The sequence below is a fragment of the Gossypium raimondii genome, chromosome 7 (genome assembly GCF_025698545.1).
Source record: "Gossypium raimondii isolate GPD5lz chromosome 7, ASM2569854v1, whole genome shotgun sequence".
NCBI classification, from domain to species: domain Eukaryota; kingdom Viridiplantae; phylum Streptophyta; class Magnoliopsida; order Malvales; family Malvaceae; genus Gossypium; species Gossypium raimondii.
The window spans coordinates 19,897,755-19,969,843 of NC_068571.1; the positions used below are offsets into that span (position 1 = coordinate 19,897,755).

General features: G+C 33.8%; 3 protein-coding genes across 3 annotated transcripts; all 3 read left to right on the forward strand.

Moving 5' to 3' along the window:
• Positions 1-32,166: 32,166 nt before the first annotated feature.
• LOC105799624 (uncharacterized) lies at positions 32,167-35,053 on the forward strand. Its single transcript, XM_012630294.2, has 3 exons — positions 32,167-32,545; positions 34,017-34,209; positions 34,732-35,053. The coding sequence occupies exons 1-3, from the start codon at positions 32,492-32,494 to the stop codon at positions 34,860-34,862; spliced, it is 378 nt and encodes a 125-aa protein (XP_012485748.1). The 5' UTR covers positions 32,167-32,491; the 3' UTR covers positions 34,863-35,053.
• Positions 35,054-36,231: 1,178 nt separating this feature from the next.
• LOC105799633 (probable magnesium transporter NIPA3) lies at positions 36,232-39,433 on the forward strand (the record flags this gene model as incomplete). The annotated part of the gene is made up of 6 exons (XM_012630304.2): positions 36,232-36,536; positions 36,818-36,915; positions 37,001-37,128; positions 37,644-37,781; positions 38,280-38,372; positions 38,789-39,433. Coding segments are annotated over 6 exons (828 nt in total), but the record flags the coding sequence as incomplete, so codon positions are not given.
• A 29,725-nt stretch (positions 39,434-69,158) lies between these two features.
• Positions 69,159-70,660, forward strand: LOC105771260 (uncharacterized). The gene has a single exon (XM_012592680.2). It carries the CDS (start codon positions 69,616-69,618, stop codon positions 70,300-70,302), a length of 687 nt encoding a protein of 228 aa, XP_012448134.1. The 5' UTR covers positions 69,159-69,615; the 3' UTR covers positions 70,303-70,660.
• Positions 70,661-72,089: the final 1,429 nt, after the last annotated feature.

A 72,089-nucleotide genomic window follows, 5' to 3' on the forward strand; every position in this document is an offset into this window, starting at 1 on the left:
TGGAGTAAATTGTTTAAATACTTAAAAATTTAGGAAAATTTTGCAATTATTGAATAGTTGTGGGCTGCCCTAGCTTAGTATGAATTTTGGTTAACTCAGGGAAATGGTAAGGTTTTGTTAAATTGGAAAATTTTGAGTACAGGGACTAAATTATGATGAATGTAAAAGTTTAGGAAAATTGTGTAATTACTGAAAATATAAAATTCATATGCGTTACTTTGAATGCGAAATATATATAAAATTAATGGATTTCAATTATTTATTATATAGATCAAGAACTAGGCCGAAAGACTTAAATAGAGGAAAAGGAAAATTTAGAAATAGATCCGTATGTTTAAATCATAAGTGTTGTAGGTAAGTTTATAGTATTTCCATACGTAAATGAAATTTTCTTTTGTTTTATATTGTTGTTCTCTAGTTAATTCATTTATATATATATGGGAATTTACTTTGGTACTCCTATTTGTACTCTGGTACCCCTGTTTGTACTTTCGTACCCTATTTGTACTTCAGTACCACTGTTTGTACTTCAGTACCCCCGTTTATACTTTGGTACCCTACTTGTACTTCGGTACCCCTATTTGTACTTTTGTACCCCTGTTTGTACATTTGTGCCTCTGTAAGCACTACGTGCCCCTAAACATATACCTATGCTTTTGTTTCACTTTGGTGTCCCTATTTTTGTATCTAAGATGCTCTGAAATATGAAATAAGGTTTGAGTATGTGAACTGTGTATTGATGAACTTGATTAAAAGATACAAAGGATTACATGGAATTGATATATTCTAGTGATGATGAAATTCTTGAAACTTATAGACAATGCAATTGAGAAATTTAATTGTCATGTTATAATTCTTTAGTGATTAAGTTACTTAAAACAAGTCAAGTAAATTATACACTATAATCTTATAAAGCTATTAAGCTTATTGTTTTATCTCATGTTATTTTGTAGTTAACAATTGTGGACAGCTGGAAGGATCGACATAAAAGCTCATAGTATCCATCTACTTTTGGTACCATTTTCATCTCTTTTTGGGTTGTGGCATGTATATAGGTTTTGTTGTAAAAAAGTTAATACTAGAATTTTGTAAGATATGAAAAGTTATTTTTTTTTGTGATTATGATATGTGATGTTGAATGGTAAACTTTAATAGTATGTTAAAAGGTAATAGTGTGGTTGATTATGAAATTTGAATTGAGGTGTGTTCCTGGATAAAGTTTTGGTGTAATGTTTGGATATAATTGAGGTACCTATGAATGGTACATTGGTTAGAAGTTTAGGTTATTAATTTTTATATGTTTTAAATGTATGTTTGGATTGTTTTGTTCATGGGATGGTTTGTGTTTTAGGTGTACCTTATTGGGCAAGTTTTGGTTTGATTTTAGCTTGTTTAAGGAGTTAATTTGAAAGCACATGGCTTGGGACACAGGCTGTCACACGGCCGTGTGCCACACACGGTCATCTCACACAGCCGTGTGTGATCTGCTAATTTTGGTGTAGGTTTCACACGGTCTGAGACACTGGCTAAGACACGACCGTGTGTCTCAAGTCAGTAAGTTACACTGGCTAACACACGAACTGCGACACTGCTGTGTAAGCCAAGTCAGTGAATTACATGGTTTGAGACACGGGTTGGGACACGATCTTGTGTCCCTGCTTCGAATACCCACACAGTATGGGTTGTGTCACACGACCGTGTGACCCATGTTTCCAAATTTTCAAGTTTTTCCAAAAATTTATGTTTTGATTCATTTGGATCCCCGATTGCTTTCAAACTAATTTTAGGGCCCCATAAACCAGAATTAAGGCCTATGTGCATATTTATTCTATGAAACGATACATGTTTATAAATTAATTGAATACTTGTTTTGTATTAAGATAAATTATTTTATTTGGATTTGTAACACTTCGATTTTTAATCTGGTAATGCAAAACGGGATTTGGGTGCTACATTTAGTGGTATCAGAGCTACAATATAATCAATTCTAGGACTAACGCAGTGTGTATCGAGTCTCATATATACATGCCACATATACGTTGTGATAGTGTGAAGCTTTAGATCCGCTCTAGTATTTTATTTTCTTATAGATTCAAAATATCGGATGAGTCGAATTAGGCCGTAGTTCATGAAGCTAAAAGTAATGTCTAAGATTCGAATCCCGAAGCAAGTAATAGTGCATCGGTTCCACAATCCTGTGGTGATGATATGAGAAATGTGTTTTTTGGTAGATGAACCGGTGGTTCAATTAATTTAAGCAAACAAATCCTATAACTCTTCAGCCTCCACCCCCTACTGTGCCTCTTCTGACACCCCTGTGTCCTCAAAATTCTGTACCCGTGACAGTTACTTGACTGTCTGTGGAAAAAGTTTGTAAATGTGGAGCTAAAGAATTTAGAGGCAAAGTTGATGATGATCTTGCAAAAACTGAATACTGGTTACTGAATACAAAGAGAGTTTTTGCGGAATTGATGTGCACGCCTAAAAATTGTCTGAGATGTTTCATTGTTGAAAGATGAAGCATACTCGTGGTGGGACACTTTGAGCACAATTACATCCAGTGGTCGTATTAATTGGGATTTCTTTCAAATTGAATTCAAGAAAAATTACATTAGACAGTTGTTTCTTAACAAGAAAAAGAAAGAATTCTTTGAACTAAAACAAGGAAATCAATCAATAGCTGAGTATGAATGGGAGTTTGTGCAGTTAAGCAAGTATGCCAGTAATATAGTGTCAAATGAAGAAAAATGTGTATTAGATTCGAAGATGGGTTGAATGATGACATTTAGATGTCTATGGCAACGTTAAAGTTATTGGAATTTGTAGAACGTTCAGAATGAACTCAAAAAATTGAAAAAATCTGCAAGAGTAAACAACAATCAGATTTGAAAATTTGAGATTTTAACAAAAGAGGGACGTTTAAGTCCGCTCAAATGTTCCCATCGAAGAAGTTTAGAAACGAAGCAAGTCGATCGACTGCTCCTTCGGAGTTCACTGGCAGAGATAAATCGAAGTAAAGCAATTTTAAGTCTGTTAATTCTTCAGCGGCTAGTGTTGGAAGCATGAGGAATGTGGAGAGAACTGTCCCTATTTGTGATAATTGTGGCAAGAGGCATTTTGGTGAATGTCGATCAAAGTTTGGAGCTTGTTTCCATTTTAGATCTACAGATCATTTCCTTCGTGATTGTCAAAAATGACAAAATGATTTTAGCAATTAGACCAGCAAGCCTAAAGCAACCTCAGAGAGAGGTAGAAGACCTAGAAACGGTAAAAATACTATTTCTGGTTGACGAAAGATTGGTGATATGAACAAATGATCTGAAGCGAGAGCACCAACCAGAGCTTCTGCAATCAGAGCTCGTGAGGAAGCTACTGCCCCAGATGTTATATCTGATACTTTTTCTCTTTTTGATATTAATGTATATATATTGATTGATCTTGGATCAACTCACTCTTATATATGCACTACATTAGTAGACAAAAATCATTTGCCTCTTCTGTCCACTGATTACACTGTTAAGGTAACGAATCCACTAGGTTAATAAGTTTTAGTTAATCAGATTTATAAATTATGTCCACTAAAAGTCTGGGGTTACGATTTCCCTGCTAGTTTGATATTTTTATCTTTTGATGATTTTGATCTCATTTTGGCAATGGATTGGTTGTTTGAGCATGACGCAATAGTGAGTTGCCAAAGGAAACAAGTTAGTTTGAAGTGTCCAAATGGTAAATTTATTTGCGCTAGGCCAGATGGGATCGATTGTACTACAAATGTGATTTCAGAATTGTCAGGTCAAAAATTGATTAGAAAAGGATGTGAAGCTTATTTAGCTTACATTCTTAATTTGAAATTGGTAAAATAAAAAATTGATCAAGTACTGATAGTTAAAGAATATGCTGATGTTTTTCCTGAAGAATTATCTGAGTTGCCACCGACTCGGGAAGTTGAATTTGTGATCGAACTTGTGCCTGGAATAGCTCCAATTTTGATAGCACCATACAGAATGGCTCCTACTGAATTGAAAAACTTAAAAGTATAGTTGCAAGAGTTGTTAGATCATGGATTTATCCGATCGAGTGTGTCACCTTGGGGTGCTCTAGTTCTGTTTGTGAAGAAGAAATATGGGTCGATGAGACTGTGTATAGATTATCAATAGTTGAATCGAGTCACTATTAAGAATAAATACCTGTTACCTTGTATTGATGATTTGTTCTATCACTTAAAAGGAGCTACAGTGTTCTCAAAGATTGATTTGAGGTCCAGATATTACCAGTTGCGAGTTAAAGAGTCGAATGTATCCAAGACTGCATTCAGAATAAGATATGGTCATTTTAAATTTCTGGTAATGCCATTTGGATTAACTAATTCTCCCGCAGCATTTATGGACTTAATGAATCGAATCTTTTAACCATATTTAGATCAATTTGTTATGTATTCATTGACGATATCCTGATATACTCGTTGAATGAATTAGATTACGTGGAGCATTTAAGAATTGTATTGCAAACCTTACACGAAAAACAATTATATGCAAACTTCAGAAAATATGAATTTTGGTTAAGGGAAGTCGGTTTTCTGGGTCATGTTATTTCGGTTGATAGTATCCGTGTTGATGAGAATAAAATATCTGTAATTGTTGATTAGAAAGTTCCAAAGAATGTTTCTGAGTTTTGTAGCTTTTGGGTTTAGCATGATATTATCGAGGCTTTGTTAAAAATTTTCTATTATAGCCTTGTCGATGACAAAATTATTGCAAAAAGATGTTACTTTTGTCTGGACTGATAAATGTCAAAAAATTTTCGAGCAACTAAAGAGTGTGTTAACTGAAGCTCCAATTTCAACTCAACCTGAATCTGAGAAAGAATTTATAGTGTATAGTGATGCCTCTCTTTGTGATTTAGGCTGTGTTTTTATTCAAAGTGGCAAAGTAATTGCCTATGCCTCGAGACAGCTGAAGCTTCACAAGTGGAACTATCCGACGCACTAGTTTTTGTCCTGAAGATTTGGCGACACTATTTATATAGTGAAAAAGATCATATCTTTACTGATCATAAAAGTTTGAAATATTTAATGACTCAGAAGGAATTGAATTTTTGTCAAAAAAGGTGGCTTGAATTGTTAAAGGATTACGATTTGGTAATTGACTATCATCTAGTGAAAGATAATATTGTTGCCGATGCTTTGAGTCGGAAGTCATTATTTGCTTTGAGGGCTATGAATGTAAATTTAACATTAGAACATGATGGCTCTATTTTGGATGAGTTAATAGTGAAGCCGATATTCTTATTGAAGATTTGTGAATTACAGAAAATGGATCCAGAATTGTTGTCCGAGTTCAACCTAGTTAAAAGTGATCAGAAATCTAATTTTTGTATCGAGAATGATAATTGTTTTTATTTTTGAGATCGACTGTGTGTACCACATGATTTAAAGTTAAAATGGAACCTTTGGATGATGCTCACAATAGTATTTACTCAATTCACCCTGGGAGTACGAAAATGTATAATGATCTGAAACAACACTACTAGTGGCCTGGAATGAAACTTGATATAACAATGTTTGTGTTCAGATGTCCAGTTTGCCAACAGGCTGAACATCAAGTTCCATCGAGTTTGTTACAACCTGTGATGATTCCTGAATGGAAGTGGGAACGAGTTACTACGGATTTTGTTTCGATATTACCTTTGACTCCAAAAAGAAAAGATTCTATTTGGGTTATTGTTGATAGATTAACGAAATAAGATTATTTCTACCTATTCGAATTGACTATTCACTTGAGAAATTGGCAAAATTATATGTTTTAGAAATTGTGAGATTACATGGCATACCATTATCGATTATATCAGATCGTGATCCAAGGTTTACCTCTAGATTTTGGGGTAAGTTGCACGAAGTCTTAGGCTCTAGAGTGAATTTTAGTACAACATTTCATCCGTAAACTGAAGGGTAGTCTGAATGAATAATACAAATCTTAGAAGATATGTTATAGTGTTGTATTATTGAATTCGAAGGCAGCTGGGAAAAATATTTATCGTTAGCTGAGTTCATGTATAATAACAACTATCAATCAATAATAAAGATGGCTCCGTACGAGGCTTTATATAGAGGTAAATGTAGAATCTTATTCTATTGGTTTGAATTGAATGAGAAGAAGTTAATCGGGGTTGATTTAGTTCGAGAAACTGAAGAAAAAAGTTAGGATTATTCAAGATAACTTTAAAGCTGCATCTGATCATCAATAATTTTATGCTGATCTGAAAATGAAAAATATCGAGTTTTATTTGGGTGAAAAAGTATTTTTGAAAGTTTTTCCATGAGAAATTTTAGAAAGAATCAGACCTGTAGCGTATCGATTGGCATTATCTTCAAAACTTGATAGAATTCATAATGCTTTTCACATTTCAATGTTTCGAGGATATCGATTCGATCAGTCGCATATTTTATTTACAGAAGAAATTAAATTACAGCCTGATTTAACTTTTGATGAAGAACCTATAATGATCTTAGCTCAAGAAACAAAAGAGTTGAGAAATAAATCCGTACCTTTGGTTAAAGTGTTATGGCAGCGACATAGGATTGAAGAAGCGATATGGGAAATGGAAGAAAATATGAAATCTCAGTATCCGAACCTTTTCTCTGTAATATTTTTTAGAACGAAAATTTATTTATGGGGAGAGTTGTAATATCTCATTTTTCAACGGCAACGGAAACAGTGGTTTCGGGACCATATTTCCTATATGCGAAATCGTGGTTATTATTTAATTATTATCTATGGAGTTACATTAGAGTCGTATTAAATTTTGGTGAAGTAATTTTAAGGTTTATTCAGTTAATTGAATAAAAAGGATTAAATTATGAAATATGCAAACCTTAGTAATTAATCAGTTATATTGATTTGATAGTAAAATTAATGAAGTAGAGAGAACTTATGAAGTAAATATGCCATTATTATGTTGTATGGACGGTTTGGTATATTGTTATAGTTGAAATATATGTTTATTAAAAAGGGTAAAATGGTAAATAATAATTTAAAGTAAAATAATAAGAAGAACAACACGGTCATCTTCCACAATACATTTTGAACGGAAAATACCAAGGAAGAACACCATTTTTGGTGCTTGTGTTTCGGCCAAACATAATGTGCATGCACGGTATGAATTTTAAGCTTGTTTCTTGAAATTTTTATGTTTTTGATATCGTTGCAACTAGGTCCAGGTAACTGGTACCTTCATTTTTAAAGCTGTTAAAGAATTTAGATATTACCGCTGATGAATTCTTGTTAATTTGAATGTTAAATGATGGTATTGAAGTGTTAGATGTTGATTTTGACTAGTTTATTGATTGATTTTTTTATAGTTTTAGTAAATGGAGTACTTAAAATTTTAGGAAAATTTTACAATTAGTGAATAGTTGTGGACTGCCCTAGCTTAGTATGAATTTTGGTTAACTTGGGGAAATGGTATGGTTTTGTTCAATTGGAAAATTTTGAGTACATGGACTATATTATGATAAATGTAAAAGTTTAGGGAAAATATGTGATTAATGAAAAGCTAAAGGTCATATGCATTACTTTGAATGCGAAATATATATAAAAGTAATGGATCTAAATTCTTTATTATATAGATTAATAACTGGGCCAAAATGACTTAAACCGAGGAAAAAGGGAAAACTTCATAATAGATCCTTGTGTTTAAATCGGAAGTACTGTAGGTAAGTTTATAGTATTTCTATATGTAAATAAAATTTGCTTGTGTTTTATATTGTTGTTCTCTAGTTAATTCATTTATATATATAGGAATTTACTTCGGTACTCCTGTTTGTACTTCGGTACCCCTGTTTGGACTTCGGTACTGTAACACGCCTAACTCGTCTCCGTCGTCAAATTAGGGTTACGGAGCATTACTGTACAATCAAAAATATTAAAACATCATAATAGTCAATAACGTAAATAAATCATAACCATTCAATCACATACATTTTGTTCCTAAATCGAGCCTTCGAGGCCCTAGAAATAGCTTGGAAGTAATTTGGGACTAATTTGAAACAAAATGGAAAGTTTAGGAAAAAGTTGCAAAAATTGGAAATAGGGGTCACACAGCCGTGTACCTTTTGAACAAGGGATACACTACCATGTCCTAGCCAATATCCTTACCCGTGTAACTTACTGAGTAGGGTCACACGGCCATGTCACACGCCCGTGTGCTAGGCCGTGTAACTCACTGACTTGAACACTAAGAAACTCTCTGATGACACACAACCGTGTGACAGCCCGTGTCTCAGGTCGTGTGAACCCTAAAATTTGCCTAAAATCAAGCCAATTTGTAACACCCCAAACCTGGCCTAGACATTATGGCCGAATCTGGTGTGTCACATTGAAGTGTTGTTTGCAAATTTGTCTTGTTGGAAAAAAAGACGTTTCTAAGCTTAAAACCTCTTTAGTATTATTTAACAATCATCTAGTTAAAAGGTTTGTCTTATTATCTGCTACTGTTAAAATAGTTGTTTTTAACACGCGGAAGCATTTGAACACTCCAATCGTTTAAAGTTCGTGAATTTGAAAACAATTATTATTTTGAAAATTCATCTTCCTTAAACAAGCAATTTAAAGTAAATAAGCAAAAGCCCAATTAAATACTTAAATAAACTTAAAAGGCCCTTATTACATGAACAAACCCAACACAAACTTTAAATCTAAATAAAAACTAGTAACAAACAGTTGCAGTAGTGTGGCCACCTCCGAGTCCCTCACAGCACCAAATCGCCTAAGGCTGGGGATTACCTGTACAGTTAGACAGAAGGGTGAGTTTGCAAAAACTCAGTGTGTAATCCCTTATAACACAAATAGTCAAATATACGGTATGCAGCAACAGACTGGCGTGAGCCCAACACAGGCATAGTATCAGGTGAGCCTTATCCTATTAACAGAACTAGGTGGACCTAAGCCCATTACAGAATCAGTATCAGATGCAGATATGCAGACAGAAATCCAGCCCAATCCAACCAATACACCACCCGTACACACCCAGCCAACACACCAAGCTTAGCACCGGTTACGAAACTAAGTCAACAGAACGGCTCAGAACCGTAGACAGAATAGCTAAAAGCCATAAGCTGAAAGGCAGTAAGCCTTGAACAGAACGACTACAAGCGATACACTTCCTCCATCAATATTAGCCCAACCCCATGCAAAATGGCATGCCATAGTAATATACGTTAATGCAGGATGTCATGCTTAGAATCAGACATATCGTTCACAGTTAAGTCAATCAAACCATAGCACAAATCAGTCATTTACCCTCGAGGGGCAAAATAGTCATTTACCCTCCAAGGGCATTACGGTCATTTTACCTTACAGGGGTATTTCAGTCATTAAACAACCTTTCCAAAGTTCTACGGTCAGCTCGAGCGACACAGATAACCTAAATGGTCATAACAGTGTAAATGGGCTCAAGGCCTAAATTCGGCCCAAGTGGGCCCACACACTCGTGTGGCCCATTTAGCCCAAATTCAATCACGGTTATGAGAACTACATACCCCAATCCAGAATTTGCCACTTAACATGGATTTTATCCGTGTGAGGCCCACGAGCTTATTGGGCCCACACGACCTATTTCAGCCAAACAAGGCCCATAATAGCCAAAGAGCACGAGAACGCTCGTGGTGGCCTCTACAGTCTAACGCCCATATTCGTGGGCTCGACTCACCACACGGGCGTTCGCACGCCCATAGGGCCTCAATCGCGTATTTTCGGCTTTTCGGTCTTTCAGCTTTCGCCGATTCGCAGAAGAGACAGTGTGATTACACACCTTTCCTGCTCTTTGAAAGTAAAGGATTTTGGTGTACAGTTACGCACACTTTTTCTGAATAGCGCAGAAACCCCCGAATGTTAAACCCGAGCCTTGCTTGATCAGATGCCCCTAGCCTTCTTAGACTACTAACAGAATCGATCACCCGTTTAATCGTGTATCTGACTGTCCGCGGATTCTATTAAAAGATAGAAAACATCAAAAGATTTAGGAACCCAACACCAGAATAATCGGCTAACATATTAAAATATTAGCCCAAATGATTACCTTAGATTGCGAGATAAGAAAAGGATTGACTACCACTGTGATCCTTGACAAACCCCTTCATCGCTTGCAATGATCTAAAAACTCACCATCATCGGGGAAGAAAAAGGGATTCGACCATGCGTGAACAACCAAAGGAAACATTTATTAAAGAAAGAGAAAGCACTTATCATCCAACAACACAATAAAGAATAAGAGCTTACCGAAAGTCTAGGTGACCTCTAAACCGCGACCGACCATAGCGAAAGAAGAACGACATTGCTATCTAGTTCAAGGCTATGAGTCGAAGGGAAACACAAAGAGAAACAACAACATAAGAGTGGAGAGAGGTTGAATTGGGTCGATAGAAAATAGAAGCAGAGAGATGTTAAGTTCGACCAAAGAAAAATGAGAGAAAAAGACTTCAAAAAGAAATAATTAGAATTAGGCACTTGATGTCTAATGTTTCCGGCAGAGTGACCAAAAGCCAAACGAGAAATAATGCTGAAAGGAAAGAGGACCTGGATGGTCAAAAATGTGCCAATATAAGAAAACAAAACTCTAAAATACCAGAAGAAGTCGACACCTACTCACACTTTCATAGCCGAAATGCACCAAATAGGTTCCCCTAGCCGAATTTGCACAATTCGACTACAACACTCCTCTCCTCCAAATCCCTTGAAAATCTCCTCAAATCTCTCCCCTTATCCCTCCTTGATATCCTCCATAACAACCTCCAAGACCCATTCAAACTCTCACCCAATAGAGTTCGAACCCACCTCAAACTCCTGCCGCCTCATGCTAGCAAAATAAATATCCTTTTTGCTTGCAATGGGATTCAAACCCAAGCCCCTCTCAATAGCTCAACACGCCATTTGCCTCCTTGCCACAAGCTCTTTTGTGTCACATTTTATTTTCGAGTAATAACAAGGTCTAAAGGCCAAAGTCCAGGTTCCTTTAAAAGAAAAACCAAAATAAATTGCAAGAGCCAAGACTTGAACCCAGGCTCATTTATAACCTTAATGACGCCACAACCACTAGACCACAAGCTTCATTATGACATTTTTTTAACACAGTAATTTAAAAGGCCTACATCCAAGCATCCAGGGTTTTATCCACTTGAAACCAAAATTTTTGCTAAAGCCCAGGTTTGAACCTAGGACTTTTCCAACTCCTCTCAGGACCCTAACCATTAAAGCAGACATACTTTTGTGCACAGTTTCCTAACCGTTCCCTTGCTCAAGGCCCAATACTTCTAGGCCCAAATTTTGGGGCGTTACACAATTCATAACCTAATCATTCATAAATATTAAAAACCAATTGTGCACACTTTTAAGAGACTAAACATCATCCAAGCACACATAAAGTTGTCATTTCAAATACCTTAATTAAACTAACAAATATGTCACTCAAAGGCACCACAATTATATCAAAACAACAACTATCAAAACATGACAATGTTGCCTCACTTTAAGCATGATAACCTATTTCAACTAGCTACCAAACATACCTCATATAACCATTTTCATACCATTCAAAACATACCATAAAAAGCCTTATAAACATGTACAATAAGGTAACCAAAATGACATAATTTGAAAAGGCATCAAATGGTACCAAACCAATATAATTTTGATACAAAATTGTGTAGACCCATCTTTTTTCTTAACAAACAAAACAGGAGGACGCAAAGGAGAAAAATTGGGCTGAATAAAGCCCTTCTCTATCAACTCTTGCAACTGTGCTTTTAACTCTTTCAACTCTGTAGGTGCCATTCTATACGAAGTTATCGATATCGGAATGTCCCTAACACTAACTCAATAGCAAACTCAATCTCTCTAACCAAAGATAGCCTTGGTAACTCTTTTGGAAACACATTTGTGAACTCACAAATAGTTGTAACCAACTCTAATTTCAATTTTGAAACCCTAGAATCAAATATGTAAGCTAGATACGCCTCACACCCTTTCTACCATATTTTTGTACCGTCATAGCTGAGATAACATTAGATGTACCATTCAATCTATCTTATTCAATTTGAATCTTTTCACCATTCTAACATTTCAACACAATATGCTTTCATCTACAGTTCACAACAACATCATACAAAGTTCACCAGTCCATACCCATTATCACATCAAACTCATCAAATGACAACAACATCAACTCAACCGGAAAGTTGCAATCCTGAATCATCAAAGGAAAGTTTTTAAAGACTTTATTAACTAACACATATTGAACTAAAGTATTCGTTACTTTAACCACAAATTCAGTAGACTCAAAAGGTATTTTCTTATCCGACACTGAAGTTGTGCATACATATGAGTGCATTAACCTCGGGTCAATCAAAGCATTAACATTAGTATTAATGATAGAAAATGCACGAGTGATCACATCAGGTACTGAAGCTTCTTCTCGAGCACGAATCGTATAAGCCCTAGCTGGTGCCCATGCCTCAGATCTAACAACATAATCTTTTGTTCCACTTTGACTGTTACCTGCATTACCACTATTTCTAGGCGGTCTCCCTCTCGCAGTCATATTACTCAAACAAGTATTTTAAGTTGTTTCCTTATCCAATATTTTGGGACAATCTCTAAGAAAATGATCATAAGAACTGCATTTGAAATACGATCCATCTCTCTACTGCATTGTTGACATTCAGGTTTGTTCTTTCGAACATTGCCCACACTTGCTACAGATGTGGCCTGAAGTCTCGAACCCGAGTGTTGCTTCCCTTTATCTCTCCTCGAGAAACCTACTAAAGCTGATGAACGACAATGGAATTCCTTTGATTTCTTCGATGGAAATGAGAATGATTTTCCCATAGGTCATTTACCCGTATCATAAGCCCAGAATCTACTTTTCTTTTGGCTTTACTAAGTTCTTCAGCTTTATGTGCTCTATCAACAAAAACCACAAATTCTTTCAGCTCTAGAATCCCAACTAGCAACTTGATATCTTCATTTAAACCGTCTTCAAACCGGGTACACATAACAACCTTTGATGGTATACACTTCCTAGCATATTTTCTAAGTCGCACAAATTCTCTCTCGTACTCGGATATTGACATATGACCCTACTTCAATTCCAGAAATTCTTAATGTTTCTTTTCGATGAATCGCTGGCTAACATATTTCTTTCTAAACTCTGTCTAAAAGAATTCCCAATTCACATGGTCTTTAGGTACTACCGCATTCAAGGTTTTCCACCACTGATACACTGATACACACTACAGGATAATTCATCAAAAACCCTCACAGTGTTTTCTAACCAGAACTCGACTCTTTTTGGATCATCCTCAGCTGAACTGCAGAACTCTTCAGGCCCATATTTTCAAATTTTATCAACTAGAGGCTTGGTTGCTCGAACTTGTTCCAAACCTTGAGGAATAATAAGAATAGGTTGGGGTACAGGAAGGGGTGGAGGTCGTTGAGCCAATGGGTTCGTTCTTACGAACTCTGAAAACCATTCCGACATAAACTAGAAGAAGGATTCTTTAGCCTCACCTACTCGGCCTTCAGCTACAGACCCACTTCCAAAACTAGCTGCTCCATGACTGGAAGCTTGCGCATTAATTTCTACCTTATCAGAATTGACTTGGTTGGATGACATATTATCTATAAGAAAACATAGTTCAATTTGAGTCAGAAGTTATCACACAATTACTAGTTATATAGTGACATGTATTTCTAGACTCTATACAAGCTATGCCCAGCCCGAGAACTGATTGAACTGCAGCTCTGATACCACTAAATGTAACACCCCTAACACATCTCCATCGTTGGATTAAAGTTACAGCGCATTACCATACAATCGAAAATATTAAATCATCATAACGTTCAATAACTTAAATAAATCATAAACCATTCAATCACATACATTTCGTCCCTAAATCGAGCCTTTAAAGCCCTAGAAATAGCTTAAAAGTAATTCAGGACTAATTTGAAACAAAATGGAAAGTTTAGGAAAGAGTTGCAAAAATTGGAAATAGGGGTCACGCAGCCATGTGAAAACACCACAGGCCGTGTAACTTTTGAACAAGGGACACACGGTCGTGTCCCCACTCGTGTGTTTACCCGTGCAACTCACGAGTAGGGTCACATGGCCATGTCACATGCCCGTGTGCCAAGCCGTGTAACACTCTGAGTTGCCACACACGCCCGTGTGTTAGGCCGTGTGCTAGGCTGTGTAACTCATTGACTTGAACACTAAGAAACTCTCAGATGATAAGGTAACCAAAATGACATAATTTGAAAATGCATCAAATGGTACCAAACCAACATAACTTTCAAACTTATACATGCCAAAACACCATTACAAATTCACCAAAATACCATTACAAAACACCCTATACATGCCATTGTAAACCTTGGCCATAATATTCAAAAACTACTAAATTGACTACTGGATAGTGTGATAGGTCTCTGACGAGCTTTCAATCGATCGAGCTTCCGATAATCTATAAATCAAAGTAAAGAAACTACGTAAGCAATGAGTACTCAATAAGCTCGTATAAACTAAAACAATAACTTACCATTTCATTTGCAAAATGTATATAGCATAAATGAAATATCAACTAAAACCATAAGTTTGATATCAGCCTATACAACATCATCAAATTCAAAAGTTAGTACACTTATACACGATTCAAATGCATTCATCCATAAAATAATTAAACTTATACATATAATCACATTATTTAGTTCATAAATCTTTTTCATAAGTACATGATTCATTCCATTTGAATACTTACCATTTTGTTTTTTTTCATACTCATTGAACCATCCAGAATTTCATCAGATACTCGGGAAAGCTCACACGAAGTGTGCCTTTACATATAATCGTAACCTTTCCTTTACATCAATGCTTACATGAGCTGTGAAATGGGCCTGCTCACACGAGTTGTGGGATGGAATGTAAGCTACACGATGCTGCTCACACGAGTTGTAGAGAATTCGCAACAAATGCAAGACCTCAGCCATTGGTAGGACATTCAAGACCAGCAACCGAAACATGAAATCCCTAATGACATGTCATTTATATCCTAAGAATTCTTAAGGTTCAACTGGGATTAATAGCCGTCAATTCATCATAGCATCGGTACATTTGTAAATTGATTCATTTACAGTAAAATGACATAATAAACATTTAATTTAGATAACATTAAAATGATTACAGTTCATACAAACTTACCTCAATACCAAAGTCGTAAAGGTAGAGTCGAAATAATCCAAAGCTTTAGCTTTTCCATGATTTAAGTCTGATTGTGGTTTATCTTGATCTAAATAGATAATTCCATTCAATTAAGTACCTCTGGAATTGAATTTAATCCATAATTCATATTTATGAAAAAATATGAATTTGCCTCTAATATTTTAACTTTTAAAATTTAGTCCTTAAGCTCATAATTTGAAATTTAACCATTTTAATCCTCCATACTAACTAGATGGATTTCATAGGAACTCAAGCCAACCCACTTAAACCAAAATTTCATAATTTTAACATGAAATTTTACAAATTTCACCGATAAATCCTTAAACGCAATTTCATCAAAAATCACTTAATAAAATATGTTTATTTCACAACCAAGATTAATAATCTATCAAATATCATCAAAAATAATTTAAAAACATCATGAAAAGTCCCTCAACCTTTAATAATTTTGCAAATTAACCCTTGAGATAGCTAGATTAGGCTAAAATAGACTCAAAAACATAAAAAATAATTAAAAACGGGACCAAAATCACTTACCATAGAAGTACCTAAGTCGGTCGAACCATAAAAACCAAAAATGGCTATTATTTCCTTAAATTTTAGGTGGAGAAGATGATTAAAGAAGATGAAGCCAATTTTTTTATTTAATTTAGGTTTTATTTGTTCAATTACCATTTTAACCTTTAAAAACTATCATAAGTTCAATGAAACCATATCCATGCACATCCACTAATTCATTAGATGTTCTATTTACCATTAAAGTCCTTTAGTTTAAGATTTCATAGCCATTAGACCCCTTTATCTAATAGAACTCAAGTTTTACACCTTTTACGATTTAGTCCTTTTCACCTAATTAACCATTCAAACGTCAAAATTTCTTAACAAAAATTTAATTTAACCTTAATAATATCTTATAGACACTAAATAAATATTAAAACAATAATTAAATTGTCAAAATTATGGTCCCAAAACCACTATTTCTGACAACACTAAAAATGGGTTGTTACAGGTACTTCTGTTTGTACTTCGGTACTCCTGCTTGTACTTCGGTACCCCTGTTTGTACTTTGGTACTCCTGTTTTTACTTTAGTTCCCCTATTTGTACTTCGGTACCCTTGTTTGCACATTCATGCCTCTGTAAGCACTATGGTGCCTCTATAAGCACTATGGTGCCTCTGAAATATGGAATAACGTTTGAGTATGTGAATCAAGTATTGATGAACTTTATTAAAAGATACAAAGGATTACATCGAATTGATATATTCTAATAATGATGAAATTCTTAAAAACATATAGACAATGCAATTGAGAATTTTAATTGTCATGATATAATTCTTAAGTGATTAAGTTACTTAAAGCAAGTCAAGTAAATTATACACTATAATCTTACTAAGTTATTAAGTTTATTGGTTTATCTCATGTTATTTTGTAGTTAAAAATTGTGGACGGCTGGAAGGATCGACATAAAAGCTCATAATATTCATCTACTTATGGTAGCATTTTCGTCTTTTTTTGGGTTGTGGCATGTATATAGGTTTTATTGTACAAAAGTTAATATTAGAAGTTTGTAAGATATGAAAAGTTATTTTGTATTTGTGATCATGATATGTGATGTTGAATGGTAAACTTTAATAGTATGTTAGAAGATAATAGTGTGGTTGATTACGAAATTTGAATTAAGGTGTGTAATGGATAAAGTTTTGGTGTAATGTTTGGTTAAAATTTAGGTACCTATGAATGGTACATTGGTTAGAAGTTTAGGTTATTAATTTTTATATGTTTTAAATGTATGTTTTGATTGTTTTGGTCATGGGATGGTTTGTGTTTTAGGTGTACCTTATTGGGCAAGTTTTGGTTTGATTTTAGCTTGTTTAAGGAGTTAATTTCAAAGCACAGGGCCTGGGACATGGACTGTGACATGGCCTAGGACATGGGCTGTGACACGGTCGTGTGCCACACACAGTCATCTCACACGGTCGTGTGTGATCTGTTAGTTTTGGTGCAAGTTTCACACGGTCTGAGACATGGTCTAAGACAAGATTGTGTCTCTCAAGTCAGTGAGTTACACGTGCTAGCACATGGCCTGCGACACGAGCCAAGTTAGTGGGTTACACGGTTTGAGACATGGGGTGGGACACAGCCGTGTGACCCTTGTTTCTAAATTTTCAAGTTTTTCCTAGAATTTATGTTTTGATTCATTTTGTTCCTTGATTGCTTTCAAACTAATTTTAGGGCCCCATAAACTCGAATTAAGGCTTATGTGCGTATTTATTTTATAGAATGATATACATTTATAAATTAATTGAATACTTATTTTGAATTAACATAATTTTTTTTGTTTGGATCTGTAACACTCCGATCTTTAATCCGATAATGGAGACAGGATTTGGGTGCTATAGTTTGAGTACCAATTTTATATTAAACACAATAGTAATCAGGTTATTCATCACAAAGACGAGAAATCTGTGGCCACATTTACTTTTTATCAACCATGTAATGCCAATGAGAGGATATCATTTACCCATTTCTCGGGCTATGAATTCCACTATTGTGAATGATGTTACATATTACAGAAGTCATACACTCAACGCACCAGCTTTCGGTTCTTTATTTATTCAAACTTAGGTTTTTACTTATATCAACGTGTACAAGTTAGACATACATAGTCTGCTATACACTCAGGATTTAGGTATGTCACACTATGAACGTCACAAGTGAATAAATCCATAAATGGATTCAGGATCTATTATGCTTTGGTCTAGTCCGATGTACTATCAGTCTAATTAGTCACATCTATATCTTTATTTTTAGAGTCATCCGCTCTAATGCCCAACAAAAAACATTTCCCCAATTGGACTTGATAGATGACATATTAGTCTTTCAATCGGTTTGCTAATTTTTTATTAGACTAAAGACATGTTTAAGTTTACCTACTACTATAAGTTGTCTTTCTGTATTATGATTCGACCACGTAACATCGTTTAATATTAGTTAAAAATTAGACAACTTGTGAGAAACATTTGCTTCCATTTTTCTTTGCATGCAAAAACCATGCGAGGAAAATATAAAAAGTTTTAATGTAATTCATGAATAATTTTATTAACTAATTTTTTTGAAAAAGTTACAAGTATATTTAGACAAAAATACTACATTTAGGGTACTAGATCTAACACGTACAAGACTCAGGAAAAGTTTTAATTTGTATTAAATGATTGAAATGATTAAAGCTATTGGAGTTTGACTGTAAATTGTCTATAATTGTTTAATTTTGTACTGAAGCATTTCGCAACTCGATCTTGACGATGGGGATGGGCGAGGGGTGTTCATTTAGTAGTATCAGAGCCATGATTTAGTCGATTTTAGGATTGAATGTAGTTTGTATCGAGTGTAGAAAATACAGCCATGATAACATGTGATAATGTGATGCTTTTTTATCTGATCAAATTGTGTCGCCTTTGATGAAGTAGAGTGTAATGTTTCGACTTCTGATCAGGGAGTGATTCACAGTATCCCCATTCTGCAAATGCCCAAAAATGAGGCAAGAAATGCCTTCTTTGGTATGATAAGTCAATGGTTTATCGAGTTCATGCGAGCCAATCCCAAGCCTTCACAACCTCCTCCCCCTATTGTGCCTCCTGTGGCATCCCATTATGCTCAGACTACGAAAAGTATACGATGGCCACCAATTGAAAATATTAGGAAATGTAGGGCTAAAGAATTCTGAGGAAAAATGAAAGATGATCCAGCTAGGGCTAAATACTAGTTGGAGAATACACAGAGAGTTGGACGAAATGAATTATACCCTTGATGACTGTCTGAAATGTAGGATATCTCTATTTAAGGTTGAAGTTTATAAATGGTGGTCTACATTGATAGCGGTTATACTAAGGGAAAATATTAACAAGGACTTTTTTCGATTTGAATTCCGGAAGAAATAAATTAGTAGACTGTATCTAGAAAAGAAAAATAGAGAGTTTCTCAAGCTGAAATAGGGAGACAGATCTGTAGTTGAGTTTGAGCAAGAATTTTTTTTGACTTAGTAGCTAAGCCCGTGAGATCGTACCACCAAAATCAAAGATGTGAATTCTCTTTGAATGTGGATTAAATGATAATATCTAAATGTTAGTCGAAGCATTATAATTGTGAGAATTTACAGTTTTGTCTGAGCGAGCATATAAAATGGAAGATATCTGCATTTGAAAGAAACAGGCTGAAATTGAAGATATCTGCAATGAAAAGAAGTAGGCTGAGATAAACTGAGATTGATATAGACTCATTCGCTAAAGAAATGAAGAGAGTTCTACACTGGTTTCATCTCGCAGTTAGGGTATTCGAGAAGAGATAAACTGACGTTGGCAGAGTACACCAGCAACAAACGTTGGCAGTGTTTGCAACGTAGACAAACCTATTTGTGGGCATTGTGGGAAACCCCATTAGGGTGTATGCTGAGTTAAAAGTGGGGCTTGCTTTCAATGTGGTTCCACTATGTACTTTCTAAGAGATTGCCCAAAGAAGTTGGGCAATACTACTGATTAGGAGGGTAGATCGATGTTTGTTTCATAGAGAGGTAGACAACTAGGACAGAGTAGTAACATTGGAGCAACTCGAGGTGGGACCAAAGACTCAATGGTTAGATTTGAGGTTTAGACACCAGTCAAAGCCTATGCCATTTAAGCTCGGGAGGAAGCTTTTGCCCCATATGTCATTGTTAATACTTTTTCTCTCTTTGATGCTACTCTATATGCATTGAATGACCTTGGGACAACCTATTCTTACATTTTCACTACTTTTGTATCTGAAAAGAACAACACAGTAGAACCAACTAAATTTAATGTGAGGGTAGCAAATCCATTTGGTCAAATTTTCATAGTCAATTTATTTTTTAATAACTTTCCTCTTAGAATTCACGATTAAGAAATTCCTACCAACCTGATGTTACTACCATTGCAGGAGTTTGATGTTAGATTGGGTATGGATTGGTTAACTCTACAGTACACTGTGGTAAACTATAGACAGAAATGGATTGTTCTGAGATGTCAAAATGGTGAGTTGATTACTGTCGAGACAAAAAGAATTGATTGTGTTGTTGATGCTATATCAGTGATTTATGCGCAGAAACTAGTTAGAAAAGGTTGTAAAGCATTTCTAGTTATATCATGGATACACAAATATATGAAATAAAGATTGATCAGCTACCGACGGTTAGTGAATTCATTGATGTATTTCCAGAAGAATTGCTTGGGTTACAGAATCGGGAAACTAAATTCACTATTGAATTGATGTTGAGAACTGCTCTGATCTCAAGTGCTCAATATAGAATGGCTTCGACCGGGCTAAAATAATTAAAAGCACAGTTGTAAGAGTTGATTGACATAGGTTTCATATGACCGAACATGTCACCTTAGGGTGCACCAATCCTATTCGCGAAAAAGAAAGATAGGTCGATAAGGTTGTGTATCGACTATAAACAGCTAAACAAGGTGACTATAAAAAATATGTATTGATTGCCCCGTATTGATGATCTATTCAACCAATGGAAAGGAGCCATTATATTTTCGAAGATTTATATCCAGTCTAGTTATTATCAATTGCAAGTTAAAGAGCCTGATGTGCCAAAAACTGCATTCAGAACTCGTTACGGTCATTATGAGTTTCTTGTCATGCCGTTTGGTCTGACCAATGCCCCTGCCATGTTTATGGACTTGATGAACTGGATATTCCAACCATATTTAGACAAGTTTTTCATTGTATTTATCAACAATATTCTGAATATCCAAAGAATGAGTCTAATCATGCTCAACATTTGAGAACCATGTTACAGAATTTGCGCAAGAAATAGTTATACGTGAAGTTTTGTAAATGCAAGTTCTGGCTCCGAGAAGTTGAATTTCTGGGACACGTTATTTCTACAGATGTTATTCGGGTTGATTTGAATAAAATCTCTGTAATTGTAAATTGGAAAGCTCCAAAGAATGTCTCTAAAATTCATAGTTTTCTGGGTTTAGTCGGGTATTATCGACGCTTCATTAAGAACTTCTCGATGATAGCATTATCGATGATGAAACTATGACAGAAAGATGCCAATTTATCTGGTTTGAAAAATGTCAGCAGAGTATAGAGCAGTTGAAAGCCATGTTGATTGAAGCTCTAGTACTGACTCAGCCTGAATCTGGGAAAGAGGATTCTAATAACACCACTTAGATTATCAGTCGCTTTATAGATCTAATAGATAGAATTTGCGAACTATATTTGAACAAAATTGTTGCTATATGAGGATGAAATTAAACTTGATCAATATTGGAAAACAATGCTACAGATTTTACGAGAGAAGCAGGTGTTTGTAAAGGTAAGTAAATATGAATTCTGATTTCGAGAAGTAATTTTTTCTAGATCTTTTGATAACCACTGGAAATGTCTGAGTTACTTCGAATCAACTCTTAATAATTGTAAACTAGGGAAACACCAGAAATTATTATAAAAGTGCATAGCTCTCTAGGATTCACTTTTATTACAAATGATTTCTTTAGGCTTTTTTATGATAGCTCTATCATTGATGAAATTGTTACAAATGTCAGTCTTGTTTGATTGAATAAATGCCAACAGAGTTTTGAACATGCAAAAGATATGTTAACAGAAGTTTCAGAATTGAATATGAGTTAACAAAAATGTCTAAATTTATTGAAAGATTTTTATCTAATCATTGATTATCTTTTGGGTAAAGTGATGAATGATATGCTAAGATAGAAATTTCTAAAAATTAGGAATAGTCACCTGAATTGAGAATGTGATAGTTCTATTCTAGTTGAGCTGAGAACTAAACTAGTATTTTACAAGGAATTAAAGAATTGTGAAAATATGAGTCAAAACGATTAGCTAAACTGGAACTTGTTAAAAATGATCAAACTTCAGTGTTCAGTTAGGATAATTAGAGGAATTTGTGTTTTTGAAATTGTTAATGTATGTCAAAAAATTTCAGAGTTCACAGCGAAATGGTTAGTTCCATCAAACTTAATGCTACTTACAATAATTATTATTAATGAAGTAATAGAATGACACTACGAGACTTTATGTAGATTTAGATACTGAATTTCTTTGTACTGATAAGAATTGATTGATAAGAAACTGGATGGAATTGATTTGTTATATGAAACATAAGAAAAGGTTCAGTTTATTTGAGATAATTTAAGATCTACTTTAGACCATCAAAAGTCATATGTGAATGCAAAACAAAAAGATATCGAGTTTTAGGTAATTGACAGTGTATTACTGAAAGTCTTCCCGTAGAAGAAAGTGTTATGGTTCAGTAGAAAAGCAAACCTTAGTCTGAGAATCATAATGTTGTATGAAATTGTCGAGAGAATGAGTCTAGTGATTTATAGATTGGATTTACCTCCAAAACTCAGAAAAAATGCATGATTTGTTTCACATTTCTATGCTTCACATGTGATAACTCCTAATGAGGTTGAATTACAAGTTGATTTGTCTTACATTGAAGAACTCACCAAAGTATCAATTTGGGAAGTAAAAGAACCGCAAAATAAACGAATACTACTTGGGAAAACTGAAAAATCAATGAGATTACAATACCTGAACCCTTTTCACAAGTAAAAATTTTGAGGACGAAATTTCCTAAGAGGGAAGAGTTGTAACAGCCCATTTTTCAGAAACTTCGAAAATAGTGGTCTAGGGAATACAACTCTGGCAAGAGATTCTATAGATATATTTAATTAATATTTATGAGTTACATATAGTATAATACTGAATCGTGATTTAATAGATTTTATTCATTGGTCAGTTGGTTAAGGGAAAAGTGGTGTGTACCAAAAGTTAAGTGATTTTGGAAAATGAGGTATCAGGGCATCGTTTTCAAAAGCCAAACTTAAAAATATTATTTTTGAATATTTACAGATCTATTGTATAGGTGAATTGAAGTGTGGTCCGAAAATTTTACTGTTTGGATAGCTAAATAAGAAAAAGGGACTAAATCGTAAAAATTGTAAAAGTTAATCAGTATTGATTTCTATTAGTTGAATGACTTAATTAATGATTGTGTAAGGGTCTAACTGGAAAATAAACCCTTTTCAAAGATGGTGGATGGTTAGTGGAACCTAATTTGTCATTTTGGTTATTATTATTTTAATTAAATAATTAATAATAAAATAAGATAAAACAAAAACATCACCATCCATTTTCATTTTCATTTTTTTTTTCTTTCAACACCAAAACTCCATTGATGAGAGCTTGGAGAATTTGATTGATTTTTCTTCCTTGCATATCAAGGATTGAATCGTACAGAGGAAAATTGGAGGAATAGGAAAAACTGCAAAATAATCCCTATGAATAAATTTTCTTGTTGGTTGCATCAGGTAAGTTCATATTATAGATGGATGTATATATTTATAACTTGTGTAGTTATGAATTGGCTTAACTGAATTGTGGTTGAGTTTTTGATAATAGATTGAAGTTAAAAAATTGTTTACAATGAAGTACAAGGTGAAAAAGTAATTATTTGAGAATTGATGAATATTTGTGAAACACGATTTATATGATTTTGGAATGAACATAATTTATTTACAGCATGTGTTTGGATATTATGGAAGTGCCTTTGATTTATAAATGTGATGAATTCAATGCCTGTTTGAGCATAGTAAACGATTAGGATACGATTGACATCCCAATAGGGTTAGAATGCCTGCTTCTACGAGTTTGCACTTTGATGCCTCTACTTGGACTTTGGTGCCTCTGTTTACACTTTGGTGTCTCTATTTTCACTCCAGTGCCTCTGACTGCACAATCGTACCTCTATTTGCACTACGGTGCCTCTGATAGCACTACGGTGCTCCCTGGTGTGGTGTAGTTACCCGTGTATCCAAATTATTTTGCTGTATGTTAAAAGAAAGTATTTGTATTGACTTCTTGAATTGTTTGGAAATGATGTGTTTATACGACTATTGAAATGTTAACTGATGAAATTGAATAAATGATGAAAATATGTTTAAAGGTTGTTTTGAAATGATATCACAATACTGAAAAGTTTATAGTTATATGAATGAAACACTCATTTTCTAAATGTGATATGTGGTGATAAAGCTGTATGGTTAAAAGAAATGGTATATGATTGTGAATATGAATTGACATGACCAATTGGTTAATATGATTCATATGGTGGATCTTTCCTATTGAATGATATGGAAGTATTTCATACTGAATGATTGTGAGATTATACGATCAATACGTGAAATGTTCACCTTGTTGTTGTAAACGTATTGACAGGAAATCAAATTAAATTAGTTATATATGTTTACTTAATTGTAAACTGAGGTAAGATTTTTGTTTAAATATTTATGAACTTATTAAGCTATATAAGCTTGCTCTATTTCATTACTGTTTTTTGTAGTAGACGTTTTATGGAACTAGACAGTCGGATAAACTTCAAGGCTCACACTATCAAGCTTCAGTCTTAGTAGATTTTGACTCATTTATTTTGGTTTTGTGGCATGTATACAGGCTATTTTGGGTTGATAGTTTAAAGTTCTAAATTGAATTTGTAATATTTTATCATAGTTGTCATGTATAAGGTTGAATTTAATGATTTTCATATGGTTTGCATTTGGTAAATGATGATAACATGTTTGGAAATGGTATGATGGATCTGAGTTTGTGATATGGTTAGGAAATGTTTAAACTTGGATGAAATGCTTAATATATGTTTTAGTTGATACTTATAGTATATGCAATTATTGTAACAAGTTGTTTCATGGATTTGGTAAGTTGTAAATACATACCAAAATAATGGTATGATTGAGATTTAGGTGTGATTTGCTTTTGTAAAAGTTATGGCATGATTTTCATTGTTAGAAAGGTAAGGTTGGAAAGTATTATGGTAAAATGCACATTGGTGTTCATATATGCTTGTATAAATGGTAATAGACCATTTTCATTTATATGTACCTTACAAGGCAAGTTATAAACCATAAACTTTCATATACCACATATACACTTTATACCGTTCCTTAAACAATATTAAAATGCACCAAAACATCAATTAAAATTAAAACATACAACTTAACCATTATGCCATTTGGAACACTAATATGCCATTTGGAACCATCACAACCAATTCAAGCATACAAATTCCTTTGTGGTCTGCCTCTAGTGGGAGCATTTCCCAATCTTGCACGCGGTATTACTTCTATTTTAACTGTTTCGAGACAATCCCGAATAAAATGATCTAGTGCACCACATCTGAAACAAGCACTTTCATTTGCTTGGCATTCATCGAGATGACGTCTACCACATTGAGCACACTTTGGTCTAGGTGGTCGAGTACTATCCACACTTGTGACTGTAGTAGTCTGAGCTCTTGAACCCACAAATCTTCTACCTCTATTTTGGCTAGGATACTCGGCTGAAGAATTCGATCTAATAGAGGACTCTCTAGGCCTTTTGGATGTAGACTGAAATGATCTGCTCATCTGCCTTTTCTTCATGTCTTGAACCTCAATTTCAACTTTTCCCTTTTCTTTTTCTTTTAACAACTCCTCTACCTTACAGACTCTTCCAACTAGAACAACAAACTCTTTTATCTTTAGAAAGCCAACCGACAGTTGGATATCATTAGTAAGCCCATCCTCAAATCTTTTGCAAATGATAGCCACTATAGACACACACTCTCGAGCATACTTGCTGAGTTTGACAAATTCACATTCATACTCGGTTACAATCATCTTACCCTGCTTTAACTCAAAGAACTCTTATCTTTTCTAGTCAATAAACCTCTAACTGATATACTTTTTACGGAACTCCTCCTAAAAGAAATCCCAAGTAACTCTCTCACTCAGTATAACTGACACAAGAGTCTTCCACCAATGATAGGCCGAATCTCTAAAGAGTGAGACAACACACTTCATGCATTCCTCAGGTGTATAGGATAACTCATCAAAGACTCTGATAGTATTCTCGAGCCAAAATTCTGCTCTTTCTGCATCATCATCTTTAGTAGCCCAAAACTCTTCATCCCCTTGTTTTCTGATCTTATCAACTGGAGGTCTTTCTCTTATAACTGTACCTTTGACTGGGGGAGTTACATGGGGGATCAGAGAATCATGAGGGGGTGGAGGTTTAACAACCAAATTCGTACGAACGAACTCGGCAAAACATTCATTCATAGCTTGGAAGAAGGCTTCTTGATCCCCTCCTCCCTGACTAACTGTAACGGGCCTTTCACTACTATCTGGTGGCACCGTCCCTTCTGCGAGAGCAGACGCATTACTTTCTACATCATCTGCACCAGCTCGTTTAGGATCCATAACTATAAAAGAAAAACATTTTAAAATCGTCAAGATTCGTCACACTATCAAAATACAAGTATGGCATGTATAGCTAGACTCTTATTCATACTGAATATTCTGAGAATCGACTAAACTCTTGCTCTGATACCAATAAATGTAACACTCCTTACACGAGACCGTTGCCGGAGTCAAACACGAGGCGTTACCTGACTTAACTTACTAATTCGGAGCATAAAAATTTAATTTTAAAATTAATTCACTCACGTTCAATCAATATGTCCCTGAAAAGGACCCTCGAGACCCTAAAACATTCAACGAAAATGGTTCGATTCCAAACCGAGAACATTAAAAATTTTTCGAATACTTAAACAAATCAAAATAATTTATTTCACTACTCACAATAAAACTATCCACTTGCGTAACAGTCACTAATATAATTATAACTCGAGTTACAAAACTCAAAATTTGGATCAATAAATTTTCCTGAAACTAGACTCATATTTCTTCTTATCATAAAATTTCCAGAATTTTTGGATTAGCCAAATAGTACAGTTTATTCGTTAAAGTCTCCCCTATTTCACTATCTGACGGTTCTGACTTCTATTCATTAAAAATCAATTATCTCATTATATGAGCTTCATATGGTGCTTCTACTTGTTTCTATTGAAAATAGACTCACTAAAAAATCTAGACATATAAATTATGACTCATAATTATTTCTATACAATTTTTAATGATTTTCTAAAGTCGGAACAGGGGACTTCAAAAACTATTCTGACCCTGTCTCACTAAAATTTAAATATTACAAAATATAAAATTCCTTTGCCTACACCGTTTCTTTGATGTGAAAATAAGCTCGACAAGCTTTAATTCTATATCTCATTCACTCTCTAATTCCATTTCTACTATCATTGGTGAGTTTTTAAAATCACGTCAATGTTGCTGTCTAAAAACTATTCCATTGCAAATTTTTACTCTTTTATAATTTCTTTGTATTAACTATCATTTAGGCATACATAACACCAAAATTTGTTCTTAAATAGCCATTTTAATAGCTAAAAATTATCAAGTACTTACATGCTATTCATTAGCCATATCATAAGGACACACACACACAAAATGACTAAGTTCCTATACATGTCATAACTTAAAACATTTCGAATCACAAATACTGAGATAATCTGTTGATAGTGTGAAACGATCTCTGACGCCCTTACGATCCCTGTATTGGCTTGGCAATACTAAAAAAAGAAGGAAAATAAAGAGAGTAAGCGTAAAGCTTAGTAAGTTTACAAGCAAATAAATAACAACATTTATCATAAATAATTATACTCATAAATCATCATCAAGTATCATGGTCTTTGCTTCTTCTTTACTTACTCTCTTACTTGTTTACTTACTTGCTTACTTAAATAACTCATGATTATAACTTCTCCTCCCTTGCTAAAATTTCTTTCTCAACTGATAACTGAAATATTCTTAACCCTTATAACTCACCTGAATCTATTTATTATGTTTTTACCTGAACTTTCATGTAACATAGTCTATTTACTATCCCGTTGAACCACTTGGAATACTAAGGATACTTGGGTCTCTTGTCTGAAAATAACATGCCAAAGCCATGTCCCATACATGGTCTTACATGGGATGTTTCCTGTACTTCCAATGCCATATCCCAGATATGGTCTTACATGGGAGTTCTCATATCGGTGCCCATGCCATGTCCCAGACATGATCTTACGGGGGACCTCTCATCTCGGTGCCAACGCCATGTCCCAGACATGGTCTTATGTGGGACCTCTCATTAATGCCAATGCCATGTCCCAAACATGGTCTTACATGGGGTCTCATCCCTCTAATGTGATAACATTTGTATCCGAAACATTCCTAATGTTTCAACGGGACTTTTTAACATTGATTCTCTATCATCTCATACTCGAGTCAACATTAAATAATTTCATAAATTAAGTACATAATTACTGTAAAATAACAACATTAATAATAATTATTGAAATATTACATTTATTTACTGTAAACTTACCTCGGTACAAAATAGGATCAAATCCAGCAACTTAGTCCTCAACCTTTTTCTTTCCCCGGTCTAACTCCGGATTTCCTTCCTCTTGATCTATAATAGCAAATTTAGCTTATTTAATACTTAAATTCATCAAAACAGTCCTTGACTCGAACTTTGGAAAAATTATAATTTTGCCCCTAAACTTTTACATATTTACACTTTTACCCCAAAGCTCAGAAATTAAACTTCATCCCTTATTCTTATGTTTTATGATATGCTGAACATCTTTCCCTTCTATGGCAACATCGAATTCCCACTCTAACATTTACTTATGAACATTAGGTATTTTTACCGATTATGTCATTTTACTTGTTTTCACTTAAAATCGCCTAGCAAAAGTTGTTTAACATAATTTCAAGATTTATATTCTACCATAATACATCAAAATAAACACATTTCATCTATGGGTATTTTTCCAAATATGAACCCTAACATGAATTAATGGTAGAATAAGCTAAACCGAGCTACGAGGACTTCAAAAACGTAAAAAATATTAAAAACGGGGCTTGGATGCACTTACTATGAGCTTGAGAAAGTGAAGAAACCCAAGCTATGGTGTCCCTTGAAATTTCGGCCCTTATGGAAGAAGATGAGCACATTTTGCCATCTTTTTCCCTTTTAATTCTTTTTATTACCAAATGACTAAAATACCCTTCATTAAAACTTTAGTTATATTTATCTATGCATGCCCATTTTTGTCCATGAAAATCTAATGGTCTAATTACCATTTAAGGACCTCTAATTCAATTATGCACTTCAATTAAATCCTTTTATCATCTAAAGCTCATATTAACCCACTTTGGCAATTAAACCCTAATATGCAATTCAGACATGCAATCGCTGAAATTTCTTATCGATATTCTAACACATGCATCCAATCAATCAGTAAATCATAAAAATTAATCACAATAAACTTTTTTATCTCGGATTCCTGGTTTCACAACCACTATTCCATTTAGGCCCTATTTCGGGATGTTACATGTCATATGTGATCCTTAGTTGTTGTGCGAACCTTAAAAATAACTCGCATGTTTTACTTTATATGTTTGATAGTATTCCACTATTGTGTTGTAACTTAACACATTATTTTTTGTAAGTAAGTGGTGTATTGGAGGTTAGGATAGGAGTTAACGGAGAGTCACTTCGGTGGCTAATGTAGCTCGCTAGATTCGGGTCAAACCTACTCAGTAGGGTTTGGGGTGATACATCTCCTATCTCTCTTTATAAATAGATGGAACTGGTAGAGCTATTTACACAACAGATAATAGAAGTTTCAAATATTGTTATTCTGCCAGAAAATAGTGAGAATTTATTTTCTAAGAATAAATTCTATTTTCTAGGAATTACAATTCTACTAATTTCTATGAGAATTACTTTCTTATTGAAAGTAATAAATTATATTTCGTTATGTGTTTGGTTCATTATTGTTCGAGCCCATACTCAAAGTAATTCATGGTATAAAAATAGCGAAGAAGGTCATTCTGTTAAAAGTCGAGAATGTCTAGGATCCATCTTGCTCAAAGCACAGACACTTTTTGGGAAAATTTTATTTCTATAAATATCACAAACCAACCAATTTTCAAAATTTTAATTTTTTTCTATGACTAAAAATAATTTTTCTAAATCAGATTTTGCCCCTTAAGCTCTATCGCCTAGAGCCACTCGATGTTTTAGGGGTTCCCCAAAATTTCTTGGATGAACTCAAACTTGTATATCACTTAGTTAGGGTGTTGCCACTCCACGATATGGAAATAGATGATGGGTCCTCGTGCTATGAAGTGATCATACTGCTCGAAAGTAGTCTCCAATATAGTGGCAAACATTATGTTGTCCAGGTATAACATCCATCGAAGTTGCAGAGTTATTCGTATGTGAGTCAGTTTTCCATACCTAATTCTCTCAAAAATAGAAATACATTTATAATCATTAATAGGAACATTGAATTTCATTGAAAGCAAATGTGATATAAACATACCTTTTCACTAGCTCATTGATTGATTTCTCGATGCGTTCCTGTCAAGTCCCTCTTATAGCAATTATGGTCCAATTGACCCTTAAATTTGTTCTAATGTTCAATGCGATAAGAGATATTAAGTGAGGGCACTAAAACACATTTTAAGATATTATACGATATGATATTTTTACCTTCTAATAAGAGGGAACTCCCACGACTGGGAAGGGAAGAATGACCATCACGACATGCGTATCCATACTCATGTTTGCAAGAGTAAGCAACAATTAATCATTTCCTCAATCGATTTATGGATTGTCCTACAAAATGCCTTATATAGAGTAGTATAACCCTATCTAAATATACTAATTGCCTTAAAATTTGTGAATAGAGGAAGACACATGGTATGGACTTTGTTTCCAAACTTGTCTATCAACCAACAATCCTCTGACCATCTAGAGCATGCAAGCTTTAGCATAACGATCAATTTCCTCCCCAATTGCATGCGTTGGAAGAGCTAGGTTGACAAGATTGTCCAACCATGCGCACTTCACCTCACGTCCATCTAAATCATTATTTAGTTTCTCCCTCAACGACATAGCACCTAATAACAAACCGCACTTGTACTCTTGGTTGATGCCACTAGTTGTGATTACCGCCTCCCTGTCGATTGGAAGACCAATTTTAAAGCGACATTTTCGAGCATAATGGTCGCTTCTTCGTAGAGAAAATGGAATGTAAATGTTTCCAACCTCCATCTTTCCACCAAGGCGGCAACGAAATCCATAATGATTTTCAATTTTACCATCGTAGATGCGTCATATAAACCAACATCCTTCAAGCATTCTTCAATACAACGATTAAGCTTTAGGAAATGTAAATTATGTCGAATTCGAAGAACTCAATCTACTTATTAAAAAAATCAAAATACAATAATATTAAAATTTGATCATAAAAATATTTTTGCAAATTTTTTTTATTTAGAAAAAAGTGAGTTAGAGATTTTACCATATAATGATGTAGTTAGCAACCTATTACGTCATTTTTGCCCCAAAAAAATAAGTAAAAAAAGAACAAATTGGTTTTGGAGAGTTAGGAATCTCAAAAGCTCAAAAAAGTTAGAAAGTTTGATAATATTTAGGTTAGAAAAAAAAGGAGAAACAAGTTGACATCTATGAGAGTCAACTTCCACTTTATTTAATTGGGTTAGGCCAACTACTAAATAAATATGCTGGCCAAACCTCTTAAACATGAACTCAACTTCCATTGTTGTTAAGGTTCTCTTTATATACTTTACAATATTGTTTCCTAACATACATGGCACAAATCAATGTAGCGATTAGACCTATAGACCAAACTCGACATCCATAAATATCGAAATACTAAAAAATTATATTTTTAAAAAATAAGTTTTCCATAAATATATAATAAAATAATATTAAATTGTAGTAATTGCTCTTCCCTATTTTTTTCCCTATTTTTCATATTTGCTGTCATTCAAATGGTTTTCAATAATTCTTAAAAATATCAAATTCAGGCCCAAAATAAAATAAATAAATAAAGAATCCAACCCTAAAGTTCTAATAGGTTTCTCTTTATTTATTTATTTATTTTGCTCAGGTGTTTGATTCCCGAGAAAATTAAAAAATATAGTGGGAAAAATAAAATATGAAAGAGAAACAAAGGGAAAAAAAGGAGTAGGAATGGGATCTCATTAACTGTCAGTCTAACCTCAAAACCTGTTGTTTTCCTGTTTCCTTTCTTCTTTCGATTCTCCGGGAATCTGAGTGACAATTTCTTTTCTTTTGAACGGGGGAGCGTAATTTGTTTTTTGTTCTAAGCGTTTCCTTATTATGGTGTAGTGGTAAGTATAATAGGCGAATATAAGTTGAAATAATACAGGAGATGAGCAAAGAACAGCTGCCTGAGCCACTCGATTTCTTCATTTGGACCGTTGAGGTACTTCTCTCTCTCTCTCTCTCTCTCTCTCTCTCTCTCTCTCTTTTGTCCTTCATTTTCTTAATTTTTATTTTTATTTGGATCTTTGTAGATGTAAAGTTCAGTTTTTTTTTTTAATTTTTGTGAGATAGATAAAGACAGAGTATTGTTACTTAAATGAGGGGATTGTGATAATTATATTGTAGGTTCATTTGGAAGTTTCGATGATGACTTTTCTTCACTTAATTTTCATAAATTTGTTTTAAAAAGAAGTTACAGTATTTAAGAAATAAGTTTGCTGGTTAACAAGAATTGATATTTGTAATATTTTTATTTCTTGCTTTGATTACTGGGAACTGATAAGGTGAATTACTTGAATTGACCAAAAAGGTGATAAATTTTTATTGCCTTTTCCTCTTGATCAAAATTAGGCCACTTTTGTTTTAGTTTCTTTGTTTTCATTTTGCTATATAAAAATTTAGTCTTCCTCACTGGTCTTGGACGATGTAGTTTCAATCTCTGTCTTTATCTATCTCCAGTTATAAAGAACATTTGTATCTTTAGGAACCCATTATTCATTGGCTCTGATTTAGGTGATTAGTTCAAGGTTGTCATTTCACCTTGTTTCTGTTGGGATGCCTTTCCTGTCGAACTTGCATTTATAGTGATGAACATTCTTACTGAATGTTGTTCATGAAAGTCGAAACTTGCATATGTTTGTTGAAAATAATGATTAAAATACCATCATACAAGCTTATCATGTTCCCAGTAGACAAGTATCCCCAATTCATACAAGCTGTCAATTAAATGATTTTAAAAAATAAAGAAAAAGTGAGAAAGAAAGAAAGGAAAAGGAAAGAATGCAGATTATTGAGTACGGTTGGAGAAATTGGGAATGTCTCTTTATCATTCCCTGTTCTAATAACACTTCCTTTGGAGGATGATAGGAGAAACCAAGATGCGAATCAACTTGGTATTCATTGTTGAAGATGAGCTATTTTTTTCAAGATACGAGACATATTTCTCACATGATTGGAATCCTTAATTCACTTTTGAAAGGTGCAATAGCAATCTATTTGTGTTATTTTGGAACCAACGCAGCAACAAATGCTCTTTGTTGTTTGTTACTTTGAAGGATAGACATGGAGAGAATATAGTGCAGAGAAGTCTTTATCTTTATCTTTATGGTCATCATTGTTATGATTCCTTTCAAATCAGGGAAACTTATAATGAAAAATCTGATTAACCTTTCTGAGTAACTTGCGATCCCTGAAAGATAAAAGGTGAATTAACCTTGTAAATTGTGCATAACTTGAGCTAGTGAAAGTGCTGTAATATATCTTTATGAGGTTAACTAAATCAACAATTCTTGGAGCTATTGATGAAAATTTTGTAATGTGTTATCTTTTTTACTTTTACCATGAAAACTTTAGATATGGAGATTTGATTACTGACATGCTTTTGCACTGCCACGATCTTTATATTCTGGCAGGATGTTGGTATGTGGTTGGAAGATATAAATCTTGGCAGCTACCGCCAGATTTTCAAAGAACATGGTGTAAATGGGGAATACCTAGAAGGCATGTCTATGTTCACAACTGAACAGATTCTTAGATTTATAAGGCAATGCCATATGAAGTGGGGAGACTTCATCACTCTATGCAAGGAACTCAGGCGAATAAAGGGTCTGTCTATATATATGTGTGTGTGTGTGTATATATATATTATAAGTTACTTGAATATTTAAATTTTCCTTATTATTCTTAGTGTTCTTGTGGTAGGAAACGTATTTCTGTTTATAGTATTTCTTTAATTGCACAGCATTTTAAAATATTGGAGTGTTTCCCTCCTGCATGCTTTATTTGTCTAACTTGGATGCATTACAGTATGCATAACATTTTGCCCAATCTTATCAAATAACAGTTTGTGGTACCCAAGTTATGTCAGAGCAATGCCGTTTGTGTATGAGTTGGAAAATCATGAATACTTACAGTGATTAGTTTATCTTTACCGGTTCCAGTTTACATGGAAGTAGCTGGCTGTCTGTACTATGTTTCATCTTCCGAATGGTTTAATGATATGTGAATGTCATTCTAGAAAACAGTTTATCTTGCATGGCTGATTCTTATCTGCTCAAACAAGAGGAAATCATTCTTAAAAGTAGATTTTCTTCTTACTAATTGATCTTTTTAAAATGTTTTATTCAGTGGCCTGCCTTAAAGGAGAGCAAAAAGTTCACAGGCCATGGTGGGCTCCTCCTTGCCTTTCAGTAGTATTTGTCAAGGTAGCGAAGCGCAACAGACAGTCGCGTATTGTCTCCTTGAAGCTCGAACAATAATGTGAAATACGCTTATCATGTACGTGTGTCTGTGTTTTTCTTTTAAATTTTATTTTAGGGAGCAAAAATTAGGGAAATCCTAATCTGTCTAGGTTTTGCTGATGGTTGTTCTTTCAAGAACTTGTTTACGTATACAAGCTTGTATATGTATATGTTATCAGTTGATTTTATACGCCAAGGAATTTGTAATAGGTTGGTGGGTTTTTGTTTTCTTTTCCTCGACGAAATTAACCCTCGGCACGGCCAAATCCCGTTAGAGAAAATTTTCGAAGAATATTTCTTTCTGGGCATGTACAATTTGAAAAGCTTCAACCCTAATTGCTGCATATTTACCTTCTTGTTAATGACAGCATTTTTGCACAATATAGACAACATTAGTATGTTAATGGTGAGAAAAAAATAATACCATTATTTGTATGTTTGGTTTATTCCGGTCTGGTGTGAGCTAGGAAGAAAATTTCGATCTAATGAAATAAATTTATGAGCCCCTAGACAATGAAAATTTTCTTTAATACCTAACTATTTGCATAATTCTATTTTTGTTACGTTTACAATTTTTATTTTAATCACTAATATTATCGAAATTTAATATTTTGGTTTTGATTTATTAAATAACTAACAGAAGTTTTTTTTATTAGTATAATATCAAATTTAGTCCTTTAATGTTTACAAATTCTATCAATTTGTAGTTAATTAATAAATTAACAATCTTATAAATAAAATAATTTAAGGAAACAACTATGAAGATGCCTTAAGCATATCCAACTATTTTTCTTTTTCAACATTAACAACATACTATGTTTAGCTTGGGCTACATACAACAGCCTAAGGGCGGGCACAATTGAAAGACTAAGGAGTAGAAATCAATGATTTCAGAATAAGGGTAATTGGTGCCAATAGTTGTGGGCATAGGTGTTGCCCAATGATCGACAAATTTGACAAGGACTAAGGTGTAAGGTCAAGTATATAATAAATAAAATATTATTTATAAAATAAAACTAAAAAGGAATAGTTCAAACCTTTTAAGTTTTGTTTGTAAGTTTTTAAAAAAATTATTTTAAAATAAAATAATATTTAATAAATAATTTTCAGGTTAGAAAAAGAGATAATTGAGTATTCATTTATGTATAATTTATTTATAATTTTGTATGTATTTTTATAAAATCTTATGTATTTATAAAATAAAATTTTAAATATTTTTAAAATTTTTAAATTTTTAAGAATCAACACTGAGAGTATGTTTGGTTTGGTGTATTGGCTTTGCCAATACACCCCTAATCGGTGGACCCCACCTAATCCGGGTGTATTACATCGTTTGGTTTGGTGTATTAGTAAAACGCACCTAATCCGTTACCTTCCTAATCGGTGAAAACCACCGATTTCTATTCCCTTTTGCCCAGATTGGCTACCGATTCAGAATCACCTCCCTGATTTACCCTCCCCCGATCCCCTTTTCTCTTCTGTTCCTTCATCCGATTTCCTTCCTTTGTTTCTCTGCTCCCACTCCATTACGCCTCTTTCTGCCGATTTGCTCTCTCCTTTTCTTTTCTTTTCTTTTTCTCTCGGCCACTCTTTCGATTCCCTTCTCAACCAGTCGACTTTTTTTTTCTTGTTCTCTCTGTCACTCCGATTGCTCTCAGTTGGTGGGTCTCCAGGTTTCTGCAACTGTGAAAGGTAAAGGAATGGAATCACTGTAATACGCTTCAACTCTCTTTTTTCTTTTCTTTTCTTTTCTAACTCTCTTTTTCTCTCTGTAATTAGTGTAACAAAGGAATCTATGCCTTAGTTTTATGAATGTTTTCTTGCATGGAAGTTAGGGTCCCAACTATTTAATTTAATTTTATAAGTTTATATTGGTGCAAATATGTATAATCGAATGAGAGTGGTAGTGAAAAGCTGTATAAAATTAGTGTGATCTTTTGAACTCTGATGAAGTATGAGTTGAAATATAACAGTGGGTTATCTTCTTCAATAAAAAAATTGGAAGAATATATAAAACAAGAGAGCCCTATCATTTCTGTTCAGGAGATATGGGCTATGGCTACACAACCGGGTTAGTTGTCACCATCAACCATCTTTCTCGGTTGTCTCTTTTTCATTTTAAATCGTCGAATAATGCTGTTTCCTTTCCATTACAGCATTTTTACTCTATCTGGGCTCAGTTATTGTATTGGTCGTCCTTTTGATCTTATATTTTGCACCAAGATGTGGGCATACAAATGTGTTGGTTTTCACTGGCATTTGTTCATTAATGGGATCTCTCTCGGTATGTTATTTCAACTACTAATTGTTTCAAATTTATTTTGCTTCTGACGAGAATTAATTACTTTTTTCCTGGCATAGCCAACTATGAATTGAGTAAAACTATAACTTCAAAAGCTGCCTGATTTATCTAAATTTAAAATAGGTGACATATAATCATTTTTTGGAATTTAAAAAGTTTTCAATAATGTGAAATATTTAAATCTTAAAATTTTGAATGTCCCTGGAATATTTCAGTTTCATAAGGCTTTGATCCTTCGATCAAGGTAAAGCCATCAGTTAATGTGATCATCCAAGAGTCAAGATATGCACTTTTCTATGACTAAAGAAGGGAGTTTTATAGCGAATCTACCCTTTTAATAAATATATAGTACACCATGACTAAATGTGAGCTTCTGAGCTTTTCATTTACTGGTCTTCTTGATATTATCTTTTCAAAACCAAAACTAGGTCTTTATATTATTTTCTTTTTCAAAAAGTTATCAATGTGTTGTCTTATTTTTATGAATACAAATGCAGGTGATGAGTGTTAAAGCCCTTGGAACCGCACTCAAACTAACCTTTGAGGGAAAGAACCAACTAGTTTACCTGGAGACATGGTTCTTTATGTTCATTGTCGCTACATGTGTCATTATACAAATGAATTATCTCAACAAGGTAGAAATTTTGTTGTGTTTCGGGTAAAATATTTTCTTCCAAGTCATCTAGAATCCTTTCCACCACATTCACAGTTGAACACATTTGAGATAAGGTTATAAAGTTAAAAACAATATCTAGAATAACCATTTGTGTCCCTTGGCTTTCCGTCTTTATGCATTGAGGAGATTTCCTTAAGGATATCTGGTTGGGGGAAGGTTTCAAGTATCTGGTTTTGCATATGTTTCTCTTGTTCTCTAAAAGAAGGATATTTTTTTATGAAAAACTTCTTTGATATCTAACACCTAGTTGTTTAATTTGCCTTGGTCATGGCAGTTTTTCCATGTTCAGTATGGTGCTTTTAATATTTAACATATGCTAGCAGTAAACTATCATGTACAAGGAGGTTTTGGTTTCAAAAGCTGGCTCAAATAAGTCACGGATATGAGTTGATGCCATCAACTCTTTTTAAATTTTCTGTAAATAGTTTCTGATCTGAAAAGTATTCTGATGTTTCAGGCCCTTGATATGTTCAACACTGCAGTTGTGTCCCCTATTTATTTTGTCATGTTCACATCGCTTACAATCATTGCCAGTGTCATTTTGTTCAAGGTATTGCATCATCAATTACTGATTACATCTTGCTAAAACTATTATCATCTTTTCCTTGTGAAGTCTCAGATGTGAGAAATTAAGGTCAAAGTGTCATGACTTAGTGAATAGGCTGCAGCTGGCTTGGATAAAAAGTAAACATAGATTTTAGGTGCTCCAGTCCTCCCTCTAGCCCGTAAACTGAAGTTCGGCTGGACTGAGTTCAGAAGTAAAACTCATTTACTGTGCCCGAAAAAGAAGTTAAAGATAAACTAAGGAAACTCTTCTAAACTCTTATGGAATACTGAAGCAGTTTCTGCAGCTTACCTATTTAAGCTTCTCCAAATTTAGGACAGCCTCGTACTGTATATCTTCTGTCTTGGGGTTAAATACTTCAATCTCTCTATTGGAATGTTATGTTATTTAAATAATTGCAGGTGAGCATGCACCTCTATCCCCTACATTGTCTACCGGACTCTTCAGTGGTAACCGTGAAACTCTGAAGCATGATGAAGAAAATGAGCTATCGCCTGATGATATTTGTTTGAGGAAGCAAGAACCGTACTAAGATGGCTAAATTAGTAAATTGGGAGTATAAAACATCTAACATTTTGTGTGCTATAAGTGCCAAGGTGAAATCCAAGTTTCAAGAATCCTTAGACGGTAACAGAGATGATTTTGCAAGCATGAGTCCTGGTTGCACTAGACAAGAAACAAAGTGACTGAAACTACTTAAACAGCTGGGCTTGGATTTCATTGTTAATCATGTGCAGTACCGGGATGCTACAAGCTTGGAGAGTGAATTGGTGGGTGATGGTGCTTGAAAGGGTGACATTTTCAATTGAAAAGCTCAGCAGATATGGGTGCTGAAGGAGACCTCAGACCTGGATTTTGGCAAGGGAAGGTGGGTTTCTGAGATTGTTGAAAATTTTAATTAGGTAGGACAGCAGGAAGAAAGGTATGCTTGTAGAGTATGATACATATGGATAAATCAAATGTAGTGTCTAAGATTAATTGGATTTAAATTGTGGTTGTTGACGTGATTTAGTTGCAATGCAAACATAATGGATATTATGTGGTAATTTTGTTGTTCATTTTACATTCTTTTTAAAATATATTTGTTGCAAGTATAATTATGAATTTATGGTTTTGTTTTGATGGTTGAGTCAAGATCTTCCCATCCAATTTAATAATTAACCAACCCCCTGCACTTCTTCTATTCGGTAATGCGGAATAGATTTCAACATTGGATTTTAAGCATTACTTTCAAGTGAGGTAATTTCAATATCATCTATTTTTTAGATAATTTAATGTTTCCTTAGTAATTTGACATTTTAATGATTTTTGTTCATTTTGTTTAAATCAAGATAAAATATTTATGTATTTATTATAAGCTGAAAATTTAATATTTAACCTATTATGTTACATTTCATTTATTACATTTTACTTCAAATATTACTTTTATTAAAATTTATCATTTACAGTATCATATATTATGATTTGAGTAAATTCATATAAGAATATTAATTATTAAGAATTTTATTAAATTATATATTTTAATTATAATATATTTAATAATAATTATGTTAATTTATATTTTACAGTACCATATATTATGATCTCGAGTAAATTCATATAAGAATATTAATTATTAAGAATTTTATTAAATTATATATTTTAATTATAATATATTTAATAATAATTATGTTTAAATATGATTAAATTATTTATTATTGATATTAATAATCTTATTAAAATTTAAATAACAATAACAATAATAATTTACCAAAACAAATTTCGCTAATTATAAGAATTTTATTAAATTATATATTTTAATTAAAATATATTTAATAATAATTATGTTTAAATATGATTAAAAAATTTATTACTGATAATAATAATCTTATTAAATTTTAAATAACAATAACAATAATCATTTACCAAAACAAATTTATGCTAAGGGTATTCTAGTCATTTTAGTTTTTTCCATTATGCTATTACACCTCTATTCTATTCAACCAAACACAAGATTACTATTACGCCTCTGTTCCATTACATTCAACCAAACAGTTGATTTGCTATTACACCTCTAATCCAATACACCTCTAATCCAATACAGCAAACCAAACGCACTCTAAATTGTTAAAATTTGTAAAGTCGGTAGTTAATTTTGTTGATTTTTTAGAACTAGAACCAAATTGATAGAATCTGTAATATTGGAGGATTAAATTTGTTTATATATCAATAAAAAAAAGGCTTCCGTTGGTAATTTAACGGATGAGTAACCAAAATATTAAATTTCAATAATATTAGTAACTAAAATAAATTTTTTAACTTAGATGACCAAAAGAAACATGCTAATAATTGGGTGACTATTTTTATAGTTTACCTATATTTTTAATAATTATATTATCTATTCCTAACGTGGGCTACGTGAAAGAAAATTATGTTTTAAATAAAATACCAACGATTCAAAATTACATAAACTCTCTTAACATTTATCCCTTTTAAGTAAATTATAAATAAAAGGAACTATTAGTATTGTTATTATCTATGTATTATTTATTATTTTCTATTCTTAATTACAAAATAATAAAAATTAATCACTTATACTATAAAATTGAATCATATTTAATTTCAAATAAAATTAAATATTTTAAATTTATATTTAATTTCACTATAAATTAATTTTAGTAGAGATGACAACGGAGCCATAAAATAGTTTTTACCAGGCAAACTTAACAAGAAAGGAGTGAAAGAAAAGCTGACAAGACAACATGAAAGAAAACAAGAGAACCCTAAGTCCAATACCATAGATATATAAAGGGTTATTTTAGTAATTACCTTTGGGCTGGACGAACTGGGAGAGTTTCCCCTCCCAATCTGACCTTGATCAGTTTTAAAAATATACCTGCTCAACCCAATCTTGATCCAGATCTTTTTATAAAAAACAAAATTCTAGCCTTATTGGATCAAATTGGGTTGCAATTCATTAGTTTTGGATTTTCTTCATCCCAATTAATGTAGAAAAAATCAGTTAAAAAAATAGTATTTGTTACACAACGAAAGTTTATTTTTTTAAATCGAGTATTGTAATATTTATAGTAATAAATCTTAGACCAAATTAATACTTGTGCTTTGAACAAAACGGTCTTGGTCGTTTCTTGTCTTTCTACTAAACAATCTTTTCCACTATCCTCGAACCTCAACTTGTTTAGCGTGTGGGTTCTAACTTCACTATCTTTGACCTCGACAGTTCGCTTTCATTACAATTGTGGAGCCTAACTCGGTGAGAAATTGTACTATCTTTAATCCACAATACAATAAGTGAATCGCACTCTATTAGATAAATAACTGTATAACAGAAGTAGTTGAAGCCTAGTTATAGCCTGTTAAGTTCTTGATTAGCTTGTGTATAAATACTATTAGATCTTGTGTTGAAGATATGAATAAAAATATACTTGTTTGATACATTTTTTTATGGTATCAAAGAGAAATTATTTGATGTTGCGTCAATGGAGTCGTTCAGCTTAGCAGATACCACAGTGGGAAAATCATTCAACCCATTTGCTTTTGCCACTCAAAAAGTGGCTATGTTGGTGGATGAAAGCAAATTTTTAGCCTGGAAGCAGCATGTGCTGCTTGTTCTCAAGACTCATCGACTACTTTCACTTATTGAAGGGACGGTTGTGGTACTGCCGATGGTGCTCCTGTTGAAAATCCAGCATACACTCATTATGAACAACAAGATTCTGTGTTATCAGCATGATTATTGTCTACTGTAAGCCTACCATTTCATAATCAATTGATTGGCAGTTCTTCATCGACGTTTGAGCTGTGAGAGGCTTTGACGAGAATTATTGGCACTCAGTCTACCACCAAAGCTATGAGGTTTCGTTCATTACTTCATCATTTTAAAAAGAATGATTTTTCGATCTTAGAGTATTTGGCTGGGATTAAACATCTGTGTGATTTATTGGCTGGATGTGGGCATCATGTGTCTTTAGGAAAACAACAATTGGCCATACTCAACGGACTTCCACCGGAGTTTAATCATGTTGTATCAATTATTACAACAAGTCGAGTGCCGTTTGATCTGCATGATATTACAACTCCCTTGCTTGATGCTGAAGCACGACAGTAACCACATTTGTCTCGAGTCTCGTTCTCAACTAATCTTGTGGAGGCTAATAAGGCTAAGTCGACTACTCTTCCAACGTATTCTAGCCAATCCTCGTCTCAGGCGTCTTCGTCTCATCGGATAACTGGGTCATTTCGTGGCTGTGGATGGGGTTGGTTTAGTGGTGGATCTCGACTGCAATGTTAGATTTGTGAAAAAATTGGGCATAGTGCTCATCGCTGTTATTACAGATATAACGGTGCCTTTAGTGAAGATTTAGATGCAAGTTCAACTTTAAGTGTCATGCAGTTGAATTCTTCAATTAATGGGCCAGTTGCTAATGCGGGTCGCAGACTTGATCAAACATATATGTGTTATACTCATCTGGATAGTCATACATGGGTTGGGTTTCATTAGTAAAATTGTAATTTTTAGGCTGGGACTTATTTGCCTAGTGTTAATTCAGGCTGCCTCAATTCTTCATGCCTTTCAAATTCTTCGTGCCTTTCAGATTCTTCGTACCCTAGCCACTCTTCGCGTAGATCTGATGGTGTCTTCTCTAGTTGCTCTCAGGCTACTGGTTCTGCTAGATCCATGTCTGTGCCGACTGCTTAAAGATCTTCTTTATGTTCCTGCTATACACAAAAACCTTTTGCTAGTGTCAAAGTTTGTAAAAGATAATTGTGTCTTTTTTTTTTAATTTTATTCAGATCGATGTTTTGTCAAAGACATGAGGATTTATCGAGTGGTGCTCCAAGACGTTGAGAAAGATGTGTTGTATCAGTTTGTTTCTGACTTCGTTTCAGCAAGTGCATTGTCTGTTGCTTCTACTGTTGTTGCTCCATGTGCAGTGGATGTATCGTCATCTACTTTGTCTTCTGCACGTGCCATTGTTGGAAATTATAGATTGCAAATTAATTATTCATGAGCACTATTCAAATTAAAAGTGATGATTTATCATCTTACAAATTTAATTATTCATTGCACTATTCAAAGTAAAAGTGATGATTTATCATCCAATGGATACATTTCCTTGGGACATGTTTCTCCTAAGAAGTATGCCCAATTTGAAGGGTTGTGGCTCTTCAAAATTGTATTCATTGAGTGCATATAAATAGAGGCATTATGGTGCTCACAAAATATACAATTGCAATCAATCTTATTTTTAGAAACTAGAGTAAGAGTTAGGGAATTCCTCGATTTTTCTAATCAAAGGAAATTCAAAAATTTGTGGTATCCCAGGAGGACCTTTATTTTAACCCTCTAGCAACTTTGTGTGGGGGCAAATAGTTCTCTTTGGAAAGTACATCCGCGCCTCGAAGTGTACTCTTTATTTCCATATAAGTCTCCTATTCTATCGTCTCCTCTCAAATATCCAACAATCATAGATAACTATTTTTGGAGATGGCGACGGAGGCTAACACTACATTTAAAGTGATGAACCAAGAGTTTGTGAAACTTGACTAATTTGATGGTTCAAACTTCAATCATTGGAAGGATAAGATGTTGTTCCTTCTTATTGTCTTAAATGTGGCATACGTTCTGCATCTAAACCTACAACTCGTGGAGGATCCCACCTCGAATACAAATTCTGAAGAAATTGCGAAAGTGGCTAAACTCAAGAAGAAGCGCGGAGAAGACGATTTCACATGTCGAGGACACATCCTCAACACCTTGTCTGATCGATTGTATGATCTTTACATGTCGATGCAATCCCCAGTGGAAATATGGAAAGCTCTTGAAGAGAAATACAACACCAAGCAACAAGGTACTAATAAATTTTAAATGATGAAGTATTTCAAATTCAAAATGCTCGATAGTATCCCGATCATGGATCAAGTCCATGTAAGCAGGCTTCGTGAATTGAAATTTGTTATTCCTGAATTGTTATAAGTTAGGGCTATCATCTCGAAGTTGCCTTCGTCTTGGAACAATTATCGGAAGAAAATTTTGCATATGGCAGAGGACTTCACTATGGAGAAAATACTTAGGCGTTTGCATATTGAAGAGGAAACTCATAAACGTGATGTGGTGTATCTTCCCCAAATTTCTAAAGTGAACCATGTGATCGAGTCCAAGAATTCTCGAAATGGTAAGTGAAAGGCCACATCTGAGACCAATGACGTGCAAGACAAGAAGAAAAAAACTCACAATTGTTATAATTGCAATAAGAAAGGACACTATATTAAGGATTGCAGACTTTTCAAAAAGAAGCAAGATGCCACAACTTCTAAAGCCAATATGGTGGAGGGCATGGAGTTAGTGGCCATGGTTACAGAAGGGATAAAAAATTTGGAGATTGGTATGATTGCTAATGTAACAGCCCGTTTTCAGTGAAATCAGAATAATGGTTTCGGGACCACAAATCTGAGGTCGGAAGAAAATTTATTTTAATAATATTTTATGGTCTGCACTATGATAGAAATATTGTATAAAAATTTCGAAAAGAAATTTTACTAATTACATGTTTAATTTGATGAAAATGACCAAATTGCATAAAATGCAAAAGTTAAATTCTAGTAGGTATAGGTAAAAATAGCCATAGAATTCAAAATTGGAGGTCCTTATATGGCAAATAGACCATTTAGTGGAGTTAGTAGATAAGGATGATTATTCATCATTGAAAATTAAGAAAGTATTAGGGATAATTTTGGAAAGATGATAAAATAATGATGATAAATGAAATAAATAATTAAATTAACAACATTTTCATCATCTTTCCTAAATTAAAAACATGGAACCCTAGCCATGGGAGCTTGAAGTTAGCAAGCTTATTTTGCTTAATTAGGTGAGTATTCTTGTCCCGTTTTTAATATTTTTTTTTGTTTTCGAGATCGTAACAGCTTAATCTAGCTATCTCGGGGATTAATTTGTAAAACTATCAAAGTACTAGGGTTTTTCCATGGATGAATATAGTTGAATTATGAAGTTTTATGGTAGGAAATAAAAGGTTGTTGATAGATAAACAACTTTTGTAAAGAGAATTTTGATATGATTTAGGGACTAAATTGTAAAGATGGAAAATTCATGGAAAAATTCTAAATTTTTCTAAATACATGGGCTGCTATTGTGATATATGAAAATCGGCTAGGCTTGGAATAAGGATTAAATTGTATGAATTTCATTTTAAGAGCTTAGGGATAAAATTGTAATTAATTAAAAGTATAGGGGCAAAATAGTAATTTTTCTGATGTGTATTGGAATGAATTGAATATGAATTGTATTAAATTGAGTTAAATTCATTCGTATAGATCCAGATAGACCTGGTATAGAATTGGATAGAGGAAAAGAAAAAGTATCAGATTAGTAGCTTACAAATTCACGAACACTTGTCGAGGTAAGTTCGTGTAACTAAATTGTACGTTTATATGTTTAAATTGAATGTTATGTTTGTGAAATGTATGATTTTTATGTATGATTACTTAAACATATAAACATATAAACATATAAACATATAAACATATCCGAAAGTATCTGGCAAGTACCCAAGTTCCGTTTGAACCTAAGAAATTCGATGGATACAAATGACATTGTCATTAAGGGTTACTGATTGGTTGTGGTCCTGAATGTGTTGCAGACACACCATAGCTCTTATGAGCTTCCCGTTATTTGGCTCTCCAGAGCTTCTCGATAATTGGCTCTCATGAGCTTCCCGATTAATAGCTCTTCAAAGCTTCCCGTTTATGGCTCGTATGAGCTTCATGATAACTGGCTCTCACGAGCTTCTCGATTAATGGCTCTCCAGAGCTTTCCGATATTGGCTCGCATGAGCTTCTCGATTATGACTCTTATGAGCTTACCATTACATGGCTCACATGAGCTTCCCATTATATGGCTCGAAAGAGCTTCCTGATTACATGCTCGTATGGGCATACCTGTATATGAATTGACGGATTACAGATTTGTACACTTTGTGTGTACTACCCGTGCATCTAATGATATTTTTAACTGTTCAACGAGAAATGTTCTGTTATAAGAAAATGTGAATCCAATACGAACTGTTATCTGTATATACATGAAATTACATGGAAATGATAGTACATGATATATGGAAATATTAGATGGGTGATACATGTATGAAACTTGTTTGGTGACTTTATTCATCTATGATTAAGGGTTATTATATATGATTACTTGGCTAACATGTTGGGATATGTGCTTAAGCTTTTAGCCAAGTTGTATGGTATGTTTGTATACTTACCTTATATGTGAAATAATGGTAAGTTAAATTCCATGTTTTACAAACTTACTAAGCATTAAATGCTTACACTATTTTATTTTTTCCTGTCTTATAGTAACTCAGAAGCTTGTTAAGGTTGGAAGCTGGTCTGAGCTACATCACACTATCCATCGGCTCATTTCTGTATATATATAGTAAATCAATTTTGGCTATAATGGCATGTATAGACTAAATTGGCCAATGTTGGCATATAAATATTTTGTTAAGATTAGCCATTTGTTTGGCTTTTATATGGTATGTATATATATATGGCCTAGTTATGGTTGATATGTGTTGCTAAGGTTAAATGACTGTAAAATTATAGGTATGTGATGATATGTTATGTTTAAGACATGATTTTGGCTTGTTTTGATTGCTTTGTTGTGACTTGTTGATGTATTAAAGTATTAGTGTAGGTGGAAGACAAATTGGGTGAGAAATGTAGCTAGAAAAATGGCTTATTTCGTCCACACAAGCAGAGACACGGGTGTGTGTCTCAGCCGTATGTGACACACGGCCAGGTAGCACGACCGTGTGTCCCCTGTATTTTAAATTTTACACAAGTCAGTATACTCAAAATTGTTCACACAGCCTAGCACATAGGCGTACGGTTTGGCCGTGTGTCCCCTGCATCTTTTAAATTGTAAAACAGAATACTAAAATTATTCACACGGCCTAGCACACGGGCGTGTGGCTTGGCCGTGTGACCCAAGTCAAAGAGCTCTCAAGTTTAGACACGGGCTAGGACACGGTCGTGTGTCCCTAATTCGAATGCCCACACGGCTTGAGACACTGGCGTGTCTCTTGATCGTGTGAGACACACGGCCTGGCTACACGGGCGTGTGTCCCTTGCACTTTGGAAAATTTTTGATGTTTTTTGCAAAATTTTCTGAATACCCGGTTTAGTTCTGACCTATTTCTAATGTGTATTTTGAGCCTCGAGGACTCATATAAGGGACTTTATGATTGACTTTTGATATAAATACTATATGCTGTGAAATATTTGTTTACTTGATCTTTAAATTTTGGTAATACTCTATAACTCTGTTCTGGCGACGGATACAGATTAGGGGTGTTACAGCTGAACTTAACATAGCCATGATTGATAAGTCCTGTAATTGGTGGCTCGGCTCCGGAGCTACTGTCCATGTGTGTAATGACTGACAACAATTCAAGAGTTATGAACTAGTGGCAAACCTTGAAGTGCTTATGGGCAACTATTAATCGGTTAAGGTGCTCGATCAAGGGACAGTAGAACTCAACTTCACATCTGGAAAGAAATTGACTTTGACTAATGTGTTGCATGTTCCCGATGTGAGAAAGAACTTAGTGTTCATAAGTATTCTATGTAACAAGGGGTTCAAGATTATCTTGGAATCTAATAAGTTTGCCTTGCTTAAAGGTGATATATATGTAGGAAAAGGATATTGTAACGAGGGTATGTTCAAGTTGAGCATTGATTGAATAAAGTTAATTCTTTTGCTTATATTGTTGAATCTTATCTTTTGTGGCATGCGCGATTGGCACATTTTAATTTTAAAACTTTACAATATATGCAAAAGAATGGTTATATAAGTCTAAGTAATGATGAGTTTGAGGATAAATGTAAAATTTGTATTCAATCAAAAATTACCAAGAAGTCGTTTCCTAATAAGTGTGAAAGGAATTCACAAGTGTTAGATTTATTTCATTCGGATGTTTGTGAATTAAATGGAACACTAACAAGAGGTGGAAAATAATATTTTATCACTTTTATAAACAACTTATCTAGATTTACTTATGTGTATCTCATGAGAAGTAAAGACGAGGCTTTTGATATGTTTAAATGTTTTAAAAATGAGGTTGAGAATTTGTTTAGTAAAAAAAATCAAAGTGCTTCGCAGTGATAAAAGTGGTGAATATTTTTCAAATGAATTTTAATATATTTTGTGAGGAACAAGGTGTGATACATGAGTGTTCCGCGCCTTATACTCTGCAACAAAATGGTTTGGCAGAAAGAAAGAACCGTACTTTAGTAGATATGGTTAACTCGATGTTGTTAAATGCTAAACTTCCATATAATCTATGGGGTGAAGCATTATTAACTGCATGGAGTAAATTCAAAGTATCTCCATATGAGTTATGGAATGGTCAGATGCCAAACTTAGATTATTTCAAAGTGTGGGGGTGTTTGGCTTACTATAGAGTTCCCGACCAACAGAGAACAAAGTTAGGTCTAAGAGCCGTCAAGGGTGCATTCGTTGGATATGCTCAACACTCTAAGGCTTATCGTATTCTTGACTTAGTGTCAAATACAAAAATTGAAACAAGAGATGTTGTATTCATTGAAAATAAGGTTTTCAACGATTTAACAAATTTAGATAAAGAATATCAACCAATGACCTTAAGTGATCAAAGCAAAAGAAGTCTTTGTGATAATAAGGATACAAAGCTGAGGAAAAGTCAAAGAGTGAGAAAAGTAAAGGACTTTGGTCCTAATTTCATTTCCTTACAATCTCTAGCATTCCTTTTTTAGGGGAATAGAGAATCCGTAATTAGGAAGATCCCTATAATGTCTAATGTGGATGGTGATCCATAATCCTATGGTGAAGCCATGACTTCTAGGGATACAACATTTTGGAAAGAGGCAATCGATGATGAAATGGATTCAATATTATCCAACAATACTTGGATTCTAGTTGATCTTCCTCAAGGATTGAAGCCTATCGAGTGTAAATGGGTGTTTAAAAAGAAGAATACTCCAAAAGGGGGTTCTCCAACCTTTAAGGCTAAGTCGGTGGCTAAAGGATTAGGTCAAAAGAAGGCCTAGATTATTTTGACACTTATGCACCAGTGGCTAGGATGACCTCCTTTCGAATTCTTATAGCACTTGCATCTATCCATAAGTTACATGTACATCAAATGGATGTTAAGATGACTTTTTTGAATGGTGATCTTGAAGAGGAAGTCTACATGGAGCAACCCGAAGGTTTTGTGCTTCCTAGGAATGAACATAAGGTGTGTAAGTTGATCAAGTCATTATATGATTTAAAACAAGTGCCTAAACAGTGACATGAGAAATTTGACTCAGTTATCTTGTCATATAGTTTTTTACATAATTGTGCAAATAAATGTATTTACACTAAATTCACCGATAGGTATGGTGTAATTATTTGTCTCTATGTAGACAATTTGTTGATTTTTGGTACGAACATGGAAGGTGTTCGTGAGACCAAAGACTATCTAGCCTCGAAATTTAAAATGAAGGATCTCAATGAGGTAGATACAATTCTAGTTATAAAGGTGAAAAAGCATGAAAAGGGTTTTGCACTAAGTCAATCTCACTACATCGAGAAAGTATTGGACAAGTTTAAACACTTGAATATCAGTAATTTGAACACTCCATACGATTTGAACTTTAAGTTAAGTGAGAATAATGGCAGGGTTATATCGCAACTTGAGTACGCCAGCGCAATTGGAAGTCTAATGTATGCAATACATTGTACTAGACCTGATATCACATTTACTGTGTGCAAATTGGCAAGATTTACAAATTGTCCTAGTACCGACCATTAGAAAGACATTTGTAGGATTTTTGGCTATCTTAAGAAAACAAAAAATTTGGGATTATTCTATAGTGATTATCCTGCAGTACTAGAAGGTTACTCGGATGCAAGTTGGATTACAAGTCTAAGTGACAATAAGTCCACATTGGGATGGATTTTTAGGATTGAAGGTGAAGCCATTAGTTGGGCCTCCAAGAAACAAACTTGCATATCACATTCAATTATGGAGGTTGAATTTATAGCCTTAGTGGCTAATGGCAAGGAAGCGGAATTGCTAAGAGATCTTTTGCTAGATATAAAGTTGTGGCCACAACGTAAGTTTTCCATTTCTGTATATTGTGATAGTGAATCTACCATGTCCCGAGCGTACAATAAGGTGTACAATGGAAAGTCTAGGCATATAAGTTTGAGACATGAGTATATGAGACAATTGATTAGTGATGGTGTGATAATTGTTACCTATGTTAAGTCAATTGACAATTTAGCGGATCCATTGACAAAAGGTTTGTCAAGGAATTCGGTTAAGAGTATGACCACTAAGATGGGATTGAAACCATTCTAATCATGTCATTGATAATGGAAACCCTACCTTGTTCTAGCCAAAAGTTAGTTTCAAGGTTCAAAGGGTAATAACAAGTTATCGAATGACAACGTTCACTAAGGATCAGGATTTAGTGTTTATATTTTAAGAGGATTAGTTTTACTCTTAATGGATGGACATTAATTGTCATGAAATCCACCTATATGAACATGAAGTGGTGCTGCTTCAATGAGATTTTCTTTATGGTTTTCTCTCGTACATGTTCATGAAACGGGATGAGCACATGGCCATAACAGTGCTAAAGCAAATTAAACTCTTACTCTAATATTTTACGATTATGTGTGAAATTTTTTTGGTATTGACTTTAAAAGTGATGGTTCAAGCGACTAGCCACCATTCACTTTGTTGATACTCTGAGAGTTTGCACTAAAGGAAGGTTCAATCTGCGAACACCCTTCTTTATGCATAGTTGTTGTGTACTTATTTTTTAGAATTAGCAATCTAGTGGGGATTGTTGAAAATTGTAGATTGCAAATTAATTATTCATGAGCACTATTCAAATTAAAAGTGATGATTTATCATCTTACAAATTTAATTATTTGTAAGCACTATTCAAATTAAAAGTGATGATTTATCATCCAATGGATACATTTCCATGGGACATGTTTCTCTTAAGAAGTATGTCTAATATGAAGGGTTGTGGCTCTTCAAAATTGTATTCATGGAGTGCATATAAATAGAGGCATTATGGTGCTCACAAAATATACAATTATAATCAATCTTATTTTCAGAAACTAGTGTAAGAGTTAGGAAATTCCTCGATTTTGCTAATCAAAGGAAATTCAAAACTTTGTTGTATCCCGGGAAGACTTTTGTCTTTAACCTCTAGCAGCTTTGTGTAGGGACAAATAGTTCCCTTTGGAAAGCATCACCCACACCTCGAAGTGTATTGTTTATTTCCATATAAGTCTCCGATTCGATCGTCTCCACTCAAGTATCCAACAGTCATGTCATTTGATCAGTGTCATTGACGATTAGGGCATCCGTCTTTTTCAGTTATAAATCCAGTTCTTCATGGTTGTAATATTCATATTCCTCATAATAAATTCTATTCTTTCTGTCAAGCATGTGCTCTTGGTAAGAGTCGTAAATTATCGTTTTCATCTGTCTCTATTGTCTATTCTGCTCCTTTGGATCTTGTGGTTGCTAACTTATGGGGACCAACCCCATGTTATTCTTCTGGGCATCAGTATTATGTATCATTTGTGGATGCCTATTCCAAGCATATGCGGATTTATTTTTTACAGAAGAAGTCAGATGCGTTGCGAACGTTTATAGCGTTCAAAATGCATGCTGAGTTACAATTAGGAGTGTCACTTAAGCAACTTCAAACTAATGATGGTGGGGAGTTTCGAAGCTCATTGATTATCTTGCCCTTACACGTCTGTACAGAATGGATTAGTGGAACGGTGACATCGAAAAATTGTGGAAACTGGTTTCGTGTTGCTAGTACAAGCTTCACTGCCACTTTAATTTCTGGAGGATGCATTTTATTCAGCAGTTTACCTCATCAACAGATTGCCAACAAAAGTGCTGAATAGAATCTCTCTGGTTGAGAAGCTTTTTGGTCGGCGACCAGATTATCGACAACTTAGAGTCTTTGGGTGCCTCTGTTATCTGTTGGTGCGACCATATAATTAGCACAAATTTCAGTTTCAATCTACATCGTGCGCTTTTTTAGGTTATGCTCCTAATCACATGGTGTATAAGTGTCGAGATTGAATTGGTCATGTGTATATCTATAGGCATGTGCGGTTTGATAAGAGTCATTGTCTTTATGCCAAGGCTTCTACTACTTTCATTTTTACATCAGCAAGTGCTTCGAGCTATGGCATTACACTATCGGTTTTTCTTTCTTTGGCTGGTGATGCTCGTGTTTCATCTTCAAGGACTTCCACGGCACAACCCGCTGATGTTGCAGACACTCCTCAACAAGTAACATGTAATAGCCTAAATTCAAGGTTATCGGAACAGTGGTTTCGTAGCCACAAATCCGATTTAAAGAGAAATTTATTTTAATATTTTTGCATGAATATTGATATGATAGGAAAATCGTATGAAAATATCCATAGAAAAATTTTACCGATTTAGTGGTTAGTTAGAAAAAGAAATTATTGAAGAAATTGGGTAAAAACAAGGTATCGAGACCTCGATCTCGTAAAACCGAGTCAAAAATATTTTTATAAATATTTATGAAATGTTAGTAATATGATATTAAAATTTCGTTAGAAAATTTTAATGTTTGGGTAGTCAATTAAGTGAAAATGACAAAATTGAAAAAGGTGTAAAAGTTACTAGAATGATTAAATAGCTCAATTGTTAAATGAGGAAGGACATAAATTACAAATAAGCCCAAAAGGAGATATTTTGGGCGGCATAAGCGGAGAAAAATCAGGAGAATTGGTGAAATAAGGGTAAAATGAGAAAATAACAAATTTTATTTTATGGGACCAAATTGGAATATCTAGAATTCTCTTTATTTTTCTACATTCTCATCAGCCAAAAACATCCTAAGGGTTTATTCAAGCTAGTTTTTCATAATTTTTGCACCAAGTGAGTTAATCCTTACCTTTTTCTTGTAATTTTTATGTTTCTAAGACTTTTACAACTAGGTCCTATTACTAAAATCCTTACCATGGTTGAATGCTGTAAGTTTATGATAAAATAACATGAAATTGAAGCTTTAATTTGTTTATGAGATGATTTTATTAGGTAATTTTAAAAGAAATTGATTTGTAGGACCTAATTGTGAAAAGGTTTCGAATTAAAGTCTAGTGCTAAAATTCTGATTTCCAAAGGTTATAAAGTAGTTTAAAGTGATAGCATAAAGTGTTAATTGAGAAAAATAAGCTCAATTGAGAGGTTAATTGAGCAGGGATGAAATTATCATTTATTGAAAGCTTAAGGGAAAAATGGTAATTAACATCATGCACTAAAACAGTTTTGGACAGCAGCAGTAGTCTAACATTGAAAAATCACTAAAAATTGTAGAGATCGAATTAGATAATGAATAAAATATTACATTGAAGCTCATTGAGTCTTGTTTCTTATAAAATAAATGGAGTAAGCAATGAAATTGTAAATCATGATATATATTAAATTTTGTAAGACAAGGTCAGAATGAATTCTGGTACCCCTGTTCTGACTTTGAAAAATCATAAAAAAATTGGATAAAAATAATTGGGGCTTAAATTTATATGTTTAAAATCCTTAATGAGTCTATTTTCAAAAGAAGCAAGGGAAAACATCATCCGAATTCTGTACAATAAGATAATTAATTTTTAGTAAAGAGGGGTCGAAACTGTCAAACAGTGAAATAGGGGAAACTTTAAAGAATAAACTGTACTTAATGGCTAAACCAAAAATTTTGAGAATTTTATGTAAGAAGATATATGAGTCTAGTATTGGGGAAAATTATCAGATCTTAATTTGGAGTTCTGTAGCTCAAGATATAAATAATTTAGTGACTATGACTCAGTGAGACAGCTTTGAATGCACTATAAATAATAATGAAATTAAAGAGAATGTTACATATGAACATGAAATGTATTAGATTAATGATTAAATTTATTTATTAAGATCCAGAAAATTCAAATAAGAAGCTAGATCGAGGAAAAGGAAAAGTTCGGGATTAGTAGATTTTTTTTTTACGAACAAGTATCGAGGTAAGGTCGTGTAACTTGAATTATATTCTTAAATGCTTGAAATATATTTTTCTTGATGTGAATATGATTTGGATGTTTATTATATGACAATTGATGAAGTATTGATATTCTTGATGAAAAGAGAAAATAAATCCCGGTTGAATGAAAGGAAAATTCGATAGATCTCTGAAAAGGAATTGACGGTAAAAAGGATCTAGCCCGGACGGGTGATCCTATCCTGATATAGCCCTCCCAAAGAATATATGGAAAATGGATTTAGCCCAGACGGGTAATCCGAATTAGGGTCTGAATTTAGCCTGGACTGATAATTCATATCCAAGATCATTAGAGTAACTGTCATTGAAGGGGATTTAGCCTGGATTGGTAATCCCGACAATACTCTATGAGTTTATATTACAGGGGATTTAGCTTGGACTGGTAATCCCGCTGTAAGGATGTGGTTCGCGGGAGTGTGCTCTCTAAAATGGAAATGTGCGCACATGAATATGAATTAACGGACCCGTATTTGTACACTAAAGTGTACCCCTGAAAATCCATCGAAATTCCAAGTAGTTCAACGGGATAAATATGGGAAAATAACAAGGGAATGGAAATCATGGTATTGATGAGCTCAGCAATCATGGTATATATTATTGATACATGGAAATTATTGGACTAATTTTAATGTTGAGTTTGTGCATGATAGGAGAGTAATGTATTGAATGAATGTTTATTGCATTGTATTGAAAATATTAGGTAAGTATAATTCTTGTTACATGAGCTTACTAAGCACAAAGTTCTTACCCTATTTCCTTTTCCCCTGTGTTGTAGTGTTAAGAGCTCGGAGGTTGGATTTGGTCGGAGATGCATTACACTATCAACCTCAAGATCTCGGTATATAAAGAAACTTTATTTTGGAAATCAATGGCTTGTATAAGCTAATAAAGTAAATGTTAATGTGAAATGAAGGTATGGTTAGCCATTGGTATGGCTAACAAATTTTGGTTTTGGTATGTGATAAGGTTATCTTATGAATACGTTAAATCTATTTTGAAAATATGTTGAAATGTTTTGGTTTTGTTAGATTGGTCTCGGTTTAAAATTGTAGGGAAGATTAGATATTTATAAAGGGGTTATATTGAGTTCAAAAAAAAAACTTTGGGATTTTATGAAAAATTTCTTATGGTTTCGATTTAATCTCGGTTTGGTCCCGATGTATGTTTTGGGCTTCGGGGGCCCGTCCAAGGGACGTCATGACATGTTTCGATAAATGAATACTATTTAACTCGTAATAAGAAAATTTTATTTTGTAAAATCTGGTAATGCCTCATACTCTATTTCGGCGACGAATACGGTAGGGGGTATTACAATTGTTGGTATCAGAGTTATGGTTTAACTGGTTCTCGGACTGACGTAGGACATACGAGATTAGCTATACATGCCATTTAAATTATTATTGATAGTGTGATATCTCCTGACCATTTGAAATGTGATTTTCTTATAGTAAATGCCTGTCGACCGAGCTCAACCCGAGTAAGCCGAGAGTCATGCTCCGGCTTCAGAACAAAGAGAAGTTGAAGCTACTAGTAGTAGAAGGTCCGAGACAAGGGACCAAAGTGAAGAGGCTAAAATGGCCTTCTATCAAATGATGAATGAATGATTTACTCAGTATATAAGAACTAACCCTGTAGTGCAGCAAGCTCAAGCTCCTCCTCCTCCTCCTCCTCCACTGGTTCTCGAGATTTCACAGGGTACAGGTATTGAATCTATCAGTCCAGTTGATAAAATCAGAAAATATGAGGCAGAAGAATTCAGAGCTGCAGTTGATGATGATCCTGAACGGGCTGAGTTTTGGTTAGAGAATACTATTCGGGTTTTGGAGGAGTTATCTTGCACACCAGAAGAGTGTCTGAAATATGCAATATCATTGCTAAAAGATACAGCTTACCATTGGTGGAATACTAAAGTTTCAATTGTTCCGAAAGAAGAAATTACATGGGAATTCTTTCAGACCGAGTTCAGAAAGAAATATATCAGTCAGAGGTTCCTCGATCGGAAGAGAAAAGAATTTCTTGAGCTGAAACAAGGTAACAGAGCAGTATCTGAGTATGAAAGAGAATTTGTCCGATTGAGTAAATATGCTCGGGAATGGGTACAATCAGAAGCCGAAATGTGTAAACGATTCGAAGAAGGGTTGAATGAAGAAATTAAGCTACTGATCGAAATTCTTGAAATCCAAGAGTTTGCTACCCTTGCAGAGCGAGCTTATAAAGTAGAAGAACTGAGCAAAGAAAAGAAACAAACTGAGAGAGAAGCTCGAATTCTTAGTAAAAGACCGATGGAAAAATCCCAGTTTTCTGTTTCAAAGAAATTGAAGAAATACCAAGACCGTTCTACCTCAACCATTGGGTATTCGAGTAAAGAGCGAGGTTCTCAACGCACTAATACAAGACCTTCCACTCCATCAGTGACCAGTGTTGGCAGTGTTGGTACCCCTAAGCCGAGATGCCAGTACTGTAATAAAACTCATTTTGATGAATGCCGATTAAAGAGCGGGGCTTGTTACCGATGTGTTTCTTTCGATCATTTCCTCAGAGATTGTCCAGAAAGGGGTGAAAAAGAAGCTGAACAGACATCGAAGCCAAGTAATCCAGTTTCAAGGGGTAGACCACCTCGACCATCTGGTAATGTCAGTGGTAGCCGAGAAGCTACGAAAGATACTGCAGGCAGACCTGAGGCACGAGCACCCGCTAAGACATATGCCATCCGTGCTAGAGAAGATGCCTTAGCTCCCGATGTTATTACTGGTACATTTTCTTTACTTGATACTGATATTACTTCGTTGATTGATCCTGGTTCTACACATTCATACATATGCACAAAATTAGTATTTGTTAAAAATTTATCTGTTGAACCTACTGAATTTGTGGTTAAAGTCTCGAACCCCCTAGGACAGTTTGTGATGGTGGATAAAATTTGTAAAAATTGTCCACTGATGGTAAAAGGTATTTTTTTCGGTTGACTTGATGTTATTGCCTTTTGATGAGTTTGATGTGATATTGGGCATGGATTGGTTAATTCAGCATGATGCAGTAGTAAATTGTAAACAAAAATATATTGTGCTGAAGTGTTAGAATGGAGAATTACTTTGGGTTAAATCTGATCAGACAGAGGAATTATTTGATGTGATTTCAGTTATGACAGCTCAGAGGTGTGTCAGAAAAGGGTATGGTGCTTATTTGGCATATGTGTTAGACACTAAGGTATCTGAGTCAAAGATACAGGCAGTGCCAGTTGTATGTGAATTTTTCGATGTGTTAGGTTGTGTCTTGATGCAAGAAGGTAAAGTTATAGCTTATGCTTCGAGAAAACTTAAGCCACATGAAAGAAATTACCCGGTGCATGATCTTGAATTAGCTGCAATTGTATTTGCATTAAAAATATGGCGGAATTACTTGTATGATGAGAAATGTCATATTTATACTGATCATAAAAGTCTGAAATATCTGATGACACAGATAGATTTGAATTTAAGACAGCGCAGGTAGCTTGAATTGATAAAGGACTATGATTTGGTTATTGATTACCATCCAGGTAAGGCTAATGTTGATGTTGATGCTTTAAGTCGAAAATCTCTGTTTACTTTGCGAGCTATGAATGCCCAATTGTCTTTGGTTGATGATGGTTCAGTCGTAGCTAAGTTGAGAGTTAAACCGAAATTTCTACAACAAATATATGAAGCCCAGAAAAATGATGAGAAGCTACAGGCTAAACGGGTACAATGTGAGTCAGGTAATGATTCAGAATTTCAGATTGGGACTGATGGTTGTTTATTATTCAGAGGCAGAGTATGTGTACCAAAGAATTCAGAGCTTGTACAGAAGATTTTACACGTGGCACACAGTGGTATTATGTCCGTACATCCGGGAGGTAATAAAATGTATAATGATTTGAAGAAGATGTACTGGTGGCCAGGTATGAAACGTGATATTTCTGTGTTTGTATCAAGATGTCTGATATGTTAACAGGTCAAAGCAGAACATCAGGTACCTTCGGGATTACTCCAACCAATTACTATACCGGAATGGAAATGGGAAAGAATTACTATGGATTTTGTGTCGGGATTACCATTGTCACCGAAGAAGAAAAATGCCATTTGGGTGATCGTTGATCGATTAAAAAAATCAGCACATTTGATCCCGGTACGTATAGATTGTTCTCTATATAAATTGGCTGAACTATATATATCTGAGATTGTCAGGCTACATGGAGTGCCAATCTCCATTATCTCTGATAGAGATCCCAGATTTACGTCTCGTTTCTAGGACAAATTGCAAGAAGCCTTGGGTACTCAGTTGTATTTCAGCACTGTATTTCATCCTCAGACAGATGGCCATTCTGAGCATGTAATTCAGGTATTGGAAGATATACTCCGATGTTGTATATTAGAGTTTGAAGGTAATTGGGAGAAGTATCTACCTTTGATTGAATTTGCTTATAACAACAGTTATCAGTCCAGTATTAAAATGGCTTCGTATGAAGCTTTGTATGGTAGAAAATGTAGAACACCGTTATATTGGACAGAGCTCAGTGAAAAGAAGATACATGGGGTTGATTTGATCCGGAAAACAGAAGAAAAAGTAAAAGTGACTCGGGATAGTCTAAAAGCAGCTTTCGATCGTCAGAAGTCATATGCCGATCTTAAACGAAAAGAGATTGAATTTCAGGTGGGTGATAAGGTATTCCTAAAAGTGTCTCCTTGGAAGAAAGTTCTCCAATTCGGTTGAAAGGGTAAATTGAGTCCAAGATTTATCGGGCCATATAAAATCATAGAAAGAATTGGACCGGTCGCTTATCGATTGGCATTACCACCGAAACTCGATAGAATTCATAATGTTTTTCATGTGTCTATGCTACAACGGTATCGATCAGATCCTTCACATGTTATATCTCCATCAGAAGTGGAGATTCAGCCGAATATGACTTACAGTGAAGAACCGGTCAAGATATTAGCACGGGAAATAAATGAGCTTAGAAATAAAAAGATAAATTTGGTGAAAGTATTATGGAAAAAGCACGGGATTGAGGAAGTGCCATGGGTTAAATAGCTCAATTGAAAATGACTAAATTGAAAAGTTACTAGAAGGATTAAATAGCTCAATTGTTAAATGAGGAAGGACATAAATTACAAATAAGCCCAAAATGAGATATTTTGGGCGGCATAAGCGGAGAAAAATCAGGAGAATTGGTGAAATAAGGGTAAAATGAGAAAATAACAAATTTTACTAACATAAAAATGGGACCAAATTGGAATATCTAGAATTCTCTATATTTTTCTGCATTCTCATCAGCCAAAAACATCCTAAGGGTTTATTCAAGCTGGTTTTTCATAATTTTTGCACCAAGTGAGTCAATCCTTACCTTTTTCTTGTAAATTTTATGTTTCTAATACTTTTACAACTAGGTCCTATTACTAAATTCATTAGGTTTTTGATTTTATGAATAAAATTGAAAGTCACCATGGTTGAGTGCTATAATTTTATGATAAAATAGCATGAAATTTAAGCTTTAATTTGTTTATGAGATGATTTTATTAGATAATTTAAAAAGAAATTGATTTGTAGGACCTAATTGTTAAAAGGTTTCGAATTAAAGTCTAGTGCTAAAATTCTGATTTCCAAAGGTTATAAAGTAGTTTAAAGTGATATAATAAAGTGTTAAATGAGAAAAATAAGCTCAATTGAGAGGTTAATTGAGCAGGGATGAAATTATCATTTATTGAAAGCTTAGGGGAAAATGTTAATTAACATCATGCACTAAAACAGTTTTGGACAGCAGCAGTAGTCTAAAATTGAAAAATCACCAAAAATTGTAGAGATCGAATTAGAGGATGAATAAAATATTAAATTAAATTTCATTGAGTCTAGTTTTTTATAAAATAAACGGAGTAAGCAATGAAATTGTAAATCATGAGATATAATAGATTTTGTGAGACAAGGTCAGAATGAATTCTGGTTCCCCTGTTCTGACTTTGGAAAATCATAAAAAATTGTATAAAAATAATTGGGGCTTAAATTTATATATTTAAAATCCTTAATGAGTCTATTTTCAAAAGAAACAAGCAAAAAAATCATCCGAATTCTGTACAATAAGATAATTAATTTTTAGTTAAGAGGGGTCGGAACTGTCAAACAATGAAATAGGGGAAACTTTAAAGAATAAAATGTACTTATTGGCTAAACCAGAAATTTTGATAATTTTATGGTAAGAAGATACGTGAGTATAGTTCTGGGGAAAATTATCAAATCTTAATTTGGAGTTCTGTAGCTCAAGATATAAATAATTTAGTGACTATGACTCGTGAGATGATTTGAATGCACTATAAATAATAATGAAATTATAGAGAATGTTACATATGAACATGAAATGTATTAGATTAATGATTAAATTTATTTATTAAGATCCGAAAGTTCAAATAAGAAGCTAGATTGAGGAAAAGAAAAAGTTTGGGATTAGTAGATTTTTTTGTTTACGAACAAGTATCGAGGTAAGTTCGTGTAACTTGAATTATATTCTTAAATGCTTGAAATATATTTTTCTTAATGTGAATATGATTTGGATGTTTATTGTATGATAATTGATGAAGTATTGATATTCTTGATGAAAAGAGAAAATAAATCCTGGTTGAATGAAAGGAAAATTCAATAGATCTCTGAAAAGGAATTGACGGTAAAAAGGATCTAGCCGGATGATCCTATCCTGATATAGCCCTCCCAAAGAATATATGGAAAATGGATTTAGCCCAGACGGGTAATCCAAATTAGGGTCTGAATTTAGCCTGGACTGGTAATTCAGATCCAAAATCATTAGAGTAATTGTCATTGAAGGGGATTTAGCCTGGACTGGTAATCCCGACAATACTCTATAAGTTTATATTACAGGGGATTTAGCCTGGACTGGTAATCCCGCTGTAAGGATGTGGTTCGCGGGAGCGTGATCTCTGAAATGGAAATGTGCGCACATGAATATAAATTGACAGACCCGGATTTGTACACTAAAGTGTACCCCTGAAAATCCATCGAAATTCCAAGTAGTTCAACAGGATAAATATGGGAAAACAACAAGGGAATGGAAATCATGGTATTGATGAGCTCATCAATCATGGTATATATTATTGATACATGGAAATTATTGGACTAATTTGAATGTTGAGTTTGTGCATGATAGGGGAATAATGTATTGAATGAATGTTTATTGCATTGTATTGAAAATATTTGGTAAGTATAATTCTTGTTACATGAGCTTACTAAGCACAAAGTGCTTACCCTGTTTCCTTTTCCCCTGTGTTGTAGTGTTAAGAGCTCGGAGGTTGGATTTGGTCGGAGACGCATCACACTATCAAACTCAAGATCTCGGTATATAAAGAAACTTTATTTTGGAAATCAATGACATGTATAAGTTAATAAAGTAAATGTTAATGTGAAATGAATGTATGGTTAGCCATTGGTATGGCTAACAAATTTTGGTTTTGGTATGTGATGAGGTTATCTTATGAATACGTTAAATCTATCTTGAAAATATGTTGAAATGTTTTGGTTTTGTTGGATTGGTATCGATTTAAAATTGTAGGGAAGATTAGATATTTATAAAGGGGTAATATTGAGTTCAAAAAAAATAACTTTGGAATTTTGCGAAAAATTTCTTTTGGTTTCGATTTAATCTCGGTTTGGTCCCGATGTATGTTTTGGAATTCGGAGGCCCATCCAAGGGACGTCATGACATGTTTCGATAAATGAATAGTATTTAACTCGTAATACGAAAAATTTATTTTGTAAAATCTGGTAATGCCTAATACCCTATTTTGGCGACGAATACGGGTAGGGGGTATTAGATAACAAGTCCAACTATGGATCAAAATGAGTTAGCAAGTGCACAAGGGGGTCTTGAGGAGCAGGTTTCTTCTTCAGCTACTAAGCAACATGTTAGTGTTAATGCTAATACTCGTCCAATGATGACATAAAGTAAGGTTGGTACATACAAGCCAAAAGTGTATACTACTGCTATCAATGATGTGACACTTGTTGATATTCATGAAGCCATGACCATTCCTTTATGGCAAGTGGCAGTTCATGATTTTTAAAAGCGTTGATTAAAAATAATACGTGGGAGTTAGTTCCAAAACTAGTTGATCGAGTTCTTGTAGGCTATAAATGGCTGTTCAAAGTCAGGAAAAATACAGATGGCAGTATTGCTTGTAACAAAGTTAGACCTATAGTTCAAGGGTTTTCACAAACACCGGGGTTAGATTATCATGAGACATTCAATCCGGTTGTGAAGGTCAACACAATTTGTACGATTTTGGCTTTAGTTGTGTCAAACAAATGGAGGTTGTGTCAAGTCGATATCAATAATGCCTTTTTGAACGGAGATTTGGCTGAAGACATTTATATGAAACAATTATCGGGGTTTGAGATATGTAGCAGTGATGGGATTCCTTTGGTGTGTCTACTGAAGAAGGCCATATATGGCATTAAACAGGCTCCACGGGCTTGGTTTGAAAAGCTTCGAGGGTTCCTTATTCAAAGTATGCAATTGCAAATTTCGAAAGTTGACTTTTCTCTATTTTTTAAACATACTTCGTCGGGTACTGTATTCATTCTTGTGTATGTAGATGATATAATTATAATTGGTGATTCTTGTTTTGAGCTTGATAATGTTATTAGAGGTATTGATAAATAGTTTGCCTTCAAAAACTTGGGGGAGCTGAATTATTTTCTTAGACTTGAGGTAGTTCGTTATAACGACTGTCTACATGTGTCTCAAAAAAGTATGCGCGTGAGTTGCTTGAGCGTGCTCACATGGCGAGTGCCAAACCAGTGAGTACTCTTATGGTTAGCTCTCCAACTCTCACTTCCTTGGTTGGTTCTCCTTTTGCAAATGGAACCTTGTATCGACAAGTTGTTGGTAGCTTACAATATCCGTATCTGACTCATTCTGATATTTCGTTTGATGTCAATAAGGTCAACCAATACACGCAAGCCCCATATGACACTTACTAGACAATAGTGAAGCAAATTCTTCAGTACATTCAAGGCATAATAGATTATAGGTGTTTCGGCCATCAGATGTCAGGCTTTTTGGTTTTTCTGATGCTGATTAGGTGAGGTCGCTTGAAGATCGCAAGTCTACTTTTGATGTTTGTGTGTATCTTGGTGAAAATATTATTGGTTTTCATTAAAGAAACAAAGTGTTATCTTTCATTCGACTTCGGAGGTGGAATATCGAAGCTTAGAAAATGCTATTTCAGAGTTAACTTGGTATCGTATGCTGCTAAATGAGATTGGAGTCAAAGTTTGAGGAGTGCCAGTTGTCTACTATGATAATTCCAGTGCCGTGTCCTTAGCTACAAATCCTATGTTCCATGCTCAAGTTACACATGTGGATCTTGATATGCATTTTATTATAGAAAATGTGTTAAGCGGTCAATTGCAAGTAAATCATGCTCCAAGGTGTGATCAAGTTGTCAATGCATTGACTAAATCGTTAACTGTTGGAGCTTTTACTCGGTATAGAGATCATTTGAATGTTGTGTGTGCAAGTTCTTTTCAAAGAAAACCTAAAGGGGGAATATTAGATAAATAACTGTATAACAGAAATAAATGAAGCCTAGTTATAGCTTGTTAAGTTCTTGATTAGCTTGTGCATAAATACTCTTAGATCTTGTGTTGAAGATAAGAATAAAAGTATACTTTTTTCTTAAATTTCTATTACACTCTATCACTCCTCAAGTATAAAGATCTCACCTTTGTTCCTAAAGACTAGAACACTTACCTTTAAATCCCCCTAAGAATTTAGATTGTAAACACTACACTTCAATTGCACTCACACAACCAGTTCCACAATGAACAAATATAGTGCTCTCAATATGCTCTCATACATAACCTATAGAAGCCTCGAAAAATATATATCAGTTTAGGCTACTAACACACTAGTGATTGAATGCAAAGCAACTTCTTGTAATTAACAGCTACAAATAGCAAAGATAATATAGTAATAGTCTCATAAAACACAATCTGATGGAGCTTCAATCTTTTAGCAAAACTCCAACTTAACCGAACAAATCTCCATAATTCAAGGATTGTATCCAATCTTGAAGGGTAACAGATTGGTTTGCATAGGTGGACTTCTATATCTTCAAAATACCGACTAAGTTAATATCCTAAAGATTTTATTTCAATAAATTGACAACACCAAATATGATAAGTGCTACTCCACTATCGTAGTGATAGATGGTAGTAGACACTACCAAGTCACACTTAGAATGTTGCCTTAACAACTTGTCTTGTCTGTTATTTAATTTCTTAGGATGGATAACATTGTAGCACTACCGTTAGCACAAATACACAGTAATAAAAAATATTTAAGTATATTAATTTAAATCAAATAAATCACAAGATCGAAACATGAATAACAAGTAAAATATTATTTAAAATAAATGTTTACTATAAATAGGTTGGAAATCGATTCAGAGTTGAGGCCTATTGAACACAGTCTCCTTAAGACAGATTCGACTGCTCCTTTCACACCGAAGAAACGTCGGACAATTGTCTACTAGGATACAACAACTAGATGAACACCACAACAGCATAGTTGCGTGATCAATGAACTAGGCGCCTTCTTTCTATCACCGGAAAATAGTTTTTGGGAGAGAAAAATTTTAAGACGAAATTATCAGAATTCATTGTTTCTTTGTTCTGATTATTTTCAATATAAAAAAAGATTATTGGAAATTTTGACTAATTTGAAATTATAACGTCGTGAATTAATGCCATTAAATCCAAATTAACATCTGAATTAAAGGACATTAACATTGACCTTTTAATTCTAAATTTGAATACTTTGCTAAGGAAAAGAAATAAAATGTATTGGGCCTAAAAATACCCACAGGCCTAGAGGGCCCGATTGATTCGAACATTTCACGTCATGCAGGTGCAACGCCAAACTTGATGGACTTGGATTTGCACCCCCCTTGCACACGAGAAAGAACATTAGTTTAGTCATTCAATAATTATTAAGTTGGTTTACATATAGATACAACTTCCACACTTGATTCCCAATCAATGTGAGACTAATGCTTTTCATGTTCCTCAACATAATTCACAAGTAGCTTACTTTGAGCATCAATTTTTCATTTATCACTCAACCATTTTGAGCATATGATATCTCATTGTAAAGGTCTTATGGGGTAGAGCAAAAAATCATAATTTTATGATTCAAAACTCCTCTTTCACAAATCGAAAATATGCATCAAAGATTCCAAAAAGAAAATTCATATTTTTCCAACAAACATAAGATTGTACCTTCTAGTTCAACTAATTGATGTGAGGTTCAAACATAAAAGTTGAATTGGAACATTAGCAGACTAACTAAATTTGTTTCAAAAGAAAATTGAGAAACGAAAAATCGATTAAAAAACAATAAAATTAGGTTTTAATTAATTTATTCTTTGGATTTTGAGAATATAATTTTTCCTGATATTTTATTTTTTAGTATTTAAGCTTTTTTGTAAAAAAAAAAAAAACTTTCTTGATGATTTAACCATCCAATTCAATTGAAAATCGAATGTAGAACCAACCGTGATCACCCGTGAAAGCTCTTAAGCAGCTTCAAAGAATAAGCTTCCTAGCCATGGAAATTGATGGATGAAGTGGGAATCTTTAGTCCACATTTCAATTGCATGGCAATTGAAATTTGGATGTGACCATCGAATACGGGTAAGTATTAAGGTTTTATAACTTAAGTGGAACGTGGATATCAAATATGAACACTCTAAATTGCATCAACACTTTAAAAAAAAATGAAAATTCAAATCAACATAGAATTGAAGGTTACAATTTTAAACTTAGTGCACAGCAAAATGAAGGGAAGCTCCCAACTTGAAGACAAAATTCAAATTTTGCAGTGTTTTTGGAACAGGAAGATGATAAAGCCAAAACATCTCTACTTACAACATTCCATAATCAAGGCAGCTCCTTTAGGTGCAAGTAAATTATGAGTATTGAGTATGAATTAGTTTCATGAGAAATCAACTTTTCTTTAATCTAAAATTGCTTGGGGTTCTATTTTATAACGCCTTGGCTTGAAATTTCAGTATGATTATTTTCAATGACTCAAATTAAGTTAATAATCATATTGAAAATAAAATGGAGTTGATTCGAGTTAATGATATAAATATATATCTATATAATGCATGTAATTTTGGTTTGTTATAAATATTAAATTGAATACAAGGCATTTAGGCAAATTCAGAATAATTTTTAGGGAGCCTAATGAAATTTTAATTTTTATAGTTTACATCTTTATAATTTTTAAAGTATTAAATTGAATTTTTATAATTTTAGAGGAACAAAAGTAAAATTTTACCTTTACTAATTTAAAATTTTAAAAAATTTAGAAAACCTAAATGATAATTTTTCATTTTAAGAGGGCCGAAGCCCATGCCAGACCCATAAAATCCCCTCTGCATTTAGACATTACCTCTTAAATATAATTGTATGGTTTAATTTCAAAAAAAAAAAAATCCGACAAAATAACTTTAAGCAGAAAATGTGAGCCCAGGATTGAAGACAAAAGATTACCTAAAATCCCCCCAAAAAAGAAATGCAAATTGCAAAGAAACACTGATGAAGAAATAGATATGGTCCCCTGCCCTCGTAAAACATTCCTAAAGTTTTTAACATTGAGTAACATGCAGGCCGGTCGGATTTCTTAGAGACAAATGCTGTTCCAATAATATTAATTTACCCTATACAGCCTGCCTAACCTAATTTTGTTAATATTTGAAATTCTAAAAGGCTAGGAATATTTATGAACGATATAATTTGTTATGATAATTAAGTTAATAAACAAGTTCGATAATTTTTCTTCTTTCCATAATTCTTTTCCATCACCATCATATTTTTTTTCTAATTTTCCTGTATATAAATTGTTTCGATGATTAAGTTGATAAACATGGTTTATAATTATATTCGTCGAATTATTTAACTGTTTTATTCATGCTCTATTCATTTGCATTATGTATATCATATTTTAAGTAAATTATAGATTGTTATAATTATTTGGCTTAAAATATTTAAATCTATCTTTTATTATTATTATTATTATTATTATTATTATTATTATTATTATTACAACGGTACTACTTATACTAAAACTCAACCGATATATTTATTAAAAATATAAAAATGATAATTAATTTCAGACCACCATAAATTGATTTTTCCAGCGTGAGTACACATAAGCATATACACACACAAATATGTACAGCATTATCTTTTATTATCTATAAACTCCCTATTCAATGAGAAAATATATGTATATATGTACAGCATTTGGGATGGAGTAGCCGACCTCCGGCAAGGCGTTGCAGTGCTTTAAACGAGAGAGTGGGCCTGCTAAGCTAAGAGTGTTGGTAGGTTTATCCTATTTCCATAGCCATATGCTTTAAAAACAAATTCAATTAAAGGCGTGAATCCACTAAAATACTATATCAATCTCCAAAAAAGAAGTCTTTCTTAGAGCTCCAAGTCATTTCTAGGGTATATATGTCAGTGGCGTAACCATATATATATATATGTTTCTTTAATTCACTAAAACTCTAGATAAGAAACTTGAATGACCTACCTGTAATGCTAATCTTTATTTAATTCATTTCAAAATACTTGATAACAGCACTACGCTGAATTATAAATCAAGGACAATGAAACAATAGTTAAATACATTTTTTTATTATAAACTTAAAAAGTTGGAAAGCTCCTTTTCCTTTGGTCTTCTCTTCTCCTCTGGGCTTTGGCTTTGCTCTATTAATTGAAGAAACCAGGAAAAAAGAAAGGGATTCTTGTATTTTTCTCATAAAGCATTCAGCTACCCAATGAAGCACTTCAAATTGTCTATGCAGTGACTATATATTGTATTAGTAAACAAAAACTTTTGGTACGGAAGTTTGGGATTCCTTTTTTATTTCGACTCAAACTCATACATGTTTAATTAGTTCAGATATTTCAAGCACTTTGAACTATTGGAAGTCATCATTATACAGTGAATATTCTTCCTTTTTGGTTGCTTTAGATATTATTTTTATTTAATAATGGAGAAAAAGCCCATGCTATCTCAACTTTTCTTCTCCCCTGTCTAGACTTTTTTTTTTTATCATTATAACAGTCTTGCATCAATATATTCTTTATTAATTACTTGTACTTGCTTATAGTAGCTTGAGAGCATTTCCTTATAGTCTTGACATGATGTCATTGCAACAAATAAAGCTTTGAATAGTATGCTTTTTCTGGTTCTGGTAATAGGGTTTTTCTCGGGGTTGGTTGAAGTAAAAAATGGGATTGGGCTGAGAAATAATATATAATAATCCCATATATGTTACGGGCTTTTGTTTTTTTGGAGGGAAAGTGCCATATGTAAGCTCAGATAGGTGCACATGATTTCTATCATTTTCAAGCTTTTGAGGCTGTAAATCAATAGAGGGAAAACAGTAGCAAGCAAAAAAACCATAATCTTTTTCTTTATATTCAACTTGCTTCCTCTTTGCAAACCACTACAGGTATTACTAATTTACTTACCCCAGTAGCAAGCAAAAAAAAAAAAAAAAAAGAAAAGAACAGGCGAAACTGGCAAGTTGGTTTCCTTCTTGCCTTTTTGGTACTACTACTATTTGTTTGAATTGGTGTGATCATATGTATGTATGTCCTACAAAACCCCTTTCCCTTTCCTGGTTATGTTTCTTTTAGATCCATGAAAGTCTTTTCTTCTTTTGGATTAGTGCCTTTTGCCAGAAATTAGCAGAAAAATGAAAGTTTAAGATACTGACAAGCCCTGTAGAATAATTCCTTTCATTCTCACTTGCAGTCTAACACTGAAAATCTAGTTCAAATTTATCAATACATCAATATATGCTCATTGTCATTGTCTTTTCAGCCTTTTTCATATCTTCATTTCCCAGTAGATAGTTGTATAATCTTTTTACTCAGCTTCAATCGTCTATTTGATCTCACTTGCATTTCTTTTTCCTTGTATAGTTGTTCTTGTCAGCTTATAATTACATATCAGATCCCTTTTTTCTAGTCCATGGCTACTCCTTTGTTTGATCTCCTAAAGAACCGAGTAGTGTCATGGATTGTTGTTGCTCCACTGCTCGCATTTGCAACATTTATTCTCTTGGGGTCCTTATCCATCGTCTTCACATCAACAGCCTTGATTTTGTCAACCTTTCTGTTCGTATTTTGTAAGAGGAAGCCTAAATTAGTGGAGAAATCAGCCAAAGAAGAGATTCAGAAATTGGTTCATGGAACCTCACCTCAAATGGAACATATTTTGGCATCAAAACAACACCATGAAGCCTTAGAAGGCGGAAGTGGTTCATATCAGATTCATGGCTACTTACTCAGATCACCAGATGTCTTATTTGAAAAAGAGTCCACAACAGAAGATTCGGGAGAGGAGTGGCCGTTTCGAGACAGCACGGATCGAACCCCCGATATCTCCGATGACGGGTCGATATCCGATGAGGATAGCCTCATTGAAATCTCCCTTCCTGAAGGACATTATGTTAGTCGCAAAGAAGAAGAGGCTGCTAAGTATATTAGGCATCAGAAACTGACAGATTCAAAGCCTGAATGCATTTTCCAGCAACGGAGTCTAATGGAGCTATTAGCAGAACTCAATGACATGAATGAAGAAGACAACCTGATTGAGATTGACATCTCCATGGGATCCATCAAATGTTCAAGTTTTGAGATTGAAACAGGAATTTAAATAGCGGTCCGTTATCGAAATAGCGGCCGTTATATAGCGATAGCGGCACCGTCTGAAACCGCTACTGTCGAAACCGCTATTATATTTTATAATAAGTTGTGTGAAATTTTTTTAAAATTCACGATCGCGATACCCGCAATGACCGCAATAGCATCAGTTATGTCCGCAACCGCGATAAACGCAATACGACCGAAAACGAGGTCGCGACCGCAATTTAAATCCCTGAAGCTTAAAAAGATCATCTTTTGCATGCTTCCTCTAATATGGATCAAGTATTTTTTGATCCACACATGTATTTGGTGTAACTTTTACAAATTCAGAAAATCTAAGCTGCCAGTGTGCCACATTTAAGTTCTAATATTATTTTGAACTTTGAAGCTTCTGCTCCTAATTAAGCTTTGGATACCCCCATAAAGCACTTATACCAAAGAGACCTTTAATTTCTCTTATCGAAAGAATCACACGCCATTGCCAATTTGATGGACCTCCACTTATTTTCTTTTTTTCTTTTTTACAATAAATCATCATCTTAAACATTTTCGTGGGTCCCTGGAGATAACTAATTTGCTGAAACCGGCCCATTATATATGTTCGTTATAAGGCTATTCAGAAGCCGCTGCTTCATGTTTTCTTTTGATCTGCTATCCTTGGTCTCCTGGTAGAATAACTACAGTTCGAAATTTTCATTCGGACTAGGTGTAGGTACAATACAAACATGCCCTTTTTTTCTCTCTTTTTGGTTTAATCGTCTATTTGAAAGATCCATGTTTGAATATATATTTAACGTGGTTTTTACCCCAACATTTTTATATTTCTGTTCGATTTTGTTACGCAACTCATCCGAGCAATAAGCTAACAAAAGCCCTCTCTCGACTAGGCCTTAATCAAGTAGATAGTTGCCGTTTGGACCAAAATATCCAACTGAAATTAATATAGGGTGAGCATTTAATTGAATCGAATGAAAAAAATTTCTAATTAATTGAGTTGATAAATCCCGTTTTATTATCCTAACTCGATTTGAAATTCTCTCGAATCAAGTCGAGTGAGATGAAATTTGAACTGAATCAAACCAAATATATTTGATTGAGTTAAATTAAAAAAATGATTTTGGGTCCTTGTAGCTACTGTCATCCACCGTTATCAAATTTACACACCATAATAAAACTTGTTATTAACTTTCATCCCCTCATAATTTATTTATTAATATTTTACATACTTGATTAACTTCTTTTCTTGCTTAGTTGCTTAAGTATTCTTTTTATTCTTGCCATTTTGTATTTTGAAATTAAAAATATATATTAAATGTAAAAATGTGATTTTTAAAAAATAAAATGTGAAATTAATACTAACAAAAATTTTAACTCGAATATTTTTATGGCATCATCAATAATTCAAATTTAATGAAAATTGATAAAGTTTCAACATAATTAAATAATTAAATAATATAAATAGTATAAAATGTGAAATTCAATTTTATAATATAAATAATACACATAAATTCGAAAATAAAATTTGGGTTTGGAAAAAGTAAAAAGTTTCGAGGGAAAACAAAAGGAAGTTTTGGGGGTTTGGGAGGAAGTAAAATTTTTAAGGAAAAGTAAAAGGAAAAAAGTTTTGAGGGTTTAAGAGAAGTGGAAGTTTTCTGAAGAAAATGAAAAGGAAATTTGTTTTGAGGTTTAGGGGAAGTAAATTTTTTTTGAGAAAGTAAGAGGGTTTGAGGGGGAGAAAGAGACGTAAAAAAGTTTGATATTTGATTTATTCGAATTATTTGAATTTAAAAATTCAAT

Excerpts from the sequence above, each read along its gene's own strand:
- LOC105799624 (XM_012630294.2), top strand. The coding sequence starts at position 32,492 with ATGAGCAAAGAACAGCTGCCTGAGCCACTCGATTTCTTCATTTGGACC. Across the intron at positions 32,546-34,016 it reads TCTTCATTTGGACCGTTGAG|GATGTTGGTATGTGGTTGGA; the intron begins GTACTTCTCTCT and ends ATATTCTGGCAG. Across the intron at positions 34,210-34,731 it reads GGAACTCAGGCGAATAAAGG|TGGCCTGCCTTAAAGGAGAG; the intron begins GTCTGTCTATAT and ends TGTTTTATTCAG.
- LOC105771260 (XM_012592680.2), top strand. The coding sequence starts at position 69,616 with ATGGCTACTCCTTTGTTTGATCTCCTAAAGAACCGAGTAGTGTCATGG.